General features: G+C 23.9%; 1 protein-coding gene across 2 annotated transcripts; it reads left to right on the forward strand.

Moving 5' to 3' along the window:
• Positions 1-25018: 25018 nt before the first annotated feature.
• Positions 25019-52936, forward strand: LOC112602030 (putative phosphatidate phosphatase). Of its 2 annotated transcripts, none has more exons than XM_025349947.1 (6): positions 25019-25332; positions 49698-49855; positions 49980-50194; positions 50351-50471; positions 51774-51947; positions 52506-52934. In XM_025349947.1, exons 1-6 carry the CDS (start codon positions 25278-25280, stop codon positions 52653-52655), a joined length of 873 nt encoding a protein of 290 aa, XP_025205732.1. In that variant the 5' UTR covers positions 25019-25277; the 3' UTR covers positions 52656-52934. The 2 variants fall into 2 exon arrangements, with proteins under 2 accessions (XP_025205732.1, XP_025205731.1); XM_025349946.1 differs by lacking the exon at positions 25019-25332 and adding an exon at positions 41302-41478 and having other exon boundaries at positions 52506-52936.
• The last annotated feature ends 230 nt before the right edge of the window (positions 52937-53166 follow it).

The following is a 53166-nucleotide window of genomic DNA, read 5'->3' on the forward strand; positions in this document are numbered from 1 at the left end:
TGTCAATATATGTACAATGTATATTATAATATTATTAAACCAGCGCGTGTGTGCCGAGAAAAAGAAACCGTACGCACACTCTCTCACACACACGCACACAAATACACGCCCGTATGTATAAACTCCGATACTCAACGCCGTGAATCGGCGTATTTGTGCGTGCGTGTGCGTGTTCGTGTGTGTATAGCGCGCGCGCGCACCGGGCGTCAGTAGTTGCGTTGATGGAGAATCCAAAATGGCCAGGCTGACCCGTTCGCGGGATCGACGACGACACGACGACGATACGCCACCAAAGAGGTTGTAAACTCGTAATACCGCGCCAGATACCGAAATACGAATTATACATCTACTTCAATGCCTTCTGTATCATTATCATTATTTATTATTTAATGAAAATTCGAGCACATGCCGTTTTTCGCGTGAACTTGAAACGTACACATAAGATTTCATTCGCAAATAAAATGTATGTATAAAAAAAAAAAATGTAAAACTATTGGAGTTTCAAAGGTAGGCATTAAAAAATAAAGATTCCGTATCGACGTTGGCGCGAGACATTGAACCGCCTTACAATTTCGTTGCACAAATAGTTGGCAGTGGAAAGAGAAATAGTAAACGGAAAAAATTCTTTAGATGTACGCTGAATATATAAAACAAGATGAAGAGAAGAGGACAGATGAATCCATTTTATCAATTAAAAACCTATTCAAGAAGGATATTCCCGCAAAACGCTTATGCTCATCCGAGGGTGTCAAATTAAGCGCATAAGCAACCGAGGAATAGTCATGAGGCTCATAAAAATTGGGTAACAAACGATTGGCAAACCGCAAGAACTGTCGCTGTGTACCCTTTCGAGCTTACAAGAGTCACCCAGAGCGTGGAGATCTCAGACAACCACATCATACTCAAGGACTATTATAATTGTTGTTATACTACATAGATATTTTTATATCGATTTTCAACAATCGTTTTACTAACCTTTCACTATAAGCGTCAGCGTATATTATTATTGCCAAGCATATGAAACGATTTTATGGTTCAACGAATCGCATATTATTCAAAGTCAAACACATGATAATTTGGACGTCATAATATGATCATATTATATCAACATGTATAATTGTTGGTTTCTGTTTTACAAACTTTCACGTAGTATGAATACGACATACAAAATTTATATTCATCAAAACTGTTTTATGTTGCTAATCTTAACGCTAGAACGATTTTACCAATATTATCAAATTTAAATGCATAGATTGAACACCTGGTAGGCCATTATTTAATATCAATTTTTAAATGAGTTATGAACATTTTAAACTTGTAAATGTTGTATATTATTTTTTATGGTTAAAACTTACTTTAAATTTAAAATACTGCACTCGCGTATGTGTTATAATATGTTTTTGAGTAATTGTGTGTATAGTAGTAGTATGATTTAGAATAAAATCACTTTTAAAAAACATTTTAAGTAAGCAATATATAGATGTATATATTTCTAATAAATATTGAGCGATTATGATTACAAATTAGACACTCACACTTATATTTGTTTATTTTGCATGCGTTAAAAAGTCACTAATACCATCATGTCAAATTTTCTAAGTTATTTTCCTCAAGACATGATCCATTACATTCATTACAGCTCTTTAAAAGCAAAAAATAAAGTTAGAATTTATTGAAATTTTTTCAAGGCACTATTTTACTACATTTACTCTTTATGTGTATACTTTGTTATCTATCTATTATAAATTACGGGAGTCCGATAATATTGAAAAACATTCAAATATTATGATATAGCCTTCATTAAGGTACCTATACAATTTAGTATTATTTCATATTTGTGATATAAATGGCGTATACAGGAAATTTAAAGGATGATGTATTGATGTTGTTTTAAATTAATATATTTTATCATGCATTTCAGGTACCACTAAATATTTCAACTAGATTATCTTGTATTGAAATGAGGTTTTCGGGGAATTAAAAGATGTAACATAAAAGCACAGGCGTCCTCTGGGGTTTTTGCCTCTACTAAAATTTTAAATTTGTTACCTAATTATAAAAATTAAATATAATAATAACAAAACATAATAATGTTCTATTAATAAAATGTATAATAATAATAATACCTAATTGTAATAATGACAAAACATAATAATGTACTATGAATAAAATATATAAAAAAAATTCATTTAATTTTTAAATTTGCGCCCCCCCCCCCCCCTAGAAAAATGTCTGGGGACGCCCATGCATAATACACATTTTTAGACAAATTTCAAGTTTCACCCCTTTTGGAGCGCACATACGTAATGCAATTTCTTTTTTTTAAATGTCAACATAATTTTTTTACAGATTCAGCTAAATTATTTATTTTTTGTAAATAGTTTTTATTTAAAATGTTTTTCTCTAATTATAAAATTGACCAAGTTAGAATAAGTCGAAATTTCAGTTTATTAAGAAATTTTAACTCATAATCACTATAAATAATATAACAAGTATCAAATAAGTGTTTAATTAAGCGCTACCTACTCACAAATAATGATTTAATAATATCGAAGGTCTACCCAACGAATAACTTGAGTATGTGATAATTATTAATTTGTTTTTACTTACCTAACTGTAATAATATTATTACAATTGGAATTATTTTTATAGTGGAATTGTATTGTATTCTTCAATAATTATTCTAGTAACGATAAGATAATTAGATAATGTAATTACTAAAGTATTTAAACTGACGAAAATGATAATTTTACCTAAAATCACTTAGTCTATTCACTCTAACATTAAAAAAAAAAAAATATATTTGATTCTAAAAAACCCAAATTTGGATTGTATTATTTGGAAGATAGAGACTACAAAGCATAGATGGTATCATCTTGATATAGAAATACAAAAAAAAAAAAACAAAAATGTAATTTTAAATTATTTTATTATTTATCTTGAATTCAAATGTCTTATGTGAAAATATAATAAACTATATGAATTGACTTGAAAGACTAACCTTAGGTAACTTTAACTATAAAACGATATCGATTAAAAAACTTAAAAGACTTAAACTTTTATAAGAATTCATCTGAATTGTTAACTTTAAAACAATTAAACTAATTTTAAATTTATCAATAACGATTAATATATAATTTTATTCTTCCTTACATAATGGTTACATAATTTATTTTTATATAATTCACCAACTTTTTACATAATTTAGATTTAAAGTTATATAATTTAATTTTTTATTTTAACTTCATTGATTAATTATTTTTTTGATTAATTTTATAATTAATCTTTTTTCTTTATACTTTTTTTTCCCCCACAATGCAGCAGTATAGATTGTGTTAAAATAAAATAGAAGCCACAATTTAATATAATATACATTATAATTTATAATTGAAAAAGAGGTGAGACTTGCGGCATTTAGACTATACATTCACTTTTTGATGTGAAGCTAAAATATAGAACAAGTTTTATTTTTATCTGTTATTTATTACAAGTCGTATAACTTATATAGTAATAACTAATAATAAGAAAAGTCTCATTAATTTTGTCATCAGTAAATATCATTTATTTAACTATATGAAATACTATTATAATAATAAAAATTATCACTACCTTTATAATAATATGGCTGTTAGTGTTTTTACATAAAGTTATATACTTGCTATATAAAATAATTTATATTATTTTATAAAAAGTAAAATATCTTTTAATTAGTAGTCAATTTAATAATCAATTTCATAATTTAAAACTAGTGGGTGTTACACATGTACTTTTGTACATAATACATATACGCCAATATTATAGTGTCATGCAACTGACAGTAAAAATTCTTTGTACTAGAACCTAATCTAAATTTAAAACTAGATGTTTGTGAATAATTGAATACAATGTGTCATATTATTAAATTATTATTTTAATATAATATAGACTATATAGTCAATATGTTATGTAATACAATGAGACTTAAGCTAACTCATTCCAAGCTGATAAAAACATTATTTTGTACATCACAATATTATATTATACATAAAACAATACACGTCATTGTCTGACAACATTGAATATTGAAAAATACATTATTATATGTATATACAATAGAATTATTTGATCACACAATAATTTTAAAAAAAATATGAAAGAAAATTTACACGCATTATTTTTTTACGCTAAACTGTTACCTACATATATTTTTTAAAATTTTAATACTTACTTATATTTATATTATAAAAACTTTTGCCTTACTCTATCAATGGCATAATTGTAAAAGGGCAAGCTGCATTCGCATTTTAGCGAAAAACTAAATAAAAGTATTAATTACCTACCCCCCTGCCCTTAATATTCCAACAGTAGAAACCTTTAAACTATCTAAAATAAAATGTGATTTTTTTACTTTAATTTAATTTTGACTAAATTCAACATTTCTAAACATTATTTACGTTCATAAAAATATTACAACATTATTTAAGTATTAAATTAAAATTATTTTTAAAGTTTTTAGTTTTTAAAATCTAATATAACCTCGTTAATTGTTATCTGTTTATAATCCAATCGTGTCGCCATACTATATTATAATATTATATTGTTAGAATGTAAACTGCGCAAACGATCAACCAAATTTTTACCTTAATGATTTGTAAATGATAATCCCCTCCTATACATTTAACATTTTAACATAGATTTATAAGATAAAAATATTTTTATTCTCATATCACATTATTATTGCAAGTTTCTCCTGTTGTATAATATTACATTAAAACGTTATAATCGCATTATCTGGGGAACAAAAATAACCCAAAAATATTATTTTGTAAATTATGATTACAGACTTATCATAGCATTTTTTTTTCAAATAAGTTATGATATCTTTTTTATTGTACTTTTATGGATTTATTATTATTTAATAATTATTTAATAATAAATCGGCGATACTTAAAATTTGTTTCTAAGCTATAAAATGTGTTTTAAGACTTGAATAAAAACAAACAATTAGGTTATGGTTTCGATTTTTGTAAACTAATGATGTTCCTTGCAAAGCCACCACAAGGAGGTAACCACCTCGTTTAGACCTTAAGTACAGGGAACAACCATTGAAATGAACTTTCAATTTTTGAAATTTACTTATTTAACATTCAATTTTTTATGATTTAAAATTTAAATTGTCATTTTGATATTTTAGTATATCTGTGAATATGTTTAATATTCACTAATATTCATCTTATTAACGTACTGTGCGCTATCTATTACATTTAATAATTACTTTAATTAATTCATGATAATATTTTTTTAAATAATAAAATTCAAAAGTAAAAAAACTGTATTTTTAAACTGATGTGTTATGTTAAATTTTTTCTGCAATATTTGTTGTATAAAATACATAATTTTAAAAAAAATTAGCCAACGAAAAAGATAAAAAAATAAATATGATAAGTTAAGTGCAAAAAAATTCGTTATATTATATTAATATTTCTATTTCAATTCACACTAGTGAGGTGACTAAAAATTGCTTAAGCTGGTGTCAATGTGTTATTACGGAATTTATAAATACAAAGTCAAACAAACTTGAATATGATTTATATAACTACTACTTCTTACATTTATGATATATTTAATCAATAAAATAAACGTGTTTCAAGACATAAAATAATATTACCTCGGTGTCCACTTCAATAAAATAATTGACTTATGGCTGCGCCCAATACTAAATTTTCGCTTTCATGTCATTATATATTTCCTAAATTTAAAAATCAAAATTTTAAACTATAATAAACTAAATCTTTATAAAACTCTAGTAAAATCAATTTGATTGCATGATGTACGGCGTCCAATCTTGTAATAAACTATGAAAAAAAAAAAAAAAAAACACAAAACAAAATGTTTTATTCAATAACAAAATCCTTTCTACATCTTAAATCAAACACTACACTCAAATTTAAAAATATAAAAACAATATTAAATTTTACACACATTATCACAATATACTACCCAACTACCCGATCATCTGATCATCAATATATTCTAAAACTAAATGAAACCAAATCGATGCCCAGAAATCCTCCCAAAAGACTAAACTGAAAATGATGTATTAACCATCTCTTAGATCTTATTTTAACCATATAATAACATTCTAAAAGTTATGTCGGTGAGAGGCTTCTAATTAACATTACTATACTTATACAAAAAATTATATGTATCTATTGTTTAATCTCCTCCTTAAATATTACATAAAATCTGAAGCTATGTTTGAAAATATAGTCTTTAAGCCTTTTTAAGGATATATTTTAAATATTTCAAAAATGATTTGATAATATCTAACTATATATACTTAAGAATTTGTTTATGTTTAGTAAATTTACCTAAGGTAAGACTGCTTAATCGTTTTCATTGACTTTTGTACAAATATTAGATATATATTTTAAGGTTGCTGTTATGAAAATATTCATAGGTATAATTATGTTTATTTAACAATTAAATTACTATATATGTACATGATCACATATCAACATGCTCGAGATCGACTATCTATTTTTAATAATACAAAAATTAGGTTTTTACTAAATTTACACCATTTATTAAGAATATTAAATATCATAAACATATTGCATAACATAATAAATATTTCGACACTTATTATAAATACATTTTTTTTTTTTTATTAAAAATTCATGAAGAGTTTAAGTAAGAAAACACATGCTTATTAGACACATACAGTAAAATAAATATTGTAAAAGAGATTAATGAATTTATGACTAGCTTTAACATGTCATTAAAGATGAGTATGGAGGAGATCTAGTATAATATACTATTAAACAGTGTAAATATTAATTTATAAAAGTACTCATAATTAGTCAAAAAATATTATTATTATATTTTTTAAGTACCTAATGCAATGTAACGTTCCTAAAAATTTAAGATTTACCAACATTAATAAGATATATGTATTTTGATATTATTTGTTTAATAATTATAAGTGGTTACATTAAGGTCAAAGTTTTTAATTCTCGCAAATATTTTTTTTTTAAATGTATGCCATGTCTAAAGAATAAAATTATATTCTTGGTATAATGTAATCGTATTTTTCAATATTCTTATAATTAGGTAATATGAATTTAAAAATGGCAATTAAAAACATGTACAAATATTATTGTTTAATGTTGATTGGAAGGTTAATCCGATGAATTGTAAAAACTACGCAGAAATTAAATTAATACATTTATCGAATTAATATATTTTTTGTACTCAAAAACGATTGCTTCATACATTATTTAGCATAAATAATTTTTATTTGAGCAATATTAATACTGCTTACAGGTATTACATTTCTGCAATACAATTTATCTGTATTAGTGTGTTATTACTACTAATTTAGCAGTTTTAATTTAAATGTAGTATTATGTACTTGTAATATAATATATAAGTAATCTATTATGTAACAATTTGACGTGGTGTTTTTTTTTTTTTTAAATAAAATTTTAACATTATAATTAATGACATACATTATTTTTGTTTCGTATCAAAGGTAAAGCGGTAGATGTATATCACATAACGGTTCGTATAAAATGTAAGTTGTTTGGTCTCCAGGATGTTTATTAAGTTTGTTTTATTTAAATGAGTAAAAATTAAATGACCAATAAGCCTTGTAAGTTATTATTGTTATTTTTGATTGTAATTAATTTTTATGAATGTATATTATCTAGGTATGTTCGACAAATACAATGTAACACAAATAATATCTACTAACTAAAGTCATTCAGTATATTGTCATATTGATGATACTAAATTAGTTACTACTTATCAGAATATTCTAATATTGTTAATACATTTTTAAGTTTCAATGATCACCATCATATTCTAAATTTTTTGTAGCGTATTTTGGTTTTTTTTTATTTATGTTTAGTTTAGTGTATATCTTGATTTTTCATTCAAATTTGCTAAAATATCTAAAAGTGTGTATGGTTTTAAGGAGTAACATCAGGATAGATTATTAAGGACGATTTAATTGTGTTTGATAGAACTTTTTAAGATACAGTTCAGTCACGTGTTTACGTTTTCACCAGATTTATATAACTTGAACTTGAATGACTGTGTTCTTGTGTCAAGGGCATGTGATTGAAAAAATATTACTAATGGAACTTACCTTTATTTGTTCGGAATCATGAACTGTTTGATTCACTACTTTCACTGTCAATGTGTTTTACAATAATTATATTTACACGTTGATGGAGAAAATTATTTTCACGCCAATTATAACACAATAACAGCAACGGACATAGTTTTTATAGTTATCATAAAATTCATAATATAATAAATATTTATTTTTTATATTCAATACACTATCTGTACGTTTTTAACATGAGTTGACTGATAAAAGGTAGTAAAAAAGTGTCATTTTTATACTCGATATTTAATATTTATACATAATATACAAGAGGATCCACTAAGAGTATATGCTTACTCCTATTATTTCATTTAATAATAAGTTTATTCAAATCTATTCTGATTTTTAGAACTTTAAATCATTATTAAAGACCATATTTTAACATTTTTTTAATATTTAAATACTTTCTTGTGGAGATAAAAGCTGTTTTTCAATCAGCAATCCATTTTTTTTAACTTTAAATAATTTAATGGATGATCTTGATATATCTACATCATTTAAAATTTGAACGAGTTGTTCTATAGTTATCAAAATATTTATACTAAAGATAAAATTTCTTAAAAATTATTTACAAAAATATAAAATATATGCAACATCAGATCTAGTATTTATTATACTAAGACTATTTACATTTAAATTAATATTTATCATTATATTGTTGTAATTACCATAGTCCCTATATACTCTAAACTCAATAACATAGGCCTATTATTTGTAATACACTAAGTTAAATAACTTAAAAATTACTTGACCAAATTTTGATTTTAATACATTAGAAAAGAGACTTCACATTTGAAAAATATAAGTTAATATTTCCAGTAGACACTTCTTAGTAAGTAAAAAAAAATCTCAAGAATTTTAAAACATAATCATAAAGCATCAAAAATTAAATTTTGAATAGTTGTAATATCGAAGATAAAATAGGGTGTGAGCATGTTTTATGAATTATCCTGCATAGAACATAGTTTTATAATTTATAACATTAAACAGTTGTCAATTACTGTCGATTTCGCAGTTCACTGTTATAATACAGTACACGCCAATTTTCCCAATGAACAACTACTTTTATTTTGAAGTTTGAAGTTGTAACAATTGTTGATTTGTATTTTTATAAATGTGTCAAGTAAAACAAGTAAATTTTAAATAAATTAACACATTTTAATTTTCATACGAGCAGTTATTATAACAATTATTACACAACAACAACAAAATAATAAAGGAATAAAGATGTAACAATTAAACATGTCGTAAATGTATAAAACCAAGGAAGTCACACTGTTGTACATAGGAGGTTTCCAATAAAGCTTTTCATTGAGCAAATTACTGTAAAATACGTGTTAAATTTTAATTTCGTGATATGTAACTTATTATCTACTTATTAACCTACTGCATACAAAAACGTTTCTGAATGAAAATTAGTTTAAATGTTTTAAAAAATGTATTATGTGTATTATTAAAAAATAATGATGTAAACAATAGCAAAAATTTACAAGTCTTTATACTTTATATTTTTATATTTATAAAAAATTGAGTGAAAAATCATTTCAACATTAACAGTAAAATCCACGTAAATAGATTTTAATTCAAGTGTTATTAATTTAAGTAATGAATGTACTAACGGTTAAGAGAAATTAATAATTGTATAACATTTTATGTAGCCAACTATGTTCTTTCGATAATTTTTTTTTAATTATTTTAATTAGGATATTATAATGTTTATGTTGCTCCTTTTTACATTTCTAAGTCTGTTGACTGTCATTATACTTGAATATGGATGTAACAATCAATACTTATAAATTTATTTTGTCAATTGTACTACCTATATATTATTAATTTTGAACCTATCATGATGTATTTATGTAATTCTATTATTATACATTTGAAAAATATTATAAAACAAAAGTTAATTTATTAAAAATATGCAATATTTATAAATAACACTTATTCTATAATCTAGAACTGCTTAATATATAATATTAATACTCCATAAAAATATGTACCTATAGGTATCCTTGGTCCCTGCTAAATAATTATTTTCTACTATATAATGCTTATAGTTCTTCAGTAAAATAATAATAACAATTTAAAAAAGTAAAGGTACTCACTAACGTTTAAAAAATTAAAACTCAATAAAATTCACATATCACAAAATATTAATGTACCTACAAATTAATTATTTGAAAGTTCAAATATTACATTACATCAATTTATAAAACACTTAATATAATCATATATTTGTATAGAATTAAAATAGTTAAATGAAATTAAAATTAAAATGAATACCTATTTACCGTATAAATATTAATAAATATATTGATAAAATTTGGGAAAAAATTAAGTCTTCTAATTTAGAAAAATTAAAATATAAATATTTTATTTTGTTTTATTGTTTTATTATCCAGTGTCCAGATTAAATATTATTCATGCGTCTGATAATAATAATTTCAACAGTATAGTGTTTTTCTTAAGTAATTAGATAGGTATTACCGGTTTGTATAATAATATTATATATAATAGATAGATTTTATACTTATGTTTAAACATAACAATTATATCATTTGATTGTTTTAGTATTAAGAACATAGTATGATATAAGAATTTAATTATCTTAACTTATCGGTTTATTATTAATAAACACTTTTGAAATTATAATTATTATATTATTTATTAAAGTGACTATTGTGATAAAAAATATATATCTAGTTAATTATTATGTTTTTATTATTCATTTACAATTTGAAAGTCATTTAATGTTGGTACAATACCTAATGTACAATCTTCAATTCTATTTTATAAGTCAAATAGCCTGTAAGTATGTTAATTTAAAATAAATAAGTCTATTATGACTTATTTTGTAATCGTTGTATTAAACTAAATAATGGATTTGGTAAGTTAATGAAATTGATTTGATACCTATTATTTTTAATAAATATTCATATTTTCAATATTTTGATTAGTTGTAAAACACACAAAATATAGTCAATAATAAATAATGATATTACATGGATAAATATACTATAGGCAATTTAAGTTTTAGATGTATAATACTCAGAAACATGTATACCTATAAGTCTAGATAATATTTGGATATGTTATAATATAAATATTAAAATATATCAGCTATAGATAAAAATTATAATAATGTTTAACTCATTACAACTATTTTCAAAATCAATAAGACTAATAAAAAAAATAGACAATCACTAGATTTAGTTTTTGATTTTTAACCAGCTGCTATTAAAGTAAAGAATTGAGTTTATCAAAAATCAACATTTCACAAACGTGTTTGAACTCAAAAACACTAATGGATATTATAGCCTCGAAACTCAAAGAAGCCGGCTTCGAAGAAAAAAGTGTATTTGATTTGTATATTATAAAAAAAAAACAGGTTGTATCATCCTATCTGAAATTTCAAGTATAATTATTACAACATTTAACATACGAAATACGTCATTAGTAGTTACGATGTTGTGTTTAAAATAATATAATATTTAACAACTCGAGGTGTCCAGTGTCCACGGCTTATGTACATATTTTCATCATTGATGGTTGTATATGTTTACAGAACGCCGGATGTTTATTATCATTTATTAATATTTAAAGTCTACATCTCTTAAACGTTAGACTGTTCATACTTAGTTAAAAGAAATAAATTTTGTCTTATTTAATAATTGTGAGTTGTTGATTTAATTTATTATTTTACCATCTAATTTAAACTGTATTCCATTATTTTCCAACTATAAGAACATCAAATATGTTCTCAATACCCATTCATGAAATACATATAATATGTAATGTGTATATATTTTATATCCATATATATATTTAATAAATTAAAATTGTTGTGATATTATTGACTAAACTTATAGTTTATAGTTATTTTATAAATATTGTCTTCAATATATTACTTTAAATTCTCTTTGCCAATTTTCTGCATTAATTAAATTTCTTTTACTTACTGTTACTAATGAATTAACAAATTGTGGCACATACATGAAATGAGTAATAAAGAAAGAGGACAAATGAAAGATTTATAAAATTTACCTGGTAGTTAAAGTCAGCAAGGTCATCTTGTTTTTAGTGGTAATATATATATGTGTGTGTGTGTGTCACATATAACTTATTTGTAGTTTGGAAACCTATAAAAGCAGTGATAGTAATTTCATCGTAACTTCTTTCTTCACCAGCCATTTGACTAAGAAGAGGTTGAGTTTTATTTCTTTCAAAAAACGAATAATTGATCACTGTCCGCAGATATGTCATACAAAATAGTAGTAAGTATTATGCATTATTTATTTATAGTTTAAATTGATAAAAAATTAAATTATTAAATACTTCAATTTATATCATAGATATACATATATACATATTTATACTTATTTAGTATTAAGTATTACATCAAATTTTCAATATTTCAGCACATGTATGAATTTTTGTTTATTAATAGAATATATTAATTTGATTAAGCATTTTTCTGATTGATAGATATATTTTAATATTCTATGCTATTATTTTAAAATAATAATCTAAAACAATATAACTCCAAGCTCATCAGTCCATTTATATTTTCATTCTGAAACTATTTTATTTATATGTTCAAATAGGTATATTATTATCACACTGTTTTCTATTAATTTTATTTAAGGTGTAATTAATGTAAATTTTCAAAACATTTTTATTAATAATTGAATACAATAATTGGACGTACATTTATATAGGAGGAAATCTAAAATGTATTAAATATAAATAACTATAACTTCATTGTGTATTTTAGCATTTAGATAATTTTATTCACGTCTAAAATAAGTAGTTTATCCTAGGTGAATAAGTATAAGATTTAATTTTGACAACTAACCTAACAGTTAGATATTGTATGAATTAATTATTTTTTTATAAACCATGAAAATTAATAAAAATATAGTAGGTATAACATTTATTTGATTTTTTATTCAAAAAAAAAAAGGGGGGAAAGGTAACAGTTTTGTTATACAGTAATACAGTAATAAGAATAATGTGTAGCTCAATATTAATTAGGAACTGTAATGGATGCAAAAATTTTAATTTAATGATAAAACATTGAATATGATGAAAAACGATTCTGCACGAAGATGTTCTCACTTTTTGGAAGTACATTTAAATATTCGTATTTTTCGGGGGGGTTTTCCGATGGTTATTTTAAAAAATATTAAAAATTTTCAATTTTACCAAGGTTAGGTTATTCAGTTTTCTACAAGAAACTTTCACACAATTAGAGCATTTTTTCTATCAAAAAAAAAAAAGTATTTTCAGGCAAAAATATAGAAAATAAAAACACACATCATTGTAAGATCAATAAATTCATTGCTTTGTTCAGAATCTAAAATATATACGTCTAATGGTTTTATTAAAAAAACTAAAATATAAATAGTATATATTAATAAGTACTCTGTACTTTTTAGTGTTTACTATGGTCACACTTATTAGAGTCGTAAAAATAAATAATTTTCATCTTCTAAACATATTTAAGCTATAAATAATTAATACTTTTTCACGATAGCCAAATTGTATATAATAATTTTATAATATAAATGCATAATTAGTACAGGTATGAAAAAATTAAACAACTTTATCTCTATACACATCTCTGTTTCTCTCTCTATTTTATGTATATGTACCTAATAGAATATTATATTATATTAATTATTATTAATATGTGCATAAAATGAATATTAATAGATATTTTTTCTTTTGTTCTAAATTTATTAATGAAATGAGTATTTATTATATTAATATTTATATAGCCAGTAATAAGATAACATAATAATAAATTAATAAATGTAGATTTGCAAAAAAAAAAAAAATTAATAAAAAAATAATAAAGTATGGAATTATTCCACTTGATAGTATTTACTCATGTTTAATTATTCTTTTTTATTATCTAATACATGTGCTGATTATTTTTCTGCGTAAATGATGTACATACGATAATAAAATGCTCTTGACTTGCCAATTTATTGTTATTTGAATATGTACTCGATTTTAATCAAACAATAAACTAGGTATTAAATTCGTAATTGAATTATTATGAATCATATATTTAATATTTATTATCCAAGAAGAATATAACTAAAATAGTAAAATGTTTGTAATATGTTATAATATTAGGATTTAGGTATCATAAATACTTTAATTTTATGCCAACAGATATATGTATTATTGAAGACAAAATGTGTTATAAAGTTTTTAATAATTGTATAATCACAATATTGAATTTTATTTTGAATGCTACTTTATTTAAAATTTTAGGTATCAAAAAAGCGTTAAATTCTTAACACTAGTAAACATTTTACGCACCTTCAGTTAATGAATGTATTAAAATAAATACAAATAGCATTACTATTTGTTGTATGGGAATAATAAAATTAATAGGGGCATCAAATATTTTCAATATTTAAAAGATTATTGGATAAAATAGTTAAATTTATAATATCTAAGTATTTATAAGTAATATAATACAATGTAATATCATAAATCTAGACCTAGGTGTCGAAGTTCAAATAGATCGTAGGTACGTGGAATTAAAATTAATGGTTATTTTGCAAATTATTAATAATCATTAATCATACATTTTATACAATATTTAGGTCATCTTATGTCAATAAAATGACTATTGAAGAAATTCGAAAATCGTTAAAACGGTTGTATGGCAACTGAAAGTATTGCAAAATTAATGTTTTATTACTTTTGTGCATGAATGTATTATTTGTACCTAAGTGTTGCATTACATGTCATTGGAAACAACTTTAAGAATAGTTGAAAAGCTTGTTCACTTAATAGATCACGAAAACTATTAATAAGACAGTTTCAGAAAGAGTAGGTATTACGAAAACGAGTTAAATCAGTAATATTTACGTTGCTTAATTTTCACTCAACGACCCTGGGTAAATAGTTCAAGAAAGTGAACAAACAAGACTAGATTTTAAAAATGACCATTATTTATAACTGCATATAGTAAACTAATAGTGGAATAAATATTTTCCATTTTCAATCAAAAGTGTAGTTTATTAAAAACAATTAGTAATTATTTTAATAACGTATAGTAATAATTAGGTATAGATGTTTAGTTGTTAATTGTATTATTATAAATTTTTTTTTTTTTTTAGTTTAATTATTGCATTAACTAAAATAGTTTACCTATAATAAAACAGCTAATATAATAATTATTTATTATTATAAATAGTCATAAATGAATTATCTGGAAAATATTTTGAACAAATAGAACCTATTTATTAAATGATTACCACTCGTTGTATAATATAACATCAATTGATTTTTTTATACTATATAATAAAATTGAAGATAATATTATGTATATAGGTACAGATTATGACATATGAACACGCGTATTGTAGCATGAAACTATAAACTATTAAATCATAAGTACAAGATACAATTGGACACAAAAAAATATTTTACCATTTAAAGATGTATTATGGTTTACAAGGACCTACATAGCATAAATAACCTTATATCGTGGTGCATAATAGATTAAGTTCTTTTGTGATCAATAACTTTTAATCATTAAAGCATATTAAAATAAACTATCTTACATTCAATTTTAATATTACCTATGAAGAGATATAAAAATTAATTGTTAACTTTATTAACGCAAATTTGAAATTTCACAACGCTATTTATTTAATCATTTTTACTTTTACTTAAATCTACTTTAACAATCGCATTATTGCAAATAACCAAATCAGTTTTGAGCCTAGGCATCTTTTCAAAACAACTTAATTTTCATAGTTATAGATGTGAATGATGTGATGTATTCTCTATTAATTAACTAGATAATTATTTATTTCATTCAATTTTGAATTTATTATATGCATTATACACCACTAGCCACTAAGTGAAAATAATTTGACTTACGAGTAACGAGAAGTGTCAAAGACATAGCCAGGAGTGGAGGGTGGTTTGGGTGTTAAACCCTCCCCCCATAAATCGTATTTATCCAAAAAATATACTTGTTATATGATTCAAATATCTATAAAATTATTTTCATACGGTTCTATTTCATATTTGATATTACATAAAAATTAAGGTTGATGACAAAGTACAATAGAGTGTGTAAAACTCCCCACAAGTTATATTAAATGTACTAAAATTACGTTGTTAATCACCAAATACATTTAATACATGAACATTAAACATTAAATTTGTTTATTTATTTATGTAAGAGACGATGCAGTTTGAAGAAAATCTGAATCCGCGCTTTACCACAATGCTGTATTATCTATGTCCTAATATAGAACTAATATATAGCTATATATTTTATACCTATTAGTAAAATATATTATAAAATACTAATCTACCTAAATATTTAAATATTTAATTATTAAGATTTTTTATTTTATATTTTCCATTTTTAAAGATTTAAACATTTTATAAAATCTTAAACATTATTGTTTGAATTTTAAACCACAACTTTAAATTATGCATGTAATTTAGCGATAATATTATTATTATTAACTGTCATAATTATTTTCAGATTTTGTGTTGTTTGTTACTTACAATTGTATTTGTTGCATCAGTACCAATTGATTCGGATCCAACAGATACAAGAAAGAGAGAAGACATTCCGTCAATTGGTGATCCAGATAACTTTTTGATGTTAAAACTATTAAAAATTAAGCTTCTTAAAGCAACACTTTTAGGTTAAAAAATGTATGTTTTAATCCATATATAGACTGAGATAATCTTTATTCTTTAGTTATATTAATTTAATTTTTAATAATTCATCAAAACATTTTTCATCATTACATCTATTACAGTATTATACTATTATCATGTTTTTTTAATATTTTATTTGTGTAATCGATTTTTTTCAACACTTAATTGAATAATAATGGTATTAAAAATACCTGTAAAATTAAATTTTCATAAAAATCACAATGTGTTTTTATTTATTATAACTCATTTTGAAGTAAATTTAGTACTTAAATAATATGTTATTTCGGCACTAAACTATTTGATAAAAAATAAAATAATAAATTGATAAACCATTGAACTAAGATACTAAATATTGACCTCGTAAAATAGCACAAATATAAACGGATAGGTATCAAAGTACTACAGTAGGTATTGATTTTTGAATAAAATCCTTTTATTCCATATAGATATATTTACCATTTTATTTATAATTATTAAAATGTCACAAATTTTTTTCGTTATTATTTATATCGAATATATATTTAATAATGGATTGTAAATTATAGTTTCTTAGTGAATTTATAACTTATCGAGTTGGTTTTAAAACAATATGTGTGTTTTTTGTGCATCCGTTATTTTGTTTTGAAATAAATAAATCACTCCAATCTTCTGAATTAAGGGTGGTTTAAAAAAAAATTTATCTAGTTGATTAATTAAAATTAAAAAATTCATAACATTTTTAATTTTGATGTTTAAGTTTAAGATTTTAGCATATAATTCAAGGTACCTCGTTCCTCGTAAGTTTTTCTTACAATATTTTTCAAACATCAGAATTCGACATTTAAATTTTAAAAAATGATGCTTTCTAATTATTATAGATATTATAGTCAATAGATTATTAATTAATTACATGTGTGAAGGAAAATTAATTTTAATTTTTAATCATTTTATAACGTATGGATTGCAAGAACGTTAAATAATTTTTACGATTTATTCGTATTTCATTCTCCAACTCATATTTCTATCTATTATTTGGTTCCCGCAAATATTTGAAATCAAATTGTTTATTAAAAAACTTGATTGGTAATAATTATGGGTATATACTTAATTTATAGCCTATTAGTTATTCTATTTGTAGATTATTTCTTATTATTTATATTAAATCAATGAGTATAATACTATTATAGTTAAGATTTGAGAAATTGATAAAACTTTTGGAATTTGAAGGTAAACCGTATCTGTCGTTAGTCTGCAGTAGAACACTGTATAAGTGTAGATCTGGCCACTGTCGACATTTTATGCTGTGAAATGGTTATTCATGGATTTGCATTTCAATTAACCAGGACCTATAACATCCTATTATGATAGTTTCGCAAAACACCAAAATTTACCGAAACCTATACAACATCTTGTGAACAAAAATGTCTTTTGTGTTTACTTTTGTGGTTGATTAGGTTTTGTAGGTACTTAGAACAGTCAATTATAATGGGCGTAAAATATGTTGTACATTTTATACTTTTAGTGAAATACAATTTCACACAAAAAAAACTGTTGTTTTTTTTATTATTATTTAAAAATCCTACTTGAATAAATAATTGAAAAATTATGATAATCATAGACTATAGAGCAATAGCTTTATAAATATATCATACCTTCAGTGTTGGCCAAAATTTAATCTATATAATTATTCAAATTAATGTGTAAGTGTAATCGAATAAAATATTATCTAAATACCTAATCATTTAAATACAATAAAGGTATAATTCATATCTAGTATAGTACATGATAACAATAATAATTACATTATTGCACAAATACATTTGTGATCGTTTTAATATTATTATCAAGTATTCGAGTACAAATAGGTTGTGACCTATAGCTGCGCACCAGTAGAGTAAATACGTAATAACCCTGCTTTGCCTAGTTTAGAGCTTTGAACATCAAGATTTCTTTTAAAATATAAACCATTACACATCTCAAAAGTTCGAACTCAATTTGTTATCAGATAAGACTAACAGTAAAATGTAAAAATAAATCTAATCGGTTTCAATTTATAAACAACTATGTGTTATATAATATGTCGTTTACTCTTATCGTTTCTACGAGTTACAACTCTACAACCCTACATCAATTTGCGACGTTCCACTGCACATTCTCTTCGATTGTCCATCAATATTTTAACCATTGCAAACGATATTATTCTTCATTTACAGTTCCCCTATTGTTCCTTTCAATTCTATCTCCCAATTATATCCTGTCGTACTCGCAATCATATCTATATTTAACTATACGGGCCTTATAATTAAACCTTGTTATAGACTTATAGTACACATTATATGTTTTTATATGGTAAATAATTACGGTTTAGAAGTTATAAAGTAAATATTATCATGACCAATTGACTTACTGTCTAAAAAAAAATAATTTTTTTGTTGATTGATAGGTATAGGTATAATTTTACAAATATAAACGAACACATAAAAGCGTCCATTCTATTTTATTTTAGAGAAAGTTTATAATTTATTTGTAAGTTTCCCGTCTCATCGTCCTGTATAGTATTATAGTACGATGTCTCTGAAAAAGATTCTAGTTCCGGTATTCACACTGTTTTCAAGCGGTTTTACTCGCTGTTTGCAAACAGCTCTGTAGTTTTACTTATTCGATAACGTGATTTATTCAATGTGAATTGTAAATACTAAACACCATATACCTACTAGGCTCAAATTTTTTCAGTAAATGCGTATGCAATACAAATAAATCATGAAAAAAATATAAAAAATATTTTTCGGTTATCTTACGATCCACTCGGTATAACATATTTAAAGATGAATAATCATATTAATTATTTTTATTTTTATGCACAAGCATAAATATTTTTTAGCCATATGTGATATATTCAAGATTATGTTAAACTGTTAGAGGGTACCAATAGTGAATATATTTTGAAATAATAATAATTATTATCTCTATATTTATAATATCTATCGTCTCAAACAATAATCATCAATCAAAATACGTATATGATTTATGGGATAGAATGGGTTAGATAATACATTGTCCGTTTAATGTGATGTACATATTAAATATAGACCTTTAATGAATCGATTTTATTGTTTGCATATTCATTCAATAACCAATATCATTACAAAAATAAAAAATTTTTTTTAAATTAAAAATGTATGGTTTTTTTTTAGTTAAGATAGTTAAGAGTGCTAGTCAAGATTTTTGTCTCCTCTTTAAAAACTGAAAAGACTCTACCGTGACACCTTCCAAGAATAACAAAAGAAACAGAAATCACAAAATATTATATCAACCCATGAATATTCCTGAATTTTGAGCATACTTTTGCCCCAACGCATATTAATAACTTAGTAATTAGAATAACTGGAACTTGAAATACATCGTCTAAAATGTTATTAACATGTTAATTATGCATAATTTAAAATAATACAATATTGTTCGTGATGATTGTGATGTATGTCAGTTGTAGGCACTAACTTTAAGACATCTAACTAAATATAATTGTGTGTATATGTATTATGTATAGTACTATCATAACATTCATAACATATGACTTCGAATTTAAAAATTATTATCGATCAATTAATACTAACTATACAGAGTGATTTACTAAACATAATCATATTTCAAGAAAAATCATCCACTACTTGATAAAGGTACAGTGAAAGTGAAATAATTTCAAATATAAAGCAATCATATATATTTTTTCAAAATTTATAAAAAAAAATGATTTAATGAAAGATATAGTATGTGTGTATAATGATTTAATTAATTAATTTTTTTATAAAATATAATTATATTAGTAATTATTGCATAATATATTTAGTTATACTTAACCACCTATGTTAAAATTATAAATAATAATACTCATTATACTTTAATTATAAAGTACTTTTGGATTATTAAAAAAATAATTTAAAAAAACGAAGGTGGACTATCTTGTAAATTATTTATTATTGTTATAATATACTTAATGGTATTTCCCAAAATTCTAATTAATACCTTAACTTATAGTAACATTTTAATTGTTTTTTCTCAAATGCCTATCATAAAAATAGAAATGTATCTTGTGTCAAACTCGTGAATTTTTAACTCTATATTTATGTTCTAGATGTCGCGGTTTATTTAAAATTTTTTTTTGTTAAAATGTAATTCCAAGAGTAAAAAAAAAAGGATAAATTTGAAAAACTAGCCAAGTAACTTTGGAGTTTCAAATAGGTATCAAATGAACATTTTCATTGAATAAGTCTATGTATGAATTTGTTAAATTCAAATTTAACAATAAATAATTCTGTATGAAAAATCATTCTGAGTTTTAAGTGGAGATTATCTATTAGCTTGCAAGCTTATATTTTTAAGGATATTTTATTATACGTATGTTTATATGACTATTATTATGTATTCCAGGGCCTAAAATTTTCTATTTTTCGTACTGCACACTATATTCTAATTAAACGTTTATAACAAGTGATGTAAAATGAATAGTAATAATATAGAAAATAAAAACATTATTTGCCATACATTTTTGAATTTTGTAGTACACATTTCATTTTTTGTACTACACAAGGTGTGTCGTAGTACACACAATTTTAGGATCTGATGTATTCTAGTAATAGGTTAAACTATTGTTTGCCAAAAATGAATCTCATACAGGTATAGTAATTATTACAATATCACTAGTTATATTTAATTAAGTTGATACCAGTATTGACTAATTTATAAATCAATACCAACGTCCAACATACCATAGAACGGTGTGAATAGACTCGTGATGGTATAAATAGATAAAAATTAAATAAGCTTTATATTATTTTTTTTAAATAAATTGTGAAGAATACAATAAAAATTTAGGTTATTTTATTACGATGCACATTAAATTAAATGTTTAAGCTTTTTGATCATGGAAAGTTTTTTTATAAATTTTTACGGAAAAAGAAAACTAAACAAATCTTAGAACATTAAATGCTTAAAAGAAACTTAATATTTGTCTAAATATTTCATAATTCATGGCCGTGTTATAGACAACCGTTGAAATCAATAATTAAAGTAGTATTAGAATAATTCACATTTTTATAATTTATAATTTTTAAATTTTAGTCAAATAAATAATGACTAAAATTTTATAGAAAAAAAATCGATACTAGATTCTGCGTGAATGAATTTATTGATTTTCAATTTTGAATACAACATATAAGTGCTTAATAACGGTTTTTATTATTTTTATTTTATTATTAAAACATATTAACCGTAGAAATTTTAAATACTCCACTATTAGTTTAATTAAATTTAAAAAATATTTAGACTAATTTTAAGCTATTTATATTACGATCCTATTCACACCATTCTAAGGTACGTTATAGTATATGGACTTTTAACTTTACAAATTATTAATTATATAATGTATGATCTAGTATAATAAAAATGTTTATATAATATATGATATTATATTTTTATCAAAAATTAGTCATAGTAATATGAATAAATTATAAATTATCCTTAGAAGCTGATACGCAGTTTCCGTTAAAAACTATTTTTCGTAAAAATGTATCAATTGAACACATTCATCACAGCAATTTTTTCGATGACCTACACTTGAAAAGTACTATTAGGTAGAGCGACTTTCATGGTGTTTATCATAACTTTTACAATACTAAGTTGATATAAATACAACTAACATCATAATAGTTAAATATAATTACCTATTGACTATTGTATTCAACCTATTTAAGACGTGAAATATTTTTATTTATTTTATTTCATTGAAGCCTTTGAAATAGTAAATAGTTTATATTGATAAAATAAAATAAAACACTTACATTACTTGTGTACCTATCTACCAGGCATCGATATGCACATGTAATAAATAGTTCTTGCGGTTAATAAACCTGTAAGACAGAATAAATCAAATCACCAATTCTATTACCTTTAAAAAAATAAAATTTTTCATTGTTGAACTTTATAATTCATTCAATTTGTTTTGATAATAATTAGTGATTTTTGTAAAATTGAATTTATTTAAAGCCTTATAGTTATTACTTATTAGCTTTAAAGTACATTAATATAATAATAGTGAATTTGAAATAATGTAAAATTATTTTGAATAATAATTGATCTATAGCTCTTATCTTTATTATTCATATATGATATTATTATATAATTCATTTAATTTGATTGATCCATTTTTTTAAATTAAACACACTTTTAAATGAAAATTTTTCAAATCCTATATTATTTTAGTCCGATTCGTCATTGCAGTATACCAACTAGTATACGTAAAGTTTATTACCAAACTAGAAATTAAAATTTTCAAAGATTAATCATGTATAATATGTAATGCTAATGTATGTGTTATCTATACTACGTATATATCATATTATAGTTGTACGAATATTTACTCTACAGTTTAGGTACTGTAATTATAAGGATAATTTAATAAAGAAAATAATTTCCAGATTCATTCTATAAAGTGATTAATCAATCGTAAATGCACACAGTAAACTATATAGTAAATAAATAAAAATGTAAAATAAACTGTAGACAGGATACAGTGTGTAAGTCATACATCTCGCTTCGCTTACCTCAACACAGGATAATGTGATGTGTTCTGATTTCATATTTTAAAACAATAATAATTTATCGCATTCAATTAACACATTTAAATTTGAACAGTGAAAAATTTCATGTTTGCAAACACCTTATTATTCCATTAAATTTTAGTAATTTAAACTCTAACTATCCATATTAAGATTATATTTCAATTCAAAAATAATACATTTTTATTTTTTAGTATAATACATGTTATAATTCATATATTTCATTTATTATATGAATATTAATATATAACATACATTTTCAATTTTAGGAAATATATACTTATATAATTTTATTTTTAAATATTAGTTTTTAAATTTCAAATGCATACCTATCTACTAAAACTAAAGTAATAATATAATGAATAATAGTTTTTTTTTTTTATAATTAATTAGCTCAGGATCTATTCCCCGTTCACTTCGTTCACCATTCCCCTAGGAGAAAGGTAGAGATCCCTATTCGACCCATATCGACCCCCAGAAATTTTCGCCTTCTTAGAATCTTGAAACTTAAGACTGCATCCTAATTGGTTTCCATACTTAAAAATTGACATCTGAACTGATTCCCAATATTTTCAAAAAATTGTAAATTACAAATGTGACTTAAATTTTACAAAATTCAAAAATATTTTAAATTTTGTTCATACCTATTTTGAAAGAAGTTCAATCTGAAACATATATTTAACTATGTTACAAAAGCAGTCTCAAAAAATTAAAATTTAAGGAGAAATGGTAAATTTCAATAAACTGAAATTTCTAGATTAATTATGAAAAATATTTGTTTTAAATTTTTACTTTGTTATTACTATTATTATTTATTTTTATTTAGTATTATACTTTAATATTAATACTAATAGATAAGTGATTTATAATGACTTTATATAATATAATATTATATAACCTGTATTTTGAATAAATAAAAATGTTGATAATAGATAATACTAAAACGGTATTAAAAAATTAAAATAAAACTAGAAAGCAATTCGGACATACCGAAATTTAATACTTAATATTTAAAATATAATAAATAAGTGGAAGGTAAAATATATATAACTTTTTTTAAATAATAGAAAGTTGTAAGTATTTAATTAAAACAATTAAAATTTATTTTTTTGTTGCCATGACAATTATCATATGGGAGATGTAAATAGACAATTTTTTTCTTTTTAAGCAATAGAAGATACCCGAAAAGATTTTTTTTTCTTTTGACAAAATTATTTTGTTCAAACAATTATACCAAAAAATATGCAATTAAATATAATGTCAATGTTTACTATAAAAATAAACAGTTATTAAATTATTAGAGTCTTTAATCTTATTATAAACTTAGTTATATATTAATTAATTGTTATTATTTTTTATTGCTAGCTATTATTCATAATTAACAGTTATACGTCATGTTCATAATAATAATTGTCATACTTGATAGAAACACATGTTTGCTGAAAAAAAATGATACAATAAATACAAACCATGATAACGAAACGCATATTACGTTTAGTCAAATACTTAAATATGATGTTGTATAATGACGTTACTCGCGTCGCGATTGGTTGTCGGTATGGTATTACTCCAGTATAGTAAGTAGTAACGTAACATCATCGCGTGTGCCATTCTCTGGGGAACCATTGAATCGAATTGTTGTCAGACTAGCGGTTTGGTGCATTTTAGATTCAATTCACGCTATCACGTGGTGCTAAAATTTAAATTGTAAAATACAATTTCTATATTAAAAATAATTTTTAGGACTTCTTTTAATACGTTTTCACAATAATAAATTTAACTAAATTTGAAGTTTTCAAATACTTCAATAAATTATCAAAATGTTCAGTCAAAAGCAATGGATATTGATTCTCGACTTCGTACTTCTAGTCTTAGGTAAGTAAAACTACATTTAAGTTACTAAATTATTTATGTATTATTATATTTTGTCACAAAATGAATACATATATTGTATTTTTCGCCTTTAAATGTAACAATTATAATTTTCTATGTTATTATAGATAATTTTTTTTTTATATATACAGTTTAAATGGGTATTTATCTTGAATATAAGTCAATAAAAAGATAAATTGTTAAAAATTATATAAATAAACATTAGTAGACTTTGGGAAAATTATTTTCATTTTAAAATATGCTGTTTAGAACGCATGCATATTAATTTTAAAAACCACATAAAAAAACTTTAGAACCAAATAATTTTAAAATTTTTAACAATAGTGTTCATAATTTTATTCAAAACATAAGCTTTAATTATGTCATACATACTAGCTATTATATAATTTTTAATCGTATTGATCATTCAAATTACTTTAATACTTAAATAAATTCAAATTGTTATTATTTATGTTGAAAATATGAACAATTGATTAGATTTTGTTTTCAAGGTTGTTATGGCCGTGAAAAGCGTGCTAAGCATTATGGCCTCACAAATTAAAACTTTTATATTGTACACTTTATATTCATATTTACATAAATGTTCAACATTCAGTAATTATGTTCTGTGTTTATATTATACTAAATTTAATACAACATTTAGATGAAGGATTTATTTTTATATTTTACCATGATATTCAATAAATTAAATAAGTATATATATACTTATTAGTTATACTTTATAAGTAATTGCCAATATTATAGGTATATAATGTACAGCCGTACGAGTGTTGTTAAGATGATCAACTTATTTTTTTGTTATACTTAAATCTAAGTTGATAAGTTTAAAAAATAAAAACTTATACAAAAGTTTTGTGAAACACGCGTTTCTATATAATTTTACTTGAATAAAGCGTGACTATTAACAATTTATTCTCCCTTCTAACTTAAAAAAAAAAAATTATGATAATAAGAAACCTATCATAATTTATTAACAGTGTTTTTAAAAAGCTAGAACGGGCATGATTTGAGTAGGTAGTAGAATGTTATACATTTAGAATTAATTGTTTTGAAATAATTTATTTTATTTAGAACAAATTCCGTTATTTACAGTTACACCATTCAATTATTTATTCATACCAATAAACTATATTCCATAATAAACTAAAATATAGGCTACAAAAATATAATAATTACATGCTTACTAAATATACCTAATTATCCTTTTAATTATAGTTAATACATATAAATTATTACTTTAAAGTCTAAAGTGTAAAAATGTGATAGGTATGAACTAGGTAGATAATTAAAAATATAATTGCATATACCTTTTTAATTATAGTTCATAAATTAAACTCAATTTCTTTATCAAAAAATTTAATATCTAATAAATATTTTATTTTTATAAACCTAAATTTTAAAAATAAAATAAAAATGTTTAAATCATTTTGGTACTGTTCAAATTGTATTAAATAAATAAATATCTCAGTATCTCACCATGATTTTATCCAACATATATCCACACAATTCGTTGTTTCAAACATAATATAAAATATTTAATATTATTGAACGATATAATAATTTTCAATATTAAATTTACCTTTAAGTTTTTTGTTTCGAATTCGTTCATAAGTTTATAGGCCAAAGACGAAAGGGCAACAACCCTTGAAGTGTTTGGAAGACGATGTGCGATTGTATTGATTTCGTTTGCAAAATAAAAAAAAACAAGAAAAGAAAAGATGTAATTTATTTATTTATTTCTATTGGCAATGTTCCAACAATAAAATTAGTTTTGGCAATATTATTCAGGTTCAGTTAATTTGATGTTTTTTCATTCATGTTACAGTTTCAATTGGTAGGGTATTAGCATACAAAAATAAATATTTATTCGCATGTTTTATAAAAGTATAATACGTAAACACTAATGTAACATCTAAATAGTGCTGATTATGCTTAGCAAAGAAAGAATTTTTGTACTTGTTTTTTTTTAATTTTAATATATTCCAATAATGTTTATATTATTTTTTATTATTTCTATATATTCCAATAATTTTTTTTTTTTTTTTATTCATTGAGCGATTTATTTTCACTAAATTTAATAAAGATTAATTTATTTTAATCAAGAAATCATTCCTATATACGATTTTCTACTCTAATTCAAATAGTGCAACATTTTAACAGTGACGTTGAAAATGCATTACGTCAACAATGAACTTCCTGCATTCTAAATGATTTTAATAGGTATTCATGACGTATTGCATATGACGTAGGGAAATAGCTTATACATATGAAAAGGAAGTAAGGTAAAACCCATCCCAGAAAAACAAAGGGTCATACGAATAAACCAACATATGTATAATTGGTAGTGACGTATTAAAATAATAATTACTATTATAGCGTTATAAAATATATTATTATTTATGTATATTGTATATATTGGCCGGATATCATTGTTTATTGTACAGGAAAAATAATATATTTGTACAGTGTGCACATTGATACGATTCCGAGGGCTGAGACTCATGAACCCGTGACACAATAATTAATCATCAATAATTTCAGTGTATAATATTATATAATAAGTAATAACCAATATAATAGTTAATTGTATATATATATATATATCGTACATTATAAAATACAAATGCATCTGATTGTTATTTAAATAAAATTTAGTAGTTTACATATATAATTTTACGGACATAATTGTGAATTAAATTTATATAGATTAATGATGACAAAAAACGCCTAAAAAATAAATGTAGATATTACTTTAATCAAGTATAATTTAATAACTAATTATAATTACTATTATTAGTTACTATAGGTACCTATTGTCTGGCAATTTTAATTCGTATTTCGTAGTGTTTAAAGACTAAAGATCAATGTATTTATAAGTAGGTGGAATTACTAATTATACGTTGAGAGTATTATTTTCACTATAATATTTCAACTTTCAAATAGTTATTAGGTATAGGTAAATTATTATATTAATGTACAACTATTTAAAGTCAAAGTCGTTGTTGTAGTTGTTCTACATGGCTTTGCCTAATCTGTAACCATTTAACGCTTCTATGGACCAGTTATTACAGAATAACTATATTGTATGCTTACAATATGTATAATATATATATATATATATATTAGATATTATTATGATGTTTATAATAAATATTTAAAAACGACATCAAGGTCCGCGTAAGATATAAAATCATTAACGCACCTGCACGTCAATTAAATCTTAATTAACTGACTTTATTCTACATGTATACGTATAAGTAATTATCATACAAAAAAACGAGCTTGATGTATGTTTATTTTTATATATATTATAGGTGAGTACTTATATTGTTGGTTAATTAATGAGCATCGAATAGTGAATACATACCGCGGAGACAAGGGGTAAAAACTTTATGGACTATAGAATGGACATTTCGATGTACGATAATACATTATTGTCTGTGCGTGTATTGTTAAACTAAAAATCTAATGCGATGATAAACTGTTTTTTAAGTCCCTTACAATAATAACAAAAAATAAAAACTATTTTATTTTCATTCACATACAAATATTATATACGATTATTTAATATTTATTTTGTATTCTATTGTAATATTTTTTTATACTTATAAACAGCTCTCAAAATAACCATAACAATAGAAATGAGATTTTCGTCTAGTTTAGCTTCATTTTTCTCGTTATGTCGCACACAAGTTATAAACATACATAATACAGATGTATGTAGACGTTGTTTGACAATACGATTACAATACAATATATAATGACAACAATGGTAAGTAAAAATAACTGAAATACGGCTATGGCCATAAATATCAAAATTCAGCCACAATAGAAGTAATATTGTCCATGGACCATGGACCATGATATTATGTAAATTTGAATAAAATTATCTACCCTACCTGCTCGTATAGATCGTACCAATGTACGAGACTAGAAGAGTATAATTACGTTTAGATTAATGTATACTATAGTAAATACATTCGACTGTAATGCAATGATTTTTTTAAATGTATCTTATTTAAAAAAATATTTAGAAGCAATAAATATACTAGTTGGCGTTATTTTCTGATCCACTACAGAATTTATAGATTCGAAATTAAGTAAATTATAGTTTAAAAAATGTAAATAAAAATACTAAAAAAATATTAATAATACTAATTAATAAAATACAATTCTATCCTTTAATTAATAGATATCTATTTTACAATAATAATTATCATAATATAGTAAAAATCGAGTAATGGTGTTGCCAATTTTAAATCTGACTTTTTTTCATTTTTGTGCAATGTTAGGTAGAAATATTAATTGAATACCTAATATTTGAAAGTCCTTCACTTGTTACACAATTGTATAGTGTCTCATCGCCACTCGTTTTGTAAGTGATAAACAAACAGCTTTTTAATTATTCATTAAATTTAAACGTTTTGAAATCTATATTTTGAATGTTCTAAATAATCATAAATTACCTATATTGGTCAATAAAAGTTTTTTTATAACATTTTTAGTTTGATTTATATATAACAACAATTTTTTATACATTACCTTTTTTATAGCTCCTGATCTCTTCAATTGTATTTAAGGTTGGTACCGATGGTTGCCAAGTTTTTTAAACAAACAATTTTTAATTTCTTAAAGCTTTAAAAAAACTGCTAATAATGTGTGAATAATAGATTTCTAAGATATCGCAGCAATCATAGATTTATCCGAAACCTCTGTGAGTTATTTTTCGAATTCGTTGATTGATCATTGTATCCATATTGCTTATTCTGTCTCTAATTTTATCTTAATGCTTTGTATACAAATGATGACATTTAAAAATGAGTCTTAAGTAATACCGTTAATGATTCAATACATTTTAATGGAATTTTAGTATAAATAAACAAAAGAATTAATAAGGCAAGTATTTTAAAAATAGACTTATAAATATTACCGTTAATTTGACAGATCGTGAATTATATGTAGGCATTAAACTCCATTATAGTAATATTTTATTTACATTGGCATTTAGCCAAAGTTTTCAAGCTTGCTGTTTTTAGCTTTTTTTCAAATTTATTACGAAGATGAGCACCAACCAATGAAATAAAAACAATCGCTACACGTATAATATTCGTTTTATATAAATATAATAACAAGTAAGAAATAAACTAATAACCAACACCTAGTATATTCAAAACAATTAATTAAAAACAGTTCAGAGTTTTTAGAACAACTAAACATCATTCCTATTAAAACATGTTTTTCATATTTATGAATATAATTAACTATAAGTTGATATAGTTATATAGTATATCACATAACATATCGAAATAAAAGTTAGTATAATATTTCATATATACATAAAAATAAAATCAAAAACCCACACTACCACAACAGCTAATGAAACCTACAGTCTTTTGCTTCATTAGTGATCCATTATAAACAATTATTTTACTCTTTACGGAATTATTAGATAGATTGATACATCGTAATATTTAAATACAATTTGTTGAAAATGAACTGGGTTGTTTATGTATTAGTACATAAACCTTATGTAACCTTATGGTGTGCTAAGTTACTAGTTGTATATATATTGTTTATGATAGAATTATAATTGTATCAATATTCATATGACATCAAAGAATAAATTTAATACACTTAACTACCATAAATTCTAAAAATTCTTGGTAACTGGTAAATAATATTATGTATTAAATAAAAAAAATTTGATTTTAATGCCATTTTTTACACCTGGATAGGAAATTTACGATGAATAATACTAATAACGATTTTCGTATTTATAAATTGTAGTAGAAAAGTATATGTGAAACTATAGTTATAACGATTTTAATACAAATGAAATCTGCATGTGGTTTATATTTTTGTACTATACCCAAGTTATAGTAACGAATGCGTAAAATATGATTTATTAATTACCATATTGATAATGTATCGAAAAACTCAAAAAAATATATTTTAAATTTATTTGATTGAACTATCTAATTATGTATATAGTATGACATCCTATAAAAAAGATATATTATTATTATTATTATTATTAATATACAATTTCTTTTTCAATAATTATTAATCATCATATGTTGTTTGAAAAATGTATTAAAAAAAAAAATTAACATATTTTTTTTATGTAAGTATCTACTTACTAGTATTGACTGTTTTTATTTATTTATTTTTTATAATTTATTTGTATGATTATTAAATTAAATATTATTTATAAGCTTCGTTTTTTAATTTTTTTAATAATACCTATTATTATTATGATTTTTAGGTGTGAATTATTTACTACAAAATGCTTATCGTTTACAGTAATAAAATATAAATTATAATTACTTTCAATTTAAAATTTAGTTTATTATTTGATTGCTTTAATCTTTGAGAATTTGTTTCTGTATTAAAATTTGTAGTATAATACATCGTTTTAGAATTATATTTAAATTAAATTATTCATTAAACATAATGTGTGTGTACACAATATTTTTTGCATAAGTATTTAAGCATGATTAAAATTGTTTTATTATAGTAATCAAACTTTTATCATTTTTTTAACATTCGCTTTAATGGTGATGGGAGTCGCGCGTTTGTGGTTATTCGATTTGGGAATAATAATAAAATAATAAAACTTAAATACCCTCTTGTCATTGAAAGAATTTATTACTTTAATATATATAGCGGCTACAGCAACAGTTTACCACTATATATATAGTTGAGTTAAAATAATACGCGAATATTGTATAAATAACATGTAATATTACTCGCGGGTAATGAACTTGGAGGGCACAAGGCGTCATGACATTGACATTGACTCGAACAAAAGTCAATGTTGGTCCATGAACATGAGTTCATAAATCCCTGCCTGTAGGTCGTCCAATGCACATATTAATGAATAAAAAAAAATTGTAGACAATTGTTTATTATTTATATAGGTACGTAATATTTTTTATACAGAGTGATATTTTTTCCAACATATTCCATTCATTGTTTTATTCTTTTTTTTATGTTCTAATAAAATGGTTTTTATATAATCATTATTATTATTTATAATACTCAATTTTTATGATAACACCTAATAAAAAAAAATAATCTTAAAATTATTTGTTTTCATAGAATATTGAATTAATAGTTTTATATAATAAATGAAAATTCAAAAGTTTTGAAAAGTTAGGATATCAAATACCACATTTAATTAATATAACATTCAATTTATATATTTATGTAACATACAGATCATTTGGAAAAAAAAAATAATTCATGAATAGATTTTGGTTAATATTGTCTTATCAAAATTTTGGTTAGTGGATATTTTATTTTGATCATTTTTTTATTTTATTGTACACTAGCTGACTAGCTGGCTGTTAGGTACGGCTTCGCCCGTGACTGTTTGTTTATTTTGCTTCGGGCGATATGTTGATATGTAGAATTTTTTATTCAAATTTTATTAAGTATTTGATATAACCTTTTGAAAAAAAGTTAAATATTGTCGTCAGAAAATTGAAACGTTTACATACATACAATGTACCTCTCCCCTTCCCTTTTAGACAAAATACATTTTTAAATCGGGTGATATGGTAACATTTAGAAAGGCATTTGGAACAAATCTGTAAAAAAAAAAAAAAAAATGAAAAAAAGATGAACTTTATAATTAATTTTTGAGTTAATTAAATTTACCATAAGTAACATAAATAAGAAGTAATTATGGGTAAATAAAAAAAAACTAATAATGAATAATAACTTAGTAGGAAGTCTCATAGCTTTATAATAATATATAATAGTTATACTATAGTAAATATTCGTTTATATCTATTTAATGGAGTATATATTATCTTTGAGTAATTTTAAATTATAATGTAATCGTCTAGCTTTAAACACTTTAAAATAATATTTCTTATGTTAACATTATATACTTATCTAATTGTATGACTTATTTGATTTATCATGAATATTATAATTTATTGACAGTATCTATTTTTAATTGCGAATTGCTATGAAGTAAGAACAGTCATCATTTCCTATATTTATTTATTTAATTAATTTTAATTGAATATTGAAGAAGCAATTTGTATTATCAAATTTTGTACTTAACGTATAAGGCATAAATAAATATTTATTTTTATTGTTTTAAGGTTTGCCTAGTCTAAAATCTTTGTTACGCTAATTTTTTCATTGTCCACAAAAATGTTATAAATATAATAAGGTTATAATATGTTACATTATATATTGCACAACCCTTATATTGCTATATGAAACTTATAATTATTTATAAATAATATAAAAATGAACAAAACAAGTTAGAATTAATAAGTAGGTACAAAGAATAAAGAAAAGAAAATAAGAATTATATTATTGTATTTTTACATTAATTACTTTAACCAAAAAAAAAAAAAATAAATAAATATCATTAACCCGTTATGTCTTAGGATACGCATAAAGTAATACAACAAATAATTTCTAAAAATAGCTATGGTTTCCCACGTATTAGTGTTATAATATCGACTATATCAATGTTTACACCTTTTTTTATATAATATAATCACAACAAAAACCCTTCGTAAACTACGTGAAAAATGACTAAGTAAAAAAATATTAGATTTTTAAGTACCATAAAGATGTGACATCATGAATAAATGCTAAGTATATTGAATTAGAGTAAACTTATTTTGTTTCAATATTTTATTTACTTGGCGAGAAATTATTTAGAATAATACATAAATAGTAATAATAATATTTTTTAAATAATAAGTTATATTTTAATAGTCTTTCGCCATTTAATTATATTGTTCATCACACTTTGTTTCTTTTAAGAATTAATTCCTCGCCAAGTAAATAAATTATTAAAACAAAATAAGTTTATTTAAATTCAATATACTTAGCATTTATTCATAATGTCACATCTTTATAGTACTTAAAGATCTAATATTTTTTTACTTAGCTATTTTTACACGTAGTTTACAAAGGGTTTTTGTTGTGATATCACTCATTTTTATCATTAATACAAATAATAATAATAATAATGTATCTATATTTTTATCTATATTTTTTTTTAACAATAGTTTTATTAATAATGTCAAGTTGTTTTTTTTTTAATAAGTACATTTATTTATATTGAGCTCTTTTTTTTGCAACTTAGTTGACATATTTATAATTAAATTAATTCTAATAAATACCAATATCATAGTTGTACGCGATGTGTGAATAGTTACACGACTAACATGCTTTAATAATAGAACACGCTACAATAACATAGACAACTATAGACACTATAGACCAGGGGTCGACAATTAAATTCTATGGAGATTCAGAAAATCAAAAAAAAAAATTTTGAGGGCCAGTAAAAACTAAAAATTCAAATATTAGTTAATAATTGTTGTTATTGCAACTATTATTATAAATAGCAATAAACGATAAACACCATCGTAATCTCTAAATACATCATAAAATAGATAAAATATATATTATGTGTAGAAAACCAGTATTATTAAAAAAAAAATAAATATTTTTTGTGGTCCAATTATTTTTCCTTCACGGGCCGGATTTGGCCCGCGGGTCGCCTATTGCCGACTACTGCAGTATAGACGATGAGTATAAACGACGGCAGACAACAAAAATAATGCATAGTTATGAGTGTTATGATTTATGACCCGCCGACACTCGGCACTGAATCTGGCAGTTGTCATCATATTTTCTCCCACCTAGGCCTCAAGTTATGTACTCGAAATCGAGTGGAGAAACCAGTCAATGCGACGACGACGACAGCTATCGCAATTCTGAATTTTATATAAATTTCCATTAAAAATTTCGCACTTTTTAATTTCTAACGTACGATTTTAATGAATTTTACAAAAAAGCGTTCTAAACAATATTTCTGATATTTTGGAATTTACTAGGAGTTAACTGATACATTAGAAAATTAGTTATGTTGTATAAAAAATTTACCTGTATTTCACACAGTTTAAATAGGCAACTCCTGCTTCAATATGCTATACACACACCGTCATGCAGTTAGTTTATTTTTTACTTAGCTCGCGCCACGACCGTTAAAATTGCCAAATCAGTAACAAAAATATGAGCATATTTTTGAAAAATGTATTGCGCCTCTTCTATATTTTTTAGAAAACCTATCTCCAGAAAAAAGGAAATTACCTTTTTGTGTATTTTGTGATAACATTGATAACTTATTTACCAGTTCTAATTTATTAAGTTTCTTGAGAGATCGTTATTATTTTGGAACTGAGATTATTAGGGAAAATCGGCTTAGTAAAGATTTCCCTCAAACAGGAAAAAAGTTATTCTTAAAATAACAAAGAGGTAAATGTGCAAATATTATTGAAAAAATAACGGTATAATTTATGCACAATGGATGGACAATTCGGTTGTAACTGCAGCTTCTAGAATTGGTGTGAAACTTATAAGCTACGTACAAAGATATTCTCAAAAAGAAAAAAAGATAATATCAGTTCCTAGACCACATATGATTGGATTGATTAGAGAGTACAACAAATACATAGAAGGAACGAATTCAATGAACCAAAACATTGCTATCTACAGAATCAATATACGTGAAAAAAAGTGGTGGTGGCCAATATTCACTTATTGTACTTATATGTACGCATGAATAATGCTTGGATTTTACAAAGAAAAGTAAGGCCCAATATACGACAACTTCAAATTAGACTAAAATAGTCCCCAATTTACTATTGAAATATAGGACGAAATCTAAAGTTGAAGGAAGACCATCCACACCAATTTTAAGTGTCTCTTGCAATAGAATAAGTGATGACTCTAGATACTATGGGAAAAATTATCTTATCAGGCGCAGATTCAAGGGGGGAGGCAAGGGGCCGCCCCCCCCCCCCCCCCCCGTAGACTCTGGTGAATTTTCTATTATATCTATTTTCGACAGCCGATAAAATGCATTGTTTTACCGATAGCGTTTCGGCCGTGTCCTTTTTTATCGGTCACCGTTAAAAAGCAAATCGAATCTAATCGAATATTTAAACTTGCTTGATGCAATAAAATGTCTAACCTTAGCGCTTAAATGGACTTGCATTGCTTAATTGCTATAAAAATATTAGTATTGACTGTGAAGAAGTAATTGACGAATTTGCCAAATCTAAAAGACGAAACGATTTTGTTCTGTGATCATTTTATAATATTTGTTATATTTTATTATTAATTATTATTAATTATATATTACGTATCATTATTAATTAAACCATTTATATTACTTATCTAATTATTTTATTTATTTTATTGTACTGATAAACTGGGATTTAAATAATAATATTTACTTATTAGCTTACATAGTATGTACAATGTTTTTATCGGACTTAGGCTAGAATTTCATTTAAAATGCCCCCCTCCCCCCATAAATATGTTCTAGATCCGCGCCTGCTTATCATTCCAACCTCAGAAAAAAAGAAAAATATATGCAGTTGAAGGGTGTTTGACAAGTATTTATACGATGTGTAAAAAGTGTAACGTGGGCTTCTGTATTAAATGTTTCAAAATATTTTATTTTGTAACATACTAGTAAAAGAACTTAATAATAAAAATATTTCGTTATAGGTAATATTATAAATTATATCACCTCAAAATCCTAGCATTACCATAAATATATCATATATAAGTCACATCAAATTGTAAGAAATTGAGTCAAATAATAAAAAAATGTATTCAAATTTTTTATTAAATAGTTTATATCTAGGAACTATATAAAAAAAACAACATAAATAAAAATAAAAATTTACGACTTAACAAATCAGTGGCGCAACCAAGATTTTTTCAGGGGGGGGTCCAAAAAAATTTATTTATCTACTTTTGCTGTTCTTTTCCTTAAATAATTCATACATTTTATTGCTTAATAAACAAAATGAAATTATTCAATATACATATTTTTAAATTTATATTTACAATGTATAACAATTATTATTTTATACCAGTTAAATTATAGTATAGTCATTATATTCATTATTCTTAATATTGATTTTATCTATATATAAAATTTGACGTGTTATCAACAAAATACCAAATCTAATCAATAAAATTTGATGAAAATTTTAGGGTAACTTTAAAAAATAAAAATAAATACTATGACATAAGCGAAATGGTGGTCCGGACTCGGGGTCCACCCCCCTGGGTTCGCTACTGACACAACTTGTTATGAAATAATGTTATTACCTAATCCTAGATACTTAATAAGTTCTTAAAATTATTTATTTAAATATAATGAAAATCAACATAGGCGTGCGCAACAAGGATGTCGGGTATGCTATGTTATTCCCTGTGATTTACGGAAAAATAGGAAGGTTTCAACAAAAACTGATGATATGAAAACGCAACATGTCCTAGATGAGTTGTATAATGGTCTTGAAAACTGATTTAACTAGGAAACAAGTATTATCTATTTTTGAAATATACCTATTACCTACTGGCATCCCCTGCAAAAAAAGACCGCGCTGCCTATGAAAATTAATTGTTTACAGGTCGAAAGAAAATTATTTTATAAATTAATAAAAGAATAAACATGCATATTATGTATAAGTTATATACTTTTAAACTGAAGAGCAGAGATATTACATTATTGATTTCTTTCGCTATTTTCGAACTCCTGTATATATATTTTATAGTGTATGAATAGAAGTATAATATTTGTTTTGTTTATATTAGAAAGACAAACTGAAGCAGCCCTTTTAAAAATAATTTTGATTACAACCTTGAATAATAAAAAACAGATATATACATTTTATGCTTGTTATATTTAAATTTAAATATTTTTTCGTACTGCTTTTAAAAATTACCAGCAGGAATAAATTTTTTTTACAAGTTGATGTTTACTTTACATAGTATTGCTATTTGACGGTCGTGTGAATATGTACTATGCAATCGCAGTGTATGTATTGTAATATATTATTATGACGTTGACGTAAAAAAGTAAAGTTTTATCTATTAATATATATGGCTTAAACTTACAGTTAATTTTTTATGTATTTCACAACTTAACGAATGGAACATCAGAAGTTTTTAGAACATATTTTGGGACACTTATAGTTACTTTTTAATTAAAAGGACTTATATTTATCGATTTTGAATTTCTTCAATACATATTTTATGATAAAATAAAAATAGTATAACGATTATAGAAGTATATATTTTAAAAACTTTATTGATTATTAAAAAAATTAATCTTGGCATCGTATTACTTGTATTATGAAAAATTCATGACTATTTGACCGGGCGGTGGTAAACTTTCCCGATTTTAAAAAATAATAAACTCTCCCGGGTTAATATTATGTTTATCTGAAGTAAATGTGTAAACTCACCCGGGTCAACTTTATAGTGAGTCGTTCCATTCGCATTTAAATTCATATTTCTCAAGTACTCATCCATCTTTATTTATATTTATTAATGCTCTAACGGGTTTTCAAATTGAAATATATGTTAAAATTCAAAGTTGCAATAAATTAAATAAATCGAATAAAAATATTTATACAAAAAATAAAGAAAAAAATATATCCCAAAAAATATTAGATTATAAAGAAAAAAAATAGATTCCCTAACTTTTTTAAATCAGTATGTTCTTATTATCAAAATCAATTATTTTAACATTTTTACGTATATTTTGTAATTGTAACTTATATTATTATTATTAACTATTTTTAAAAGAAACTTAAATGTATATTGGATATTTTGAAATTTTATTTTCTATTGTATTTTGACTATAATATCATGTTCATAGCAGCTAAAGACATTAATTTATATTATTTATATTGTTATTATTATTATTATTATTATTATTATATATGATTGACTATTTTTAAACGCAACTTAAATGTATATTAAATTTATTTTATGATTTTTACTAGACCCGGGAGAGTGTACTATCGGGAGAGTTTACAATCGCCCATTTGACCAATACTATAGTCAATATATAATATACATCTAAAATAATATTAATTTAATAATAGGTAGGTAATAGGTATCTATTACTTACTATACATACCTACTTATCTATATGATAAATTTATAATAGATTTGAAAATTAAAGAAGCTTATTAATATCTTATACTTGAGTTTTTAATCTCTTTTATGATATTATGGTATACAAATTTGGGGTAACGCTGCTCCAAGTAACATACGAAAAATTCAATCATCCCAATCCATCTACCTACGCACTGCAACAAATTCTCCCTGGTATGTTAGTAACAAAACCTTACACGCTGACCTGAAAATTAAATATGTAAACTAAGTCACAAAAATCACTTACCGTAAACTCTACAAACAATTTAGCTTCCATATTAACCTCAACATAAGTCACTAACTTCCCACCACATCCCAGACAACCCCACGTGCAAATTCAAACGAAAGTGGTGTAGAAACCTCTTCTATTAAAATTATTCCTTTCTAATAATCTGAGTAAATAACTCCACTGGGAGTCCTCCTACACCGTATCATATTTCATTTTATGTATAGATTAACTTATCACTATTGTTATGCTTATTTGTATATTGTTAATTTTGTTGTTAAAATAATAATAAAAAAATAAAGTTTTCAAATGCATACTTACATTTTAAACTTTGAGCTTTCTGTAAATTTTAATATAAAACCATTCAAATTCAATATTTAAAACATATGTAATAACTACATATTTCTTTGTTTATTAAACGCATATTTTTGTTACCTCAAGTGCATATTTATCTACATTTATTTAGTACATTTTTCGAGCATTAAACTAAAGCCCTAGGGTCCCTAGGGTATAATAGTTGGCAAATCACAGAATGATAGGTATGCAACGACAGGAATACATTAAATTTAATTTTTTCCACTACCTATCCTTATGGATATAATCATAGGCGTAATCTAGGGGAAGAGAGGACAACTATCCCTCCAGATATTTTATTGAGGGGCAATAGTATCGTTTTGCTCCCTCTTTAAAAGTTATAATTAAATTTCTATTTTATCATAGAAAAATAAAACAGCATAATACATTGTATGATAATTAATTTATTGTTTTAACAGCTTTATATTGAAAGAGATAGACAAGTTAACATTGATCAAGTTATTGATCAAGTAATTTGATCCATAAACGAATCGCGCAAAATGAAATTTATCATTAGTATACATATTATATTAAATATTTATATTACAGTCGGGTGTTACGCAAAATTTGAAAGTCAATAATATATGCAAACAAAATAATTTGTAGCGATATAATGGCTCTTTCGTGATATTATTGTGTTAATGAACAATTTCAGTGAAATAGGTTGAACGTTATTATTCGGTACAAGAAACACCATACTGGGATTTAATAAAATACCTAATAAAATCACATCACATCGTGATTTGCGATAAGTGCAGGCGTGCAACGGTAGCGTACCTATAGACCTCTGTACCTTAATTTTAAAATTCAATATACATCCAGGCGTGAACTGTCTAATGACCTTGACTAAGCTGTTCGTGCAATATCTAGATAATGCATATCTATATAATTGTTTTCAATTTTCGACACGAATACGTTAATTTATGTCTCTATCTCTCTTGACCAGAGATAAACGTATAATAATATACGTTTGTGCAGCGTCTACCTCTGCTTGTATAATATTATGACGTTCCTTTCGACAATTTAACGATTTTAACGTAATGTAGTGTACATACCTAGTGTAAATTATTTTTTCATAGTCGCGTTATACGTTACACTCCGTGTAGTCGGAGAGATCAACGACGGGCGGCAGTATTCGACATGAATAAACAGTTGGTCTCGGACGTGTGACTGGTTAGAAACTGTGCCGACGTTGTAATAGTATAAGTTGTATCAAATAACTTATAATAATTCTATAACTAACCTAGACTATCACGATCAGGTTATTAATCCTTAAGTTCTTCGTTTTATCTATCCTTTTGTCGTTTACGATGTTTTTTTCGATTAATTACTGAAACAAGAAAAAATAAAGTAACGAGTGTATTTTTAATTAAACTACACATTATAGTGACATACATTTATTATTTTCGTTTTTTTTATTTTCTTTTATTATATTAACCAACTTTGTACCTACTTCATGGAACGTAAAAGTCAATTAATGTGGCTGTGTAAAGAACTCTTTCAATATTTGATTTCCGTAAAAATCAAAACGTATGTATGTAAGTAATCATGACAATGTAATTCGGTATAATAATGGTAGAATTCTAAAATAACTTATATATATTATTGCCCTCATAAATGTAGTTACTTTCTACTATAAAAGTATATTAATATGTAATAATAAACTGATTTTTTTATATTAAAATATAACAAAACAATGAAGTGAAAATAGTAAATAATAAATATTTCATAGCATCCACTGACCACTAAACACTCATAAGTCATAAGTAGTTTCGTATCACTTTCTATCTTGGTATACCGGAACCTAAATAAATGTAGTGCTACCAACTAATCGATTGTCTACCTACAGTGTCGTAGCAATACGTCTGATACACATATTTATTATCTCTTACTTCTTAGTAATACAGTTAAATTATTAAAATATAATATTGGTGGGTTGCTGACACATAAAATTGATTTCTGGAAGTAATGGATTTAATGTAATTTTCAAATAAAAAGGGTGTATTCAAAATATAAACGATGATATTCGTTATAGTTATGATTCTAATGAAATATAATCCAATAGTATATGCATCCTACATAGATAATAATTATTTTAAATATTTAGGTTAATAGTGTTAATACTTAATTGTCCCACCAACCATTTAATTATAAATTATATGATTAAAATTAATGCGATTGATTATTTCATAAACAAGATACAATTATACACAATTTATGGTCAGTGATAAAAAATGAAAATAACTTGGGGGACTACCCAAATCTTAACAAGTTCTTCAAACAATGCACTACTTATAAAGAGTGATATCTATATGTTTATGTCTTATGGTTAATACATATGATCCTATTTAATATATTGCTCCTAATCTTCTCCTACAGGTCTGTAATAAAGTTATAACAAATATCAGGGAGCTGAAAATTTCCCACAAATAAATGTTTACTAGTAAAAAGCTTAATATACTATATTATTCTGTTATCATTAATTTTCATATAAATTAACTATTTTATTCTGAATCGTATAAATAATCGCTTAAACACTAAATAAATCAATAGGTAGTGAGCTAATGGTCCCCTTAAACATGATTTAGTGACCAATGATTGGTCCATTAAATTTAAGTGAACCATTAAATTAATCAATTTTTATGCGACTTGATAATAATCCATATATTGTAATCAATCATTTAATGTAGGCACCTGTCTAATATCAGGAAATAAGCAATTTATTTGGTATGTAAATACGTGAATACGTGATTAACAATATTATATATTTATTTATTTTATAAGTAGGTACCTAATTTTAATGACAAAGTATTGTATAAATGAGTATTTAGTATAGAGAATTAAAATTGTATTAGTCGTTAAAATTTAAAGTTTAAGTAAACTTAAATGATAAAATACTAAAACCCCCACTATAATTTTTTGTACCTATATAAATATTATTACTTATTAGCTATTAATTAACTAATATGTAATTTATATAAAACATAGGTATTTCTATAGTTCTATAGAAGCGAAACATATTGTGTTTTTGTTGAAATTTAGGTTAGTATATAATTATTACATTAAATAAGTCATAAATATTAAATAATGTACAAACTCGTGAAAATGTGTAAAGGTCAACGATTGTATGAAAGGATAATAACTAAATTAAAATAATTCAATAAATTTAATAAAATTATAATAATAATTATTATCATTTTTTAATTTTATAAAAGTTTCAAAAATAATTAGACGTTTTTACATGCTTTAAATTTTCATTCTTATTTTACCTAGAAAATGCATTAAGCATAATTAATTAAGATTTACTTAAAAATGTATACATATTTTATACATTTATGAAAATATCATAAATTTACATGCGAAAAAATTCATAAGGTAGTCTTCTACATGAGTGTACATTTAAAAACTATCACTAGTTCAGCATTTGGTTTCAATTATTTTATTAACTTAAAAAGTATATAGACATTTTTATATTTATTATTTATTTTAATTTAAATCAGTTTTTCCTGTATAAAAATATATTAATATTATAATATATAAACTAGGAGGGGGGGATTGAATATACAAATTATTAGAGATGTGAGTTTGTATTATATACAGTGGTGTAAAACTGTATTATACAAGGTATTAAACACTATTGGTATAAAATTGTTTTATACAGACAATATATAAAGAAATTAAGGTGTTATTTTTAGTTGTTTTTTTTATTATTTACTATTATAATTTATAATTTATGGTTTTCTATTTATTTGGTTTAACCTAACCTTTGTTTATTTAAACTTTTTAAAGATAAAATAATATTTTTACTAAATTTCTGATATTAAATATAAGTACTTAACACCTACTTAAAATAAGTAAAAATGTGGTACCAAAAAGTTGGTAAATATATTTACATGTTAATTGGCAGATAATAAAATAACTGATAACCTAATTTATTTTGAAATTTAAAAATTAAAAATTAAAAAAAAAAAAATTATTAATAAACAAATAAGTAGTGCTTTCACTGGATGGCTTCTTTCCTCACGTTTTCATGTACAAATTATATATTATATCAAATATTCTTATTGTGCCCAAGAATACAGATTGTATATTTCTTGTTTAAAATAAAAAAAAAAATTATAAAAATATTTTATAGTTAATAATGGTTTTATAACTTGAGTTAAATTTCCTATAATTTAAGGTACTACAAGATTCTATACGGTTTTATACTGGTAATTTGTATATAATACTGGTTTGGGTGCCCATTATTTTTGAAGTCTTAAAATTCGGGGAGTATCACTCAGGAATTTTTTTCTATGGGTCTAATAATAAAATCTACAAAATTTGAGCTTTACATAATATAATTAACTGAGCGCGCTCAAAGCTCAAAGTTTTGAGAAAATGTTAAATTTTGTAGTTTTTAGATATTATGATGGAAATTTTAATTTTTTGAAAAAATCATCGGTAACTTTTTTGCAGAACTTGTTATTTACTAAATAAAATATTCTTATAAAATTGTCGCACAGTAAATATTTTTTTTATAAAAACTAAAAAACCGTATGAAAGTAATGTTTTGTAAAAAATACCAGTTTTTGTAGTTTTTGCAATTATCTTTTTTGAATATTAAAGGTACAAAAATATTGTAAATTACTAAAATTGATCAAATTTATTTTTACTAAAAAATATATTGGCAACTATTAAATTTTGCATTAAGCTAACTTTTTTGGATAATTTGAAAAAACATAAAAATAACTAATTGTTCTGAAAAACAAATTTAATAATATGAAAAAAGTATACTAATAGTTGATATTATTACAGGAGAAGAGTTTATTTTTTAAATATAAAAAAATTTAATAAAAATACTTTTGGTTTTTGTATTTAAATATTAAAAGGAGTGGCCAAAGTTCTTTTTGTTGTTTCAAAATACTTAGATCTATAGTCCTTGACCGTCTGAAAAAATAAAAGCAAAAACTTGGTTTAGGTACTTAACCGATACTACCGGTATAATACGTTATTATGCAAAATAATAAAATAAAATACCGTATTTTAATATCTCTATAAATTATTAATACAGTCCTCCATTAAAAGAGAGGGGAAGCGTTTTCTGAAAGTAGGAATTTTCCCGACAAACCAAATTTTTAAAGGCTTTAAATAAAAAATATATTAAAATAAATTAAATTTTTTTTCCACATATTACATAATTATTAGTATAACTTATATGTATTTCAATATATATACAGGTGCCAGCTTAAGGAATCAAAATAGGCTTAATTTATAATAAATTAAAACGCATTGCCATATTGGCGATACGTGCCGATCCGTTTCATTGATTATCATTTATCATATTTGACCAAACATGTTATTGTGTTGATGATTTAGTGAGTGATGTGTTGTATTACTGTGTTCAATGCTATCGTATAGTAGGTTATCGTGTAAGTGAATCGTTACACTAGTAAAACTGCTAATGTAATATTGATTAAAATTGCATATAAGTTTAAAGTTTAAATACTTACACATCGTTAAAAAAAATAAAAATAGTGTATTTTGGTTTGTAAACACAGATCATTTAATCATATTGAGTCTATATATAATATTTTAATTTTGATGTAAAAGGTCAATGTATTGATATTGTATTGTATTCCCAACCTATGATATTTTTATATTGAGAAACTTTAAAAATGAGTTCATGTTTTTTTCTATTAAAAAATAATCGATAGAACAATAATAACAATATTGTAAAGCCTATAAATCTATAAAAGTATAAAATGTATTCATCACTTTTTTAAAATTTGGCATAATAGTTATATTCATAATTTATATTATAAAAAAATTTCATAATGCATCTAATAGTTACTATCTAAATAATATTATAAGTGTAATTATTCATAGAAATATTTTTTATTAATTTCAAATTGTTTTATTTCTAATTATAAATCTGATATAAGTATGTTAATTAATAATCCATACTTACTAATATAAATGTTTCATTAAATGCAAATTTAAATTTAATTTTAATGTTTCATATAATAACAATATAATATGTGATTAATTTATTTATTAAAACATGGATGATGCGCGTATAAGCAAAATTTGTCCGTTGACAAAACTTTTGAAATTAGTTTAAATACATAATTAGCATAGATTATAATTTATAATAATCATATATATTTTAAATTGAAAATTAGGTAACTCGTTTAAATTGGATACTCTATAAGTTATCCTCATAGATTTTTATTTAAAATAAAAAGAAAGAGAATCAAGTGTATCATTTATTCCAAGAATTATTCACGGAATTGAATGATTAACATTTTTTTTTTGTCTTCGATATTTTTGATAATTAATTTGAAAGTCAAAATAAGTTTTTATAATATTAAATATACTATTTAACAGAAACTTGGTATGAATATTTATTTTTTATTGAATAATAAATGTAGTTCTAGGCACTGATTAAATACAGTTATTTTAAAATAGATTTGCGGAGTTCATGTGAATTGCTTGTCGATCCTCAATTATTAAGCCAAGGCATTTTGTTTTGGGATTTATATTAAATAATATAGATAATATTATAACAATTTCAGAATCGTTTATTTTTACCTGAGAGGGATTTATTATTACTACAGGTACTAAGTTGAAGATAATGTGGATAGATTTACTCTCATTTCTTCTAACTTTCCACTTTGCGTACTACTATACATACATTTTGTGTATGTGAGTTTGTATATTTTCTGACGCAATATCTGATGTTAGGAAATGAATATATACGATTAGAGCAATCGTCCGTATAATCAGTTACCTTACTTCCTTAGTATTGGAGGTAAATTGTTGAGCCAAAATAAATTATTGAAAAACAATGAGTAGGAATAGTTGATTGAAAGATATCATTTATATTTTATTGTATGTTATATATATATATATATATATGAATACAATATTGATTTCCAATCTGGTCGCAAAATTCCGTTCATAGAGATTTAAAAAAAGAAGAAAATATATCAAGCTAAGAAGCTGTAGCAAAGGTTAGGTAATAGTCACTAATAGACCTGAAACAATAATAATTTATATATAATTTTTATAGTTTGAAAATGAGAATATATAGTACGACTAATGTGACGGTCTCAGAAATTAAATTTATGTATTTGTTTTTAGTAAATTTGTTTAAAATAGATGTATTAATTGCAAATAACTTTATTTATTTTTTCCAATACTCTAATAGCATCAACAAAGGGTATATAAATATCTATTATTAGTTTATGGTTTTAATGGTTTTAATTCTGAGTTAATTTACATTTTGCTTATTTGGTTTTTACTAATAATTTGATTATTTACAGTCTTGATTGATGATAAATGATAATAATTATGATTCTCATGACGACATGGTTTTATTTTATTTATGCTCTATTTATGGCTTAAAAATTATGATCATAACTAAAGATATTTAGTTAGGTAATTTTTTAACAATAAAAAAATTGTGAGAAAATATAAAACTTTCAAGTTCGTATCGGAAACCAGAGTAATTTACGTAAAAATTTAAAGATATTAAATATATTTTTAATGTTGTTTTATCATTTTAATTCATAAAAAAATTATTTGTATTACACAATATTATTTAATCAAAACAAAATTGCATATTCAATAAAAACTTATTTTACTCGCGTGCATCATCGTTCATCACCATGCACGATAGTATGAATTTCAAATTATTTTTTGACTAAGTAAAGATATATATATATATATATAATTCATTAATTTGTCGCAATAAAATAAATAAACAACATTTTAGATTTATTTATTATACATAAATTATAAACTTATAACGTGTTATTCTACGCATGTGTTCAACATCCAAAAATACTACCAATTAAAACTGTTGAAATCAAATATTCTGTTAAGAAAGTAAACATTTCATTCAGTACCGTAGTCAATGAGAAAGATTTACGGGCTTAAGCTTCTTCTATCAAAAAAATAAATAAATAAATCTCAGATGATTATATTTTTCAAATTGAATTAAACTTTGCTTAATATTTATTTTTTTTTTTTGTCATTAAATAACAAATATTGAAGCCCTTCAAAAAAAATCCTATTTACAGTACTGGATTTATTAAATACTACAAAAAATAAATAAAAGTTGTGACTTACCAATAAAACATTTACTTATAACCGCGTTAATAAAGGTATGTAGATAGTAGTATCTACTCGTAAGTTGTAGTACAATTATTTCAATACCTACTTTGATTTTTAAATCTATATTTATAAATTTAATTTATAATTAGATATGTTTTAACTGTTTCAAGTATCTAGGTAATTTTTGCATTGTTTGTATCATCGAGGTATTATAATTTTATAAAAACAATTAAAAAATCATACAAAATGAATCAATTATTTCTACATTGCTCTTATTTATTAATATATACACATTTGCAAAGGCAAACATGATAACATAGTACTTAACTGAACTACATTTTAAATATTATATTCAATTTATTCTACGTTCTTTGCCGTACAATAATGATCATCGAGAGTTGTGTTAAAATTAGTTGCAACACTTAAAGCAAAAACAAAAACAATAGTATTTATTTTGTACGTTACCTATTAATAGGTACATTACATAATATCTCCAATACATACCTGTTATAGAATAATAACATATTTTATCTTATATTATGCTAATATAAGACATCACATCGTAAACACTGCGTAAATACCTCGCGTTTATTTATAATATTATTAATTACTGAAATTCAAGCCATGTGACCTGTGACTTGTGAGTGCTATTGATAAAGGTATATGAATAAAGTCATAACATACAAGTGCTTTTAATAGGTCTTCCTTAAAACTTATGTTATACAAAACATCCTTAATAAAATGTACAATTATACATAATTAGTAGATTGTGTGTATACAATATTCATCATTACATTTTACCCGATGGCAGTTTTCACAAATGTGTTGACTCCCCAAATCACCGAGTCTTTACAAACCAAGTATATTAAAATTATATAGGTTATACATTTAATATACAACATTCTTTCTTCGATGTTTAAATAAAAGTTATATACGCATTATACGCAACACGATACATCGAACCCTCCTTTGCATGATATATTTTGAGCTGAAACCTAAATTTTTCCACTTTAACACCTCTATAGAGTACAGAGCAATATTACATAACTATTAAATAAAATAGAATTTAAGTCATGTTAATTTTATACTGGTATTATTTATACAGTTTTTAAGTACCTAAAAGTAAATTATATTCTATAAGGGATAAAATATAATTTGAAAATAATAAAGGCTTAATTGTAATGAATGTCTTAACTATCTTAAAATATTTAAAATATTTATTTTTACTAAGTATTATTATAGCAATTAGTAATTCCCATGACAATTATTTATACGACTACTAATATCTAAATATATATATATAGTATTCATAACTTATACGGCGTACGTTAATGAGTTATCATCATAATACATAAATATGTCAAATAGAAACCTTGTATTAGTAGATAGAACTATAGAACTCACCGAACTAAGTCTGTCATAATTCGTTAAAATAAAAGATCAATTATTAAACCAAAAATCAGTTTAGATTTTTGAATCATTAAATGTATTATAATATTATAAATATTTACTATTTCCTAAGAAAAAATTTTCTCTTTCTTAGTACCACGTTGAATTAGCGAGTCTAAAATTTTTATAATGGATATAATTTAAATACAGTGATGCACTGTAGGTTATTGACATAATTCATCTAATTTGGTATTTTATTTATTTTTAGTTTTGATTGCAATGGGTTTGGTAGAATTCGGAACTATTCCACACTTGCAAAGCATTGGCTTTTTTTGCGGTGATCCCAAAATAAGCTATAAATACAAAGGCGATACAGTGGAGTCTCATGTGCTTATACTGGTTACGCTCATAATTCCATACTTGGCCGTAAGTCAAAATAACATGAAATTGATATATAGAGTTACAAAATATTAAAAAATACTTTATAGCTATAAAGGTAATAATATTATATACTATTGAGATTGATAAATACGGTAAAATATGCTCACAGGCAATGATGACAGAATACTTCGTTAAAGAAAAAAACAAATTTAATTCCGAACGATATGAATGGTTTAAAGAATCATTGCGATGGTATCGGCAGTATATCTTAGGACTGATATTCGTATTTTTTATAACGGACGTCGGTAAACTTCTAATTGGTGAACCTAGGCCACATTTTTTAGACACATGTCATCCTAGAGAAGCCAAGAACTGCACTAATAAGTAATTATCTATCTATTATTATAATACACTATTAACTGAAGTATATATATCAAACATATTAACGATTTAAACAAATCTATAAATTATAAACAATAATACTTGCCACGTTTAATATTGATGTGTTATATTTAAAACGAAATTTACATATTAATTTAGGTATATAGATCGTTATACATGTATGAACGAAAATGAAAGCGCATATATCATAAGAGATGCTAGCAAGTCATTTCCATCGGGCCATGCTTCCATTTCAGTATACGGATCAATATCTTTGGCTGTAAGTATAAAACTTGATATTTTTCTGTCATATAACTTACTTTTTTTTCATTATTATTTTTATATTTATTTAAAGTTTTCCATTTTTAAAATCTCGTAAAATGTTAATTAATTAAAATTTAATAATTTCAAATTGTAATTATAATTTATATACATAAACGTGCAGGATAAGTAGGTACTAATCTTCTATAGGTACAGTAGAACCTAAGTATTGAGTGGGTCACCTGTAATGAATGTGATAAATTTAAATTCAATAATAATTGTATATGAAAAAAAAACGATTATGAATAAAGACGGTTTAAGAATTTAAAATATTTGTATTATACAACTTAACACACAAATTTACCTCAATACTACTCAAAAAATTGATTTTTCATAGAATTAATTAATTTGTTTCATAAGTACATAATTATTATAAACTAAGACTCGTTAATTCGTCTTTCGTATGCAATGATTTATCATTTAATTCAAATTTAGCATATATGCATTATAATGACTAAAATGACTTGCTTAACGACAAGGTCTACTTGACACTTCTTACTGTTCAACAGAGCTGTTACTTTCTCCCTTTTTTTTATTTAGTTATGAATCATATTTTTTAAGTTGATTAACGCATTTTGTTTGTTAAATAGATATCTCGTATTTATGCACTTTATCATACTATATGATAATATTTTTGAAAAGATGTATCATTCTTTATTGCGTAATAGGTTTATAAATTAAACAATTTGTTTTCTCCGTATTATAAACGTACAAGATACAACACAGAAAATTTGCATTCAACAGAATCATTAGGTGTTGTTAGCCTACATTAGAGTCAATTGATCTTTTCAATTAAAATTCATCAAACTTAAAGGTAAAATATTATTTCTTTGTACGTCATTTATCTATGGTATTTCAAATTTTATGCAAGTTACGAATAAGTAAAATATTTCAATATTAAAAATGTTCATAACAGTCATAACTCTCTCAAAAATTAAAGTTTATCGTAAAAATCCGACGTACGTAAGAGTGTACAACGCAAATAATTTACTTGCCTTTAAGCTTGATAATAGGTCAAATATTCAAATCACTCTAACATAAAATTGGTTCTGCTGAATGTAAATTTGGTATCTTGCACCTTTGAAACATGGAGACGACACGTCATGTACGGATGTGACCTACGGTTTACCTTGAGCCTACGCCTTGTTTTCAGCTTATTCGTATTTATTTAAAAATATTTTAATTTATTGTTTTATTGTTCCAAGTTTCTAACTATATATCTACAAAATATACCTATAATATTATGTTTATACTTTAACAGTGGTATCTACACAACAAATGTAAATCGCGTTCGATGCTGTTAATGCCAGTCTTACAGGCATTGTGTATACTCTGGGCCATGTTTTGTTCCTTGACACGAATCACTGATCACAGACATCATTGGTGGGATGTGTTGGCCGGTTCGATCATTGGAATAGTGATCACCACTTACATTGTGAGTATGAAAAGTACTGAAATTACTATAGGGCCCTGAAGGAAGAGGTTTAGGGAACTTGCCCCCACCCAGAAATTCCAATAGCTCACCAAAATTAAAATGTTATCAAAAATGTTATTAATACTGTTATTTATGTTTCGATTATTCAAACTCCTCTATTAGTTCAACCAAATATTCGAGTATGCATAAAACATAAAGCTAGCTAATATATATTAACTTACTAATATTTTTACTGAGTTTTACATTTTAATTTTATTAATCATATTTCAATATGTATATAATAGAATTGCTGATACCTACTCGGTAAAAGCAACATAATAATAATATTTGCATGTATGACATTTTACCACATGTCCATGTGTAAGAACCTATTGACATTACCTGCAAAAAATAGCAGTTAACCTTTAAAGTCAGCTCAATTTAAAACACTTACCTTAAAAAAATAGACAATTAATATACACATTTCATACCTATAAAATATGATCTACCTGTAAAATGTTTTCGAAAAAAAATATGTTTTATTTATATTTTAATTGATTTTTTTTTTGTGTTCACCAGAATGGATTATTTGATAGACAAAAAAATGATAACAAATCACATTCGACTACTGAAACTTGGTCTAACGAGACGACGGACAACGGTTATTTTACTGCAGGAAGACTTTTAAACGTCGTCCCCGATGGTAAAAATCCATCTCTGAATTTGTAATTTTTGCCGAAAAGCAACTATATTGTACACATAAAATACTCACTTTATATTTTTACTCTGTACAGCATAAGTGTTATTGAAACAAAAATTATTTGTTAATGTTTAAACATCAGTATTCTCACTATTTAACTGTACATATATTAAATTACATATTTCCTTGTAAATTACATTAGATATAGAAATGCGTGACAAATTGGAATTTTAGTAGTTCGCGAGTTTAGTCCCGTTATTTTACACATATCTAAATTTATAATTTTTAATTATTTTTAATATTTGTTGTCGTGTACATATCATTATTATAATAATGTAGTTTTTATTAACTTTTTTTTTTCATTTAACCATAAAACGTAATACGCATACATACATACATACATACATACATACATACATACATATGATAATAGATTAGACGTGTATAATAATATATATGTATATATGTATATGTATATATATATGATATATCTTTAGGTTTTAAAAGTGTTTAATAAAACAAAACCTATTCGTATAATAA

The sequence above is a fragment of the Melanaphis sacchari genome, unplaced genomic scaffold (assembly GCF_002803265.2).
Source record: "Melanaphis sacchari strain LSU unplaced genomic scaffold, SCAv2.0 Contig80_pilon_pilon, whole genome shotgun sequence".
In the NCBI taxonomy this organism is placed as follows: domain Eukaryota; kingdom Metazoa; phylum Arthropoda; class Insecta; order Hemiptera; family Aphididae; genus Melanaphis; species Melanaphis sacchari.

What these genes read in the sequence shown, in the direction of transcription:
- LOC112602030 (XM_025349946.1), top strand. Translation starts at nt 41,397, where the DNA reads ATGGAACGTAAAAGTCAATTAATGTGGCTGTGTAAAGAACTCTTTCAA. An exon ending in AAAAATCAAAACGTATGTAT is followed by an intron (nt 41,479 to 49,697) that starts GTAAGTAATCAT and finishes ATTTATTTTTAG; the next exon opens with TTTTGATTGCAATGGGTTTG. An exon ending in TCATAATTCCATACTTGGCC is followed by an intron (nt 49,856 to 49,979) that starts GTAAGTCAAAAT and finishes ATATGCTCACAG; the next exon opens with GCAATGATGACAGAATACTT.